Genomic DNA, 61,205 nt, shown 5'->3' on the forward strand with positions numbered 1-61,205 from the left:
GTATAAATAATAATGAATGTAAAACTACCCAACAGCAACCAACACAACCAAACCCTTCTCCATATCAAACTCACTTTTATGCTCAGGTCACATCTGACCAAAATCCTAATGCGTCTAATAATGAAAACGCGACTCTCTCAAACTTCATAAATGAATTCAAAGCACTGATAAACTCCTTACTATCCCTTCTCACTACGGTTCTCGATCGTCTACTTGTTTAAAATGCCAAATAACTCTCTCACTAATTCATCCTTAGTCATCCTACTATGGAACGCCAATGGATTACAAAACCACAAAAACGAACTAATCATTACGTTAAATGATAAAAGAATTGACTTAGCCCTTATTTCTGAAACTCATTTTACTTCCTACACAAAATTTAAAATTCCAGGCTATACCCTAATCTCCTCAAACCACCCCGATAACACTGCCCACGCTGGTGCCGCAATTCTTATCAAATCGACATTACAATTTACTCCTCTTCCTATAATAAATAAGGATTTTCTCCAAGCAGCATTAGAAAATATTAATTTAAATCATGTACCAATCAAAATTGCAGCAGTTTATTGTCCCCCTAAACACAAAATCACACCACCACAATACGAAACTTTCTTTAATTCTCTTGGCCACTACTTTATCGTAGGAGGTGACTTAAATGCAAAAAATCAAATTTGGGGCTGCCATTCCACAAACCCTAAAGGACACGCCTTACTCCAAATCATTAACTCGAACCACTACTCTTCAATAATATCTTCCAACCCAACCTACTGGCCAACATCCCCTAGAAAACGTCCAGACATCTTAGATATATTTGTAATAAAAATCCCAAACAACATCAATCATCAAATCCAAAATTTACTAAACCCATGTTCTGACCACTCTCCAGTTCTCCTATCTATCGATACACTACCTTCATACCAAAATACTAAACCCACTCTAATAAACGGCCTAATGAACTGGGACAAATTTCGTAAAACCATCGACCAAAAAATAAACCTAAACACTCGTTTAAAATCACCAGACGACATCGAAGATGCGGTGTCACACTTCACTGAAAACATCCAATCTGCAGCATGGAATGCGTCGACCAAAACTCAAAAACACAGTTCCAACTTACTCTTGATACCCACTCACATCCGTGAGCTCATAGCACACAAACGCCGTGCTAGATCCCGCTGGCAACGCACCAGACTTCCCTCGGATAAAAATTATTACAACAAACTTACACAAACTCTTAAACGAAAATTATCTCAAATAAGAAATGACTCATATAGCAATTGGATCTTATCACTCACCTTAAAAGACGGATCGCTATGGAAGGCCACTCGAAATTGTCTCAAGCAACAAATAACGCAAACCCCTTTGAAAACTACAAATGGAACTTGGCGTAAATCGGATAATGAAAAAGCAGAAACTTTTCGTGCTCATCTCGCAGAAGTCTTCCAACCTCACTCTGATTTAGAAAATTATACACACACACAAAATATAGAGAATTCTTCTTCTCCCTTACCATTATATCTTGCTCCAACCTTTTTCTCCAAGTGAAATCCAACACTTAATAAAATCTTTCCCACTTAAAAAAGCACCTGGCATAGATTTAATTACAGTAGAACTAGCTCGAGAACTTTCAAAAAAAGCGTTGATCCATTTAACTCACATATTTAACTCCATATTAAGACTTTCCTACTTTCCTCTTCAATGGAAAGTATCAGTAATAATCTTAATTCCAAAACCAGGCAAGCCTCCAGACATTGCATCATCCTACCGTCCAATTAGCCTTTTGACTTTCTTTGCAAAATTAACTGAAAAATTAATACTTAAACGTATTTCAAAAATCATAAATGACAAAAAAATAATTCCCAACACGCAATTCGGCTTCCGAAACAAACATTCAACTTTACACCAAATACACCGTATAACAGACTCTATTTCTTATGCATTAGAAAAAAAAAACTATTCTGCTCCGCCGTATTATTAGACGTTGCCCAGGCGTTTGATAAGGTATGGCACCCTGGCCTTTTATTTAAACTAAAAGCGATTCTCCCTTCTCCTTATTTCTTATTTTTTAAGTCGTACTTAGAAAATCGAAATTTCGTTACACAGGTAGGATCAGTCTTCTCAAACTTATCTCCTATCCTAGCTGGTGTCCCCCAAGGAGCTATTTCGTCTCCTATTCTATACAATATATACACAGCCGACCAACCTACCACCCCCCAGACCAATGTTGCTGAATTTGCAGACGACAAAATTATCTTCACCTCGCACGACAGCCCAAAAACTGCCTCCCAACATCTACAAACCCACCTTAATTTGATGGAACCTTGGTATTCCAATTGGAGAATAAAAATTAATAATGAAAAGTCCTCGCACATTACATATTTTAGTCTCAAACAAAATACAATTCCCCAGTAACTCTAAACAATAAAATCATTCCTCAAACATCTAACGTACATTACCTAGGTCTAATACTTGATAAACGTTTAACCTGGGCCGAACACTTAAAAAAAAAACGAATCCAATTAAACATCAGATGAAAATCCCTCCATATGCTCCTCGGTAAAAACTCCACAATTAGCCTTAAAAACAAACTCCTATTATACAAAACTCTGCTAAAACCGATGTGGGCGTATGGTATACAACTATGGGGTTCTGCTAAGAAGTCAAATATTAATAAAATACAACGTTTTCAATCCATAACATTACGAATGATTACAAAAGCATCTTTTTACATTTCAAACCATACACTTCACACTGATTTAAACATCCAAAAAATTCCAGAGGTAGCAAAATCATCTTACACATTATTCCGCTCCCGTCTAGCAAACCACTCAAACCCTCTGATCCTTGCCCTCGACTCTATCAACATACCTGGTGACCCGCCAAGAAGATTGAAAAGAAACTGGTGCAGAGACCTAGCATTAACATAATTAAAAAATAAACTCTCGTTACCCACACAAAATCCCCTCAAGCCATAAGTACTACTGTTGGGTAGTTCCTTAAAATCATGTAAACTCACGACACTCACGTCGAAATCACATGAACACCGCCTTTATGCCTATTGTAAATAACCTTACAGATTGTATATTTTCTAAATAAAATGTTAAAAAAAAAAAATGAATATTTTAAATTAAAGAAGTAAATATTTTTTTAAATATTTACGTACTTAACTAATGTGTTGGTAATTAATATAAAACGATACTCTATAATAATGTTTAATACGGGCGAGACCGTTTTCAATAAAAAACGTACCTTTCCCTTTCGGCTGATTCACTTTTCGACAAAATTAAAATTTTATGTTATGTATCTAAAAAAATACAAAATAATTGGTATACAACTTATTGTATAATTAATAATTATATAATTTAAAAAACGATTAAAGATATAAGTTGTATAAAATGTTGTAAAATAAAATGTGGAACATTTTTTAAAATATAAGAATATCTATATATTAACATAATTTGTATGTTAATATGTCACAGTATAATATATAAAACAATAAAATTTAAGCCATATAAGCAGGTTTGCGACATCATAAAAATGATGTTAATATATAGATATTTTTATATTTTAAATAATTATAAATAAAAAGGTACCGCCGATAAGGACCGCGCGCAATCGTATCGCGCCCGTGACAGTAATAGTCTGAGTGTAACTCGTTTTTAATTTTTACCTTTTTCGTAGCCCTTTTGCGTCTGCAGTCATATCAAAAAATCGTATTGAATAACTTGAGTGCGTCCTCTGAATTTTTTTCAGAAAAGTATACGTATATTTGGCAAGACGATCAAAACCACGTAATATTTAAAATGTAGGTACACAAAGTAATGGATTCTTAGAAATCATAACTTATGACGACGAACAACTTCTCACGGTAAATGACAGTAATGTTTTCATGTGAAAAAACATTATTAAATACATTATAAGTACACTTATTAAGACATTATGTAGATGGTACTTTTAAGTATTGTACCTAAGCAAATAAGTCAGGCCTAATTAATCATAAAGTGTTGTAAAATAATTAGGTATTCATCTGTCCTCTATTTCAACAGTGCTTGTGAATTATAAATTTTAAAAAAATTCGTGTTTCATGACTTCTTATTTATAAATATAAAATATAAATAGGTAATATTTAATACACAATCCTGTAAAATTAAAAACATTTCATTTGTCTATTACATTTTTAAATTATAGGTACTATAATATCTATACTATACTAAAAAATTTAATTTTGTATTTTCTCAATACATAAAAATAAAAATACCTTTCGTTCTTTTGGCCGAATTTTCTTGGGTGACTTTAGCAGTGCTAATTTGCGTGTAGGCTAATTCGGCACTGTATGCAATTGTACATTGTTTTTTTAATTTTAGATCTTGAAATAGCGATAAAAGTTATAATGTTGCGCATACTATACCAAAATATATGTTTAGCCGTTTCAATTTTGTGTGTTTGCCTAAATATTAGAGAGAAATTACCTAATATCAAAATGTAATGGTATAAACATTTATGTTCTCTCGTTTGTTTTTTACGGTATTTAAATTTTCAAGCGAATTATGAGAATTTATAAGTATTAATATTTTGTTAACTCATAACTTGCTTAAAAATCAAAATACCGAAAAAAACGACGAAAGAACGTAGTCGATAACGTTCTTAACTTGAAGTTTGATAAAAGATTATTTCACTCTAATATTAAAGGTAAACATACAAAATTTAAACTAATAAACATATATTTTGGTTTGGTATGCGTTATAACTTATAAGTAAAGCGGAGACCGCATATACTGGTATAGTGGTATGACGTCCTATTAGTATTTAAATTACAATCAAATAATAATTATTTGATTTTAGTATTAACTTTTATTAAATGATAATAAATTAATAATTTACATCTATAAATACTACTGAGAAATAAATAACTATATACAATATTTCAATTTTCAATATCCAAATCAAATTACAACCTTTATTATTATTTTATTTTTTATGATTGTTAGATTGTTATTTAAATAATAGCGGGAATTTTATCATTTTTTTTAGTCACGTTATCATAGGTATGATAATATTTTCTTAAATTGTGATTATATGGAAAGTCGTAAGTTTGTTACGTAAAGTATTTCAACTATTTCAGTAAATAGTTGGCGCTTGACAGTTACTAGAAAATACAATGAATTTGTTACTAGTTAATAGTTATTAGACTATGCAGAATAATATAAGTAGTTGTGGATTGTGCTATTCTTTAATTATAAAAATATTGTTTTATATCAAATAAATATATATATAAAACTATCGTTATTATTAGTGTTTTATGATATTACAAATTACAATGAGACTAATTTTTGTCTCAGTTTTGGTTTTGTGTTTATCTAGTGAGTATACTATAAAATGTTCAGATGATGAATATGTCGATCCGTTGGACATGGTCAACTATGATAGATCAACAAAATCAATGAAAATTAAGCCAAAAATAGTAGTTAATGAGCCTATTCAAAATGACCGTTGTACAATTTTCCTTTCAAGATTTATCAACATACTGTTAATAAACACTGGACTATCTGTAAGTGTGTGTATTTAAAATTTATCTGTTTAGGTATATATTTTAAAAACATGTTTGAACAATGTTTTATTCTATTTAATCTTTCATATTTAGAATATTGATCAAGTGTTAAATAAAGGAAAAAATGAAGAGCTGAAGTTATATGCTTCAGTAACTCTCAGTACTCAAGATTTACAGTTATTAAAAAATATGGCCAGTAAAAGGGATATAGATTATACAGAAGTTGATCGAATTTTGAATAGCTTATTTACTCCAGTAGAAATGGATTCCTCTGAATTTAAAGTAATAAACAGCTCAGAAATATACGATCAGGTATCTAATTATTAGTTTTATGCATTTAATTAATAATTTGTTACTTATAATATAAATATTTTGTAGATACCTTATTGCAGGGGTCGGCAACCTTTTTAACCACACGGGCCATTTTTTTTTTCAATTGGTCATCAAGGGCCACATTAAAAAAAAAAAAAAATTTCATATTATGATATAATACTTATAATTGTATTGCTATTATGAAACGGTTAGATTAGATTTTATTTATAAAGGAAAAAGAATTATATAATATTGAAAATTATATGAAAAATGTTATTGAACAAAAGTAAAACATAAAAATTAACCACCTTTGAGCGGGCCATCAAAAATTGCTTTGCGGGCCATGGGTTGCCGACCCCTGCCTTATTGGGTAATAAATTTAATACTAAGTAATTATTGAGAATACAATTTAATGTCATAAGTATCTTTTAATAAGTGTAGAAAATATATTTATAATTATTAGGTAGATCACTGTTTAAAAAAAATGGTTTAATTATAGGTATTTTATTATTGGAAAACTACTAGATTCTTTAAATCTTAAGCTAAAGGGAGTCTTGTTATTCTTGTAACTTTTAATTAAATTTTTCTTTTTACTTATTAGATATCCTAATTATTTATGCATTTATCTTTTTAAATTATAATATATATCTAAAAAATGATGTAGCCTGTTATATTGGTTGCTTGTATTTGTATCTTTTTAGAGTAGTTTATATTGAAAGCCATTTAATAATAACTATTTTAAATAGTTGAAGAATGTTAGGTGATATTTAACTTAAAATCATTGTGTAATCATTGTTTCAGATTAAGGAAGTGCTGTATTGGATTTCAGTTTGTTTTATTTCAATTGCTTTATTGTATACTACTTTTAAAAAAATTCATTATGTTTTCAATTTAACATTTATTTTATTTATTATTTTTGCACTTGCTTTTGCTTCAACCTGGTATACCATGTACACGGTAAGAAAACCATATTTTTATTTATTTTATATATATTTGATTGTTCATGATTCAATTACAAAAAACAATAACTACAATTAAAATTTATGAATATATTAAACTTCTTAAATGAAGAATTTTACTGTGTTAAATTAATTTACATATCTGAATGCAATTTTAAATTTTTGTAAATAATTATTAATTATATTATTATAATACCAAAAATGCTTGTAAGAACTTTAGATAATTATTATATTTAGAGTGTTTAACAATTTTATGTTATTATAGAAAGCTGAAATAAATCGTAGTGTTCATTTGGAATACATGCCTTCTCATTGCCGTGCAAACACAGGCTGGTCTACTTTTTCTTGGTTTCGAACTAACAATTTAGGTAATAATTTTCATTTTTAATACTTTATTATTGAATTGTTTTTTTTTTTTTATCAATTTTTCTAGATGAGTGCAAAAAGTATAAAGAAGCAATTTATTTGAATCCTAAATATTCTATTGCTGTAACTGACATATTAGCTGAAATGTTCAGTAAAATGATGACCAAGCCATTAGAAGCTTTAGGAGATTCTATATATGTGTTCAATAAATCAGTTTTAAGTAAGAACAATTATACTGAAAATATATTATCTGTACATCTCGTGTTGTTTCCACAAAACCTGGAATCTTCACATAGTTTTTATGATTTTAACTCGTTGACTACCATATGGTTGCCAGTGTCTACAGAGCATTAGCATAGAACAGTATTTTTATGGACGCCGATGGTCAAACTTTGATATTATTTATACATCATATGACTGCAGGCTATCATAGTCACATTTATTTGTAAAATTACAATTAAAACATCATACAAAATGTTATTATGTACCACTGCCAGCAGTCATATAACAATACAATGATAATGCCATACATTTTAAATGTCATATTCTTATGTAGAACGACATAACAAAGATAATAATATCAAAATTATTTTTTCAATCATTTGTTTTATAAATATGTCAATGTACATTTATGAAATGACATTGAGAATGAATGTGGCCTTATAGGAAACATAGGGATGCGACAGCCGGCTGCTGTATGGCAGTCAATGTGTTAATTATTTCTATATTATGTTAATTAAATTATTAATATTATTTTTTAGAGGATACACCATATTGGGCTCAAATAATTTTGATTCCTATCATTATTATTATAACCATTAAAACAATATTTTTATCATGTGCATTGTTAGTTGGTCGAAGTTTAAGCATGAAATATATATTTGGATATGGCGGTTCAACAATTGGTCCAGGACCAACTGGCAATGACTACTGTAAAACAAATGATAAAATTAACAACAGTTTTCATCCAACGACATCAGCACAACACGGGATTCCTCAAATTTCTGAATTACCAAAAGTTAATTTTAATATTAATTTATTTCATCCAAGTCCAACTGAAAATTCTCATTTCTCATTCAATGATAAATTTAAAATCAACCATGTAAAAGAAAGTAATTTAATAGCAATGCTGAAGAATAAAGAGATAGACAGTGTTGATAGTAAAGGTTTTAATGACCTTAGTAAAAAAGCTCCTAGACATAGAACTTTGTCTATTTGATTTTCCATTTTAAAAGTGCATCGTACTTGATCTATTTTTTAATTTATAAATATTTTTCCTTTTGGAGTATATTAATGTAAATAGAAGTAAGTTTTTGTATATATGTATTGTATATGCACACAGTGTTCCATGGTATATCTTTATATTTCTTATGTAGTAGGATAATATTCCATCAAAATACTACCTAAGAATTATTTTCACATTATGAACCATCCTATCATAGGTATACTATGTATACATTTTAATATTGTACTATAAATGTTTTGAACTAAAAACTTATTTTGAGTTAAGACATATTTTATATTATTTTTATAACTTTGATAATAAAATATAGTTTTCTATTAATTTATTGGATCACTCGTAACAATTTATTTTTTGTAGCTAGATTATTTTTATGTTTTGGTTATTGTAAACTACGAATAGTTACTAAAGTTACATTTAAAAACATATTTTGTTTAAACCACTGGTGTACCCAAGGATAGGAGGTTTGGGTTATAAAAATTATTCTCTGTAGTTTGTTAAGATAAAATGTATTGTTTGGTTGACACGAAGATCATTACACATAAAAAATACCAGATCTTAGACTACCTTGAAATCTATTAGAACTATAAAAAAAAAAAACTAAAACTTTCACATAATAATGACATTGTTCAAAAAAAAAAAATTGACATTTATAATGTAGGGGGCCGCAGGCTACAGGTTAAGAATTGCTGTTTTAGAGGAAAAAAATTATAAGGCTATCTAAATAGTTAATAGAAAAGTGTACCAGCGTGTTTAGTTACATACTCTGAAAATTTTCAGAAGTTTGACCATCTCTTTACTTGTATCATTGATTTGCTTGAAGACATATTACTATTAGTGTTTAGTAATCATGTCATTGTTATTCATTAAAACAATAGATTTAATCAGAATTTTTAAGATTTTTGAAATATTATTTTTGACTGGAAAGATACTATTTTTGCTCTTAGAAAGGTCGAGACTATTATTTGTGTTTTTGATAATATTTTCTTGTTTTCTGTATGATCATATAGTACCAAGCCGTTGTTATTATTCCTCGATGATGAAGACTGAAAAGTAATTAATAATTATTCTTAATTGCGAGTGAGGTAGATAATGGTGGGAACGGATTATCACCTCTCTCGCTCTTTTTGGAAGGGCAAGATATGCTCGATAGAGCCAAATCTATAGTTTAATTGAATGAAAACTCGATGGGTGGAAAAACGTCTCATGAAACTAAACGCATTGTACTTTATGGTAAGATAAAAATAGTAGTAGCGTATAGGCTTAAAAATTAAATTTGACTAATTTTGACAAAAAATTCAAAGATTGTTATAGATTTATCAGGAAAATGTAGTAATCAGTTTGAGCCATGTCCAAAAATATTCTAAGCGTTTTATGCAATCTACTACAGGTGGATTATCAATCTTAGTTAAATTAGCACACAAAGCGAGGTACATCGATGTCGATTTTTGCCAATAAACCAAGATATACTGATATGGTACCGTATTTTAGGCTTTTAATTTTTTCCCGTATGAAGTAGGGGTATATAATTAGTACTTTTAATAAAGACTTTTTAAGAACCTTGTATATATAAATTGTATGTAAGATAAACTACAAAATAATTAGAAAAATTTGAATTTTTGACGAATTTCCTCAAACTTTAAAACTTAAATATCTATAAAAGAAGTGGTAACTATTGATTTTTGATATTTTTTAACTATTGCAAGAACACTTATGGTGAAATTGTTATACTACTTTCAAAATAGAGAAATCTTATCTACATAAATTGAATATAAAATAAAACTATAAACACGATCTGCTATTTTAACAGATCCATCTGTGAGATGACATGCAATTCGAACAAACCCTTCTATGTTATAGCATGTAATTTGGACATAAATAGCATAAAATTATAATTTTAGGTATATGCTTGACTATCTCATCAAGGTTAGATATCTAGAAAGGACGCATAATAAGTAGGTACTACTGATTATTGAATATCAATATATCATATGTAATAACACAAAAAAGGTGAAACTTACGTGTAAATATAAAAATATTAAAAAGTACGATGAAAGGTATAAGTATGATGTGGCCGGACTGACACAAGGGACACAAGCCTTGTATGTAAATCCGATATTAATAAATATTGAGTATACTTGTTCTCGTGTTATTACCTTCCTCCCGTTCTTTGGAGGGTTCAAGAATGTGATCAAATACACCGTTACACGAATTAGATAATAATAGAAACCGTACTAACAATTAGTATATCAAACATGCACCTTACCTAATTCGCTGCAGTGAATATTTGTAGTACATTCCTCGGAGAAAGGTACAAGGTGACACAAGTTACGATACGATTTAAGGAAAACTTATGTTTAAATAAGAAAAACAACACTGATTTAAATTAGAAAAAGAAAGAAGTCCAATTGTCGCTCGCAGAGTCTTGTGTGTATGTCGTATAGTGGTTTTGGGATAAAGCTCCTGCTCGCTTGGCTGATGCTCGTGCACTGCGGGGAGAAGACGACCTGGTCGATCCAGCCAGAGTCGCAGGCCATGCCATCATAAAAAGGACTCAGTGTTTTTTCGGAGAAATAGTCTTTCTTCTATACGACAGAGAGCTTCATTGTACCATGGCCCGCTTCCGCTGGCTAACGAAATTGGTTCACACGCTTTTCGAGATATTGTCACAAGTCACAACTCATATGTCAATTCCTTTGTGATCTTTGTTAATCTGCGTGCGACAACTTGACCGTTAATTTATTTAATTGAATTTTATGTATATGTAATAAACAATGATATGTGAGCATATCATTACACATATAAATGATACATATGTATTATAATCTTAATGTTTTGGTACGAATGGCTTTTTTGATATTAGTTATCGTGTTTAAGTTGAAATATCGAGCTAGGTACTAAATAAATAATTATTATTGGTAGGTAACCTATATAAGCCTGCTATAGCACATGTATACAGTGCAATCTACTAAAAACGTATCAACTGCAATTACTATTACATTATTGTCTATAACGGTTGTATGTAAAGAGAAGGATAATCGAAAGGTATATTATACTTGGTTAAATAGGTAGGTAAGTATATGTTTCGGAAGACTGTGTTATTATAAAACGAGAGAAAATCGTTTATATATGCCAACTTTCATTTTCTCTGAACAATATATATTGATGTGTGACCTAAAATGAATGGAAAAAATGTTAAAATAATACATACAACAAAATATACACAATAAAGTATAGCTGAAGAGAGACAGGTTGCCGAATAATTATATAGTGTAATGGTGTATATTAATGGGTAATTTCAGTGTGTGCCGTGCCGCAGTAATGACAAAACGTATAGGTATAGTTCCTATAATAATTTAAAAGTTATAAAATGTTATAGCACTTATCATAGAATATTATTATACATGATTAATGGTAGGCAATAATGCATGGATTGCACTGCGTAGAAGATATACTTATGTTTTCATTTATGTGTCGATTGAACAAAATATTTATTTTCATTTTTGCTTCACGATAATATAAATCATTTCATTTATAAATAACTATTAATTAGTTATTATTTTTTTCACTAGATACATTATATCATTTATTTAAATCATATTGTATATTTATATGTTATATCATTAAAGATATAATTAGTGTCATATCAAATGTAGGTGCAAGTTAATTCTGTGATATCTACAGATATTTGAACTTGTGACTATTATTAGATTCTAAGTGGAGAGATGAATGTATTAGTTAGGTAACTTGGTAGCCACACCTATAATGATGTATTTTTTTTTTATTTTTTGTCTGTCATTCAATCATAAGTTTCAAAACTCTGTTGTACTTAAAAAAACGTTAAGTTGTAGGTACTTGCTATTTTTACCAAATGTTTATGTTTGAACATTTTATATACATGTTCTGATAAAATATTTTGACCATTTTGAGCTATTTATAGACATTTGAAATTTAATATTTAATTTGTTTAGTATTTTTCTTTATACATCGATAAAAATTTTTGTATTCAGTTTGGGAACTTTACAATTTTATATAAGGTTCATCGTAAGATGTTATTACTGGAAATTAAAAATATGAGTTTAAATCCACATTAATTTTTTATAACCATCTGAAGTTAGAATTTTGACTTAAATCGTCAAATTTGCAAAAATGCACAAACATTTTAGTGATTAGGAAATTCAAAAAATATTTAATATCCATACACAATAGGTTTAAAAAGTATAATACAACGTTTTTCATAAGTTTTGTTTTCAAAAATAATAAAAACAGTTTGAGCGTCTAGTTTGAAATTTTGACGAAATTGGATATTTACACGAAATACGAACAAAATAATTTTTGTTAGATTCTTTATTATTATTTAAAAATATCAATCGCTGTAGCTTAAAACATTTTTCTATTAATTAAAATTATCTATTATTGTCTTTGCACATTTTAAATACACAATGACATTTTTAACATAGGTACGCATAAAAATGTTGGGCTATTAGGAATTTTCAAAATGTTTAGATTTACATTAATTTCAAGCTATTTATAGAATGAATTTATTTACACCGTTCTAAAGTACGTTGGCCATTTAAAGGTTATTAGTTCAAGCAACCTATTTTCACTAATAGAAAAATAAATTACTTATTGCAATAAAAATAAATCATAAGATATCCTTAGAATAGTTAAAGGTTGATTGATTGCCTTCGCTCAGAATTCTTTATGATCATATTCGTATACAATGATTTATCATCTAATTCAAATTTAACTCATTATTGTTTCTGTGATATCAGTTGGTACCTACTCAATCACGAGATTAACTCGATAGTGACACTTAGCATAGCGACCCATCAGTTCTCCAATTTTTATTTTTGGTGATTTACAATATTTATAGTAAATAGATAATTAAAAAAAAAAAATAAATATATTTCTTTTTCGCCAATATTTTAAAAACTATTTAGTAACTCATATATGTGGTTCAACAGAGTGTGAAATAACATTCTAACATTTCTATATCCTAAAAAAACATTAGGTCTTTGTGCCTGTTGCCCGTACTTATGTTATGTACATAAGTGTCTCAGTTGCTTAGAAACGTCTATACCTACTCGAGAGTGGTGGTGTTATGATATATGATCGTTAAACAAACTGCAGTTGAGGTGATTACACTGACAGTTCAAGTGATGTAATTGCAATTGATGTATATGCCTAAGTCCTAAATAGTATGTATTATGATGTTCAACACACTTCGTCAATTCAGTTCGTTATACCAAAGCTACACGTATAATTGAATATAAATATTGAACAGCTAGGTATTTATTATTTGCATATTATGAATAATGTATCTACCGGTGCCTGCTGATCATTTTTATAATACATGTACATATTATCGTACATATATTTGGGATTTATTTAAAAACCAGAATTATATTAACATCAATCATTAAGCGATTTTGAATAATCAATAACTATTAAGTATTTTAACAGATATACGCATTATACATTTATATATCACTTCATAAAATGTAATTTAAAAGTTCAATTGTAACTATTTTAGTCGGGCTATAGGTCTACTTTAATGTGATGTAATATATTTCAGAATGTTTGGGTTGAAGAACCTATATATATTTTTATTATTTTTTATAAAATTATCTATCAACACTGAGATGTCTAATTCAAAAAAGATGATTTTAGAAATTTAAATATTTTCATTTAGGCGTTTAAATCTTTTTTAATTTTTGTCTAACTAGTTGGCGATTCATTAAATGTATTCAAGTTTATTTTTTAAATTAATAAGTATACTTAATTCAAACGGCTTGATGATTTATTTTTATCTGTCGTAGGCATTTGCTAGAAGTACGGTACCTATATTAGTAGGTATTTTATTGATGTTTAGAAGTTCATAATAATTTAATTTTTTTTTTTTTTTTTTTTAATATAGGAATAAAATTAAACAATTGTATACAGTAATAACTAATAACGAATTAAATGACCAATCAATAAGATTTCTTTGTTTTCGCTATTTCGTGTGTATTAAAATTGTTGTAAAATAATCTTTTGATTAATTTTAGTCGACCATAATGATTGACGTACTCTATTGTAATTTGTTTATAGTAAGAAACTGGAAAACACTTAAACGGGTTTACAGATGCAAATATTAGCACGTTTCCATCGTTAACATAGGTAAGTACCTACTAAACGAATGGTAAAATATCGTTTTAGAGACTAAGGCGATTGCAGAATCATTCGATAACAGTTTCAAACCATGAATAAGCGTATTTATGTTACAAAGTATACACATTTATTATTCACGCACGTTAAGGTTTTACTATACGTACTTATATATATTACTAATACCATAAAGCAGAAGAGTTGCAAGGTCGTACCTAGGAAGGGGGTTTGGGGTTCGAACTCCCCTGAAATTTTCTGATATTGCGTAAATTTAGAAATTTAACATCCGTTTTTTTATTATTAATATAGTAATAAAAATAATATAGCAGTAAAGCTATAAAGCTCAAACAATCAAATTGCGGTGTAGAGCGAAGTACATGAAAAATATTATTTTAACTTTAGCCAAAACTCTTTTCTTAACATTTCATTTTTGTTAAAAGTTTTGATCATGCTTTACCCCGGTGTCAAACATATCATCCAAATAGACATTTTCTTCTCTAAAAAAAATTAAAAACTATTTGTGAAATACTACTGCTGAAGATGGACTAACCGGTTTAATATTACTTAGTATACATACTACATAGAAATATTCGTATCGATCCTATGGTAGTAATCAATCGTTTTTCTAAAGAAAAGAATATAATTTTAAAATTTGTGCTATAAAATCGAATTCTATTTTATATTATGTATTATGCGTATTTAAAAAATTATTAATAAACTTTATTAATTTATATTTACGGGTGTTTAATATATATATATATACATATATTTATGTTTAATTGCTTCAAAGCATTTATAAATTGTTCGTTGTTTCATACACCACTTACCAACTAAGATTTGTATACTCCCCCTCGAAATTTTTTCTGGGTACGACCTTGAAGAGTTATATTATGTTTTCGAACGAGTCGAACGAGCATCTAAGTATTATTATCATTAATTATCATATTGTTACCGCACTACGACAAAAACCGTTAGACGTCAGACGCGCGTGTGGAGAGCACCTATATAACCTGTCTCCGTGTGTTGCAGACAGTATAGGCACCATGGAAATCTGTAGTGCTCATAGATTAAATCCCCAAAGATGATGACGTATGAGATGGATATATAGGTATAGGCAGTTATATATTATGCATGACACACGCATTACGATCATTAGTAAGTCGCATGGTTTTAAATCTTTAAAAAAAATACTTCTATGTATAATTTAAAAAAAAATAAAATAGAATTATTTCTTTAAATAATATTAAATGACTGCACAATATACACGCATAAATCGATTATTCCCGTTTCCTTTTTTATCTTATATACCTACACGTGATTTAATGAAATACTTATTATTGCAGTCGGCAAACCGTATACACATATATGCAATGCCAGAGCATATTTTAACATGTAAAGTAAATGGCATGAGTGCCAGCTAGTGGTTAATGAATGTGCTTCGTACTCCGTGTCACAAGTAGAAAACATAAAAGATACTCTACATGGGCGTAGCATGGGTGGGGTGTAAGTTTTACTATAAAATGGAAAGAGCAAAAAAAAAGGTCATCAACTACTCCCCCCCTTGATTAAAATCCTAGCTACGCCCACGATACCCGAGGTTAGTATTCGAGCCAGTCCTCGTGATTTATAATGATAGTGCCACCTAGTAAAAAATTCTTAAAATATACTCTGTGCAGTGCAGCACATACACTACACACATTAGGACAGCATGAGATGTAAAAAAAAAAACAGATTTTATTATTATTTTACAGTATAGTATAACATATCATTGTAAATAATATAAATATACATATAAAGTTATCGTAAAGTATAAGTTTATATCACAAATGCTGTTTGGTATTGTATTATGTACACACATTATAATATATTATGTTCAAATAGAGATTGAGACGTGGGGAAAGAGAGACGGCGGCGGCGGTTAGCGAGGAATGTTAAAGTTGGCCTTGATGAAGCGGCCGACGAAACCGAGCTTGAGCAGCAGCGACGGCTTGGTGCTGAGTCTCCGCCGGAGCATTATGTACGACGCCACCTTGAACGCGACGAACATGCCACACAGGGCGCTCATCGATCCCCAGTACGTCACTTCGGACATGCCGACGGTCTTGAACAGTGCCGACGGGTCGCGAAGGTCGCAGTAGTCCTCGCTCTTCGGACACTCCAGCCGGCCGCGGCCGTTGCCGTACACCGCCATGACCAGTGCCTCGACGCCGTGTCGCAGGTAACTGAAGTTCATGCCCAACCGGATGATGCGAGGTATCTCGTCCTCTTCGTAGCCCAGCCCGAACGACGCCAGCAGCATCATCGGACACGCCACGCACGGTCCGAAGAACACGCTATTCTGTAAAAGCAACCGATAAAGCGTACCCGACGCGTGAGCATTTTATTTATTCGAGTCCGATCCGCGGGGTTCACGCAGACAACACACACACACACACACACACACCACGGGTATGCGCCTACCCGCGGGTGCGGTGAAACCCAAAAGCGCAAATTTTCGATTTTTGTCGATAGATCGAAAGCGCAAATTCATTTTGCTCTTTTGTACCTTAGTAGTGAGTATAAAAGCGAAAAAATAAATATTGTACTCGTAACACTACGATTTTCGTTTTAAAATTATTAATCATAAAATTAAATTATTCATTTTAATTAAATATACACAGTATTTTTATAATTTAAAAATACGTCAACAGTGATCGAATTCAGTTGAAGAAGTTGAAGTTTAGTATTATCGTATCGTATTTTATCGTAAAAAATTACGATGAAGATTGATAATCAATTAAAATAATTATTCGATATACACAGTATAAACTTATATCTAACTTATAAAATAAACTTTATTTTTGTAAAATTTTTTTGAGCTTATGGAATATTTATTTTTGTGCTTTTGGGTTGTATATGGGTCACATTTTGCGCTTATTGGCTACAGTTCATGAGTGTGTACGACATTACATTAAATTAGGTTCCCACATTGAACCTCCCCAGCCCTTGTACAAAACATTAATTGTGTAAGTCCAATACGAAACGTCCGATCGACAATACGTCATGATAATTATAAACGCATATTATTGTGTTAAGCCGTGGATTGAAACATCGAAATGACAATACATGGATTTACATACGTATATCATTACAAAAACAAAAAATTAATTTAAAACGAGTAAATGTCAAAAATGATGCGTTCATTTCAACGGACCAGTGTAATCCGGGTGTCCGACGGGTGTACATTGAGTAGAAACATTTTTGGAAGTTTTAAAGAAGACGGACGGCAGAAACGCGATTTAGTTCTACTCGCCTTGCGCGCGTTATCATTTTGTTTTTGTGAGCAAATTATTTATCGTCTGTCGATGTATATACATATAGTAATAGAAATCTCGCTCGTTTTGAAGTCGACGCATTGACATACGGACAGTGCGTGCTATAGCGTTCGTGATCCAGGGTTTGAGAAAAATGTGTCAATTTTGACGTTTGCTTGTATGATATGAAAGTATTATTTTTTTATTATTATTATTCTATGTATGTTAAGTACAAGAACAATCAGTGTCTGTTTTCTATTTTTAAAATTTTCTATCATAGGAAAATATATCAAAAAAACGCATATAATAAAGCGTTATAATTGATATAAGTGAAGTGTGCTCTCTCCTGCAGCTGTAGCGATGTAAAATATCTATCGCTTAATAATAATAACTATAATAGTAATAGTTGTATAGTAAGTAATGGTATAATAATGGCGATCATAATGGATGCGTTCAAACTTCTAATAAATATTAGTAAATATTTATTAATATAATATTAGAGCCTACGAAATAATAAGTTATAAATTGTGACTAATTACAGGGCTGGATTAAAAATAACATACGAAAACTGCCTTTCATCAGCAAAAAAAATTTATTCTGCATGTGTGTCACAGTGTTAAGCTCATAAACACAAATACAGAGAAGATTTTTGAACAACTATAGTACCTCCATGAAACTTGAAGTTTTTCATAAAACGTATTCGACATTCCATTTGTAAAACAATTGCAGAACGAGATTTACAATTCTATAGAAAAATTGTAAAGGAATGTGACATATTATATAAAATTGTAAGCTACAAGTAATGTGATCTTAAAAGGGGTGTAATATAAACAATTGATTTTATTGTAAATTCATTAAAAACTGGTGTGTAAAATACAAACTGTGCTATGTCAATGTATAAGTTATTAAAAATGTATTACGTGCTCAACGGTGTAAGAAGACGCAGTTAGCAGTAATAATTGCTGCATGAAACTTGTTTTATTTTTTTTAACGTTATCGGCATTCCATTTTGACGTAAATGCGTAACAAAAAGGAAAAAATTATGATTATATTTATCCGTATAATATACGGATAAATATAATATATATATATATTGATAGTATTTATTAAATATGGCTTTTGTTAAAAAATTAAAAAATTAAATATTTTATAATGAATGTTATGTATAATATGGAATTTTAGAAATTTAATTTAATTTCTCATTGTTCGTTTGTACTAAATTAGTACGATTGCATCTATAAGTAAACTATATATTTCTGGTCTTACCGATACCATTGTGTACATCTAGACGACAGACACTGTTCATGCACGAATGACATTTTGTTACGAGGAAACAAATAATGTATTATAATATACAAGTTACTTTAATGTAGAGTAAGTAATTAAAAATAGAGAATGTTGATATTTTAGAAATTTGATAAATTGATGGTCAGTTATTAATTATTTAAAATAATATTTTTAATTAGATTTCGAATTAAATAATATAACCTAATTTTAGATATAGATGCTAAGCCCTTCCGCCTCCTTTGCTAAGAATCGTTATTCGTGAATAACTTATCATTGAATTGAAATTTAACACATCTATATTACAGTAAACAGCTAATAGTCAAAACAAAAGTATTTTCCAAATATCGAGACACACTTAAAAGGAAACCCCTATAGGCTATATGTATTTTTCAGTGTAGTGATTTTTACAACTTTCAAACTTTTATTTTCATTCCATTTATATTATATTTTAAATTAGGATTTGTCATTTAGTCGAAGTAGTAAAAAATGACTAAGTGTATCAAAATGTACTTTTCGAAGAACTTACCGTAACATTGAATTGTGAGGAAATTGCGTACGCCATACTCTCTGATGACAAGGACACCATCAAACACACAACAGAAAATTTAATTCCTCTTTCCCATTCTAATGGTTGATTAGTTAAGAAGTAAGTTATTGCTATGTAGATTGACGATAGGATAATCTATAAAATATATAATATTATGTTTAAATATGTTTTTAAAATTATAATTCAATTTTAATGTTATATTATATGTTTATTATAAGTTATAAGTTTATAACTTATGAAAGTTATGGTTCTCTTACCTGCATTGGGAGTTGTGAACATGTGAGTGCACAAAAATAAGCGTTTAGTCCGTACCATCGGTTGAAGTATTCCCGTTTTAATAGCTGAACTTCTTTAGGAACTAAAATTATACACCCTAGTGGTAAATAAAACATTCCGTGTAATGACCATGGATTTTAATAAAACTTACATTTTAACAATACTGGCATAAGTGGTGTATACATAAAAACGATTATGGTAATAAATATGAAACCATAATTGAAAATAGTCATAGAAGCGTCATTTCCAAATTGAAAAAACATACCACCAACTACTAGACCGATGAATGTGTACATAAATAGTTTGAATAATAAATATGTCTGAAATTAAATTATAACATTTGTTAGCGATTTATATTGTGCAGTTTGTTTTTTTTTTTTAAATTTCTTACGTAGTCTCTTTTATGCTGTATCATCATTCGCCTGAGGAGCACATTAAACTGAGACCATCCTGTACTAGAAAAATCGTACAGATGATTGGAAACCGTATCGTATTGTGATGCCCGGCGTTTAATTGGTTTTCTTGTTTCAGAATTATCTTTAAACCATCTCAAACATTTACCGTTGTCTACGGCCGTTGACATTTTTTCCGAATAATCGCCATACTCTCTACTACAAACTTCGATCACTACAAACGAAAATTTTTAGATTTTAAAACAAATTAATTTCTAAGCATTATCATTTATCACTAATAATTCATCAACGCTTACTGAAGTCCGCTGGGTTGTAATGTTTAGGGCAATTGAGTCCTATAGTAGATAGATATGGAACCATATCCTGGCCAACTCCAGCAAACATACATTGTCCTTCGGCCACTATATATACATGATCAAACATAGCAAATAATTTTGCGCTGGGTGTATGTATGGAACATATAATTGTTCTACCGCCATAAGCAAGATCTTTAAGTAGTGACACACATTGAGAACTGGATAAGTCGTCTAAACCACTATTTACAAAAATATTAAAAATGATTTAATAATATACATTTAATACTATTTTAGATATGTTTATTTTGTAGCCATTTATCAGCATTTATCAAATACGTCAGTACACAAGAAATTATTTTTCGAGTAGAATGAATAAAAATATTACATTTGTATAGTTTTTTTTCAAATATTTTATATATTAGTTATACATACCTATTAACTTTTATCAACGCATTTTACTGTTTTTAAATCTATTTATTTTAATTGAAATCTCAATTTGACAATATTGAACCTACAGATTTAATACATTATTTTTATGCTGAAAAATAGTAGTACCTAGTTTAAATATATTAGTATAAAGGAATATTGATTTAAGTATTTACTGATTGCAAATAAGTAATGTAAAGAATAATTTTAATATTTATGCTGTCATATGCAAAAACGTATTAATTGATTTTTATATTTTGTATTAAAAGAAATAAAAATGATATTATTATTTTCAAATACATGCAACTATATGTAACGAATGCATTTGAGATATTAAAGTTTATGTTGAATGAATCCTTGAAATAAAAATGAAAAATGTTATGTCTTATAGAACTTTGTATTATATTATAATAATACATTAAATTGTTATGATGGAATTATGGTTATTTTATGGTTAACCGAGATTTGAGAGATAATAATATTTTAATAGAATGATTGATGTAACACTATGTAATAAGAAAATAGTTATGTAAATAAAGAAATAAAAACACTTACGTTGTAGGTTCATCCAAAAATATTACAGGGGGATTGTTAACAAGCTCTAAAGCGATGGACAATCGTTTTCTTTCTCCACCGGATAAATTCTCCATAAGTGTGTGTTTCGATTTAGTTAGGCGAAGCATTTGAAGAATATTTTCGATCTAAAAATACATTTATTACCGTTATAAAATATATTGATTGGTCATTCGTAGTCGCGTTATTTTTACAGAGTCAAGTTTGTTTTCTTTAGAAATTGTATAACCAAGCTTTAAATCAGATGCTATTTCCATCGATTCTAATACTGTAAGTGCTGGTTGCAAAAGGTCTTCTTGCATTATGTAACGACACATTTTTCGAAATGATTTCATTTCTCTTGGTCGACTATTTACCATGATGGAACCTCGGGCATCACCACATCTAATAAATCCGAAAAAGTGTTGAAAATAGGCATAGTGGTAAAATATATATACGAATAAAATTAATACCTATAGCCAGCTAATACATTTATCAATGTACTTTTTCCAGCACCAGATGGTCCGAGTATCGCTGTTAGTTCTCCAGATCTAAACAAACCGCTTACACTTCGAAGAATAATTTTTGATCCTGAGACATAAAGAACACACGATATTCAAGTATTTAAATTATATATTTTAGTAGTTGATATTTTCAAGCCTTAGATATGTACTACAATTTCTTCACATGTCTGATCATTAATCTATAAAACCTTATATTTTTTTTAAAACTAAAACTCAACCTATAAATAGCTATAATTTATGAATATTTAGGTAATATATGCATAAAATAATACCGATTGAATATTTAAACATGAATTAATCGATCTTAGCTATTACTATAAATATTTATTTAATTTAGTCTTACTTTAAAAAATAAATAAATACTGTGGAGCAACATTACGTAATGTATACGTATAGTAATATGGTATTTAGAATTATATAACTATCTAAGGAATTAAACTATATCATATCAATTATTATTCATTATTAAACTCTTATTATTTTTTAAATGTTTTCCTAGATACCTTTCCTTCATATCTTTTATTATTGGTATAATGTAACTATCCACATTAAGACAACTGACCTTCAGCTTAAAATGTATCTTAAGTTTCCTGTCTTTTAATATATTGTATAAATAGAAATAATTTTAAGCTTTTCTTAGATTATATACATTATTCTTAGAAGTCTAAATCAATTTAACCTACACAAACTTTATATTTTTTAAATACTTTTATAGACCATACATTACTCTATAGAATGAGTTTTTATTAAATAATATATATTTATAGGTATATATTAATTATTTATGATGATCATAAACGGTATAATTAATTCAATCAATTGGCTAGATCTGACCTTTGTATCCGTTATATCACCTTTGCAATGACCAAAAAAAAAAATAAAAAAAATATATCAAAGAATAATTGAAATGGAAATTTAAATATTAATATATGTATTTTACGTACAATTGAAATAGTTAAAAAATTAAGTTATACATATTAATATATTATATAACATTTTTTAGAAAAATAATGTTATTTTTTAATACATACAAATAGCTATAATATAAACTCTAGTTAAAACATTTTAATAATTGGTTTCTTAACTATAATCATTATACTAGTATATATTAATATGAATTACCTATAACTTTTAGAAATATAATTACCCTAGTTTTAGTACAACAATTCAAACAATTCACAACCTGGGGGATCGCGACCCCTCATAGAAGGTCGTTGAATAATTATTTAGAGTAGCTAAAATACTGTCACGATACATCCCATGTGCATTAGTACATTGTACAAGAGACAAATAATATATAACAATATTTATTTTATAAGTGTCATGCAAAAATATAATATTTAATTTGAATGCCGTCACTTAAAAGCGTTGAAAACTAACTCAATACATAATAACTAATTTTAAAACACTATTACATTTTTAAATAATTAAGGTAGGTATAGAATATTTTGAGACATTGCATTATACCTACTTAGAATAATTTGTTTCAATTTGCAAGTTCTATATACATTTATTGTGATAATACTATTATAATTTAATGGCTCTGACATTTAAAATAAATCATAATATTGTTCTTTTATAAATGAGGAATATGTATAATGTTTACCCGGTATAAAAGATTTAGCAACGAATAACTAGTTTCGTTAAAGAGGTCATTGTCCTTTAATACAACTACAGCTGCATTCGCAATTTTTAAAGCCCCAGGAATCTGCAGAGTAAGTTAATTTACTTAAAACTGTTTTTTTTTTTTTGTAACTGTCATTATTTTTAATCATCTATGTCTATTATATAAGATGATCTATACTGGGTATATATATGGTACCCAGTCTACTGAAAATAGAATTGAAATAAAACTAATTTATTTCGTTAGTTTTGAGATGAAGTAATTAATTATGATAATGCCAGCATTTTTTTTTAGCATTTTTTGATAAATAATTAAAATTAAGAAAGTGCTAGTTTTAAATAGATAAATATTCATCAATACCATTAAATAAAAATTAAAATCCCAATAAATCATATTTTAAATATATTTCTTTAAGTAAGAATTTGTTTGTTTGAACTTTGTAATATCATTAATATATCATAAATATTAATTTACAAAAGTTATTTTGTTGATATAATATCATTGGGAAAAAAAATTTATAACTTATAAATTAACACGCATAGATTAAAAACAGATATATTTTGAATTATTATGATTCCGTTTCATAAATACCTATATATCAAGACATACACGTACATATGGACTTTTTCTTTGTGTATATAAAAGAGAAAGAACTCTGCAATTTATATTAGTAAATTAGTTTTGTTTAATTTATAAGGTACTTATCGTTAATTTGCTTATTTAAAAAGACGATATGTATTATTGTCTTCATCTTACAAATGGACAACATAGAAAATTCGAGTTCAACAGAACCAATTTCCTGTTGTTTGTGAATTAATGTAAAATAAAACTCTAAGGTAAAAACAATCTACGTTTATACGTCAAATTTTTATGATAATTACGTTTTTAAATGAGTCGTGAGTTTTTTTAATTTACAATATTTCCATATTTCTATACCTACTATATTGTGAGTAGTCATAAGTTGATTGAAAATTTAAAGATCATAAATAATTGACGTACAAACATAGGTAATGTTTTTAACCTTTAAGTTTAATAATAACTCAACTTACTCCTATATTAAAGGTACATAATATACAAATACAAAATTTATTCTATTGAATGCAAACTCATTTTGTAAGACATTTTATTATTTTCTGTTTTTATTCCTATATAAATAATAAAGTTTATTATCGAAGTACCTAACCGTTAAAAGGAAATTTCTGATGTATAAAGATGCAGCATAAATCTCATGGATATTATAAAGTTTCAATTAGGTATTCAAAAAACAGTAAACGTAAAAAATATGGTAAACTGCTCGACACTCAAAATCGACTGTGAGTGATTTCGAATTTTTGAATGGTTGTTTACTAATGCTTTTAAATGTAAAAAAAAAATAACACTGTAATATACTATTATCTTGTGTTGAGGTGAGTAAACATAGAAGAGTGTCCAAAAACACGGCAACCATATTGAATAATAATTAAGTAATTAACAGAAAAAAAACTATTCTCAAATGTCATTGTAGATAGGTTATCTCACTAATAATAAATTATTATAAATTCACAATAATATTCATCAGATGAGTAATCACTAATCACATATTTAAATAACTATTATTAATGATTATTTACGTCTATAACTTATTTTAATAGGTTATACTTTTATCAAAATAGTAATGTGTATTAATCATTAAATAAAATTTTCTTAAATTTACCTATAAAAGAACTGCTAAGCAATTAATGGATGACCAAAATTTAATTTCAATTCAAAAATATTTTTAACATCATCTATATGCACACAATTTTAAAATTATATTTTTATAGTCAATTAATCATCTCACTGTATAATTGTCCTAAATAGGTGTTTTAATACAATATTGTAATGCAACAACACAATAGTTTTTGATAAGGTTATAATTTTTGTAAATAATCATCGTAAAAAGGTCAGTAAGTATATTTTTTAATTTTTCACCATTTCGTCCTTGTGGTACACTGTAAGTCAGGTCTGAAAACTCGATATCTACAGGTGGTCTTTTAAGCAGGTGATGATGAGGTTCACCATATTCAACATCGTCAAGTGGATCCATTTTTAAAATAAATCTGAAAATTAGAATTATATACTTATAGCTTAAAATATATAATCATAAAATACATATACAATGATTAACATCTTTAAACACTGAACACAATATATTATATATTTATTTTATATCTTATTGATAACTTAATTTATTCTTAATTTATTGTGTAAATTTTTAAAATAAAATATTTTAAACTTTGAAAATTATTTACTCTGGCAAGTATTCAAATTTTTTATTTATCTATTTAGTTTATTTTCATCAATCAACCAAACTTTATAAAACACAACATTAAAAAGTTATTTATTTATAATAATATTAACTATATACATTATCACGATGACACTATAAAATTTTAATATTATTAATGATAATTGAAAAAAAATGTCCTTGTCATTACAGAAAAAAATGTTAGTTTGTTAAATATTTATATAATAATTTGTTTTGTATTAACTATTAATATACTGCAATATAGGTACAAGCGATGACACAGAATTGTAGTTATTATAGAAGATAATATAACTATAGATAAATAATCATATTAATTGATTAACAGTTTTTAGGAACAGTTTATTTTTAATAAGTTAAGACTTACTTGTAGCTAATGTTTTTACTTTTTCAAATTAAAAAATAGTAAAACTGAACTGCAGAACTATTAATAGCTCACACATGATTTTAATTTATTTCTTCTATTAATTATTTATATTGTATTGATTTAATTAATATTAATAGTTTAATTTGTATATTTTATGTTGATTTTAATAAGTAATTAATTGCAAATAATTGAAAAAAAAACATTTCAGCAATATTTTCAAAAATTGATTTTTGGAATTTTTAAACATACGAGTATTTAAAATCTATTTTTTCAAATTCTTAAAAATTGTTGTACTTATAGAGTATATTGTGGAGATACAAGCTTCTGATTTTCTAATGAGTACGTTCTTTTCTCACTATAAATTAATTAGAATATATTTATTTATTTTTTTTTTTAATTTTGATATACTTAATTTAAAATTCAAAGTTTAGTGTACCCTTTTATACAACGAATTATTTAGTGGATAATTTTTCTGAAGATAAAGATGAGCATCATCACTGTATAACATTATTTACTAACAAGTTTACAACGTCATAATAGTATAGATATTTTGAATTTTTGTTATGAATTAAATATGAATAGATAACCAATATTCGATATTTTTACAAAAAATGTTTATTAAAATTTTTTAGACATCATAAAATGTTCAGTATATTTTGAGGTAATATAGACGTATAGAACGTTGGACTTTTTTACGGTATTATGTTGTTGATAATATTATGTCAAAGTAAAAAAGTTTGAAAATGTATTCAGTTTTTTTTTATAAATATTCGAAGTTAAATTTTTAAACAATTTCAATTTTTTTTTACTTTTAATATCTAAGTTTAAAAATTTGAAGAAAGATTTTTCATAACTTATGATAATTTATTACATGATAATACTTATGACAATATCTTTTATTTTCCTTTTCCTATTTTTAATATGTACAATGCTTCTTGTATTTCTAATTTAAATTTAAATTGAAGGTAAACAAGAGCTGTGTAAGAATAACAATAAGGTTAACCAATATAATTTAATACTAGGTATACGTCTGTACTTACTTTCAGATTCAGGAAACACGAAAAATCTAAATCAAGGCCTTGAATGTGTTACTAAGTAATGGCGAATAAATCGATATCGATTTTCATTAACTAACTATCTTTCAAATGTAAGTTATAAGTGTCGAATACTTACTCGTAATAAGTAAATTAATATCTTAAAAATGTTTGGTTAATAAAATTGTGTTATAACCTTATATTTTATTAAGTAAAACCTATTTACTTAATTTTGATTTTAGCTTTTTGCTACATTAACATATTTTAGAAAATTTGTGATTTTTTATTGTAGTCTTGATAAAACGCATTGGATTTCTATAGTAATTATTTAAATTCTATGTCTCATAAATCAACTGAATCTTAAAACAACATGTATTTTAATTAGCTATGGATTATACTTGTTACTTAATATTTAAGGTACCGCTGACAGGATATGTATACTGATCTAGATTACAATTAATTTGTTAATAACCTGGTTGTTACACACTCGTCTTACTTCGCTTACTCTAGGACAAGCAAGCGCTATTATTTTGAATTTGAGAACATATTGATAAATCACCAAATTTATGAAAAGATTTTGAGCTTGTTATTTTATACTTAGTTATGTTCATAATTTTATTTATAAATACTATAAACTATAGTTAATTCACTTAATTTTATAATAAATTATTTCTTTTTTATTTATTTAACTTTGGCGTTAGATCATTTCCCTATTTACAAGTTGTTTTTACATCCTCTAATATACTACAGTATACATATTTTAGTTTGTTGATAACCATTTTAGATTTTCTAAAAATCTTATCCGGATCTCAGTCACAACATTTTTAATATTTTAAACAATTATTAATTAACAATACAATAGGTACTTTGAAATATACCAAATAGTGTAAACATTTAAATTCTATTTTATATACATTATTTTCTTTGATATGTTATTTTATGTCATAACACTCATAACTAACAGGTTCTTAGCTTATGCTAAATACTTGTATCTGCCGAAGATAAATTTTGTATTGTTAAGGCAAAGACGATTTGTAAAACCCGTTTTTCATAAGCAAAAAAAAGTTAAAAACTGGTATATTATTATATATTTTTATTAATGTCCTAAGTTCTTATATTTAAGTGTTTGCACCGTTCATAGAGCGTATAATATGATAAGATATCTAAATATATGATATTTTTTAATGTATAATATTTAATTAAAAAAAGAGTTGTCATATCTTCATTATAATATTATGTAAATATCTACGTATATACTAAAAATAACATATTAAGCAAAAAATTAACCAAATTATACGAAATTAGGCTCATATGTATTTATTCCACAAAATAATAATTACATGGGCTTTTTATTTATTTTAATATCTTACGAAATTAAGTGGAATGGCACTTTCAAAATTTTAAAATAATTGCATAAACAATATCGATTTTTCGATTATGCGGATATATAATACAATATATATATATTGTATCTCATTATTTTTGTTATTATAACATCATCACAATTTACAGCTTGAAAATTAATTATGTTTATAATTTTTACCAATACGATATTTATGATGGTATGACTAATAGATATCAAACAAAAGCCAAATAATTGTCGAGCAATTTACTCAAAGCGCTGAAAATAAAATCGTGAAATCTCTAGGAGCATATATGTAGAGTTTTAATTTTAACACTGTTGTGGAAAATATTTAAATACTGGAAGTTTTTCTTTTGAGTGGGATGCACATTACATATATCATTAATAATAATTTATTTGGCAAAACAAAACACAAATAACACACTGATAAACAGAAATACAGAATACATGTTATTGAAACTCCCTGTTAAGCATGACTACGCATAAACACAAACTTTACAGACATCGTGGTTTAAGCGACTAATGAATGCCGCTGAGTTATGGAAAATTTATTGGGTTTGAATTTTTTAAGCTAACGTCATATTCAGAAATCGAGTATGCTTTTTGGTAGTGAGGGGCTAACATAAAGTTCTTAAATACCTACGACAAAAACAAAAGAAAATGTTTTCGCATTGCTTATAGTACTATATCATAAAAATCAACAGAGGTTTATTGTTTTTATTTTTTTTGAAATAATAATCACTCAAACCCCAAACCCTCCAATTTTGGTTAATGAATTGATCAATGGTCTGTGGTGTATAATAAATTAGTAAGTACGTATATTATATTATGTATAGTAATATTAGAAAACAAATAACGTTATAACATATGTATATATATATATATTATTATGATGATCGTTGGAGATGCCACTACATCGTATTATATATTATACGATCACATGGCAGTCGCCGGCACTTTCACTATCACTTGGCCGCATTTATTCCGCGCTACGACCGCGTGTAATGATATCGTCCGCGTTGCTCAACACCCGATGGTGTTTAGTATAGGTAGAATTTAGGTACGTTTTATTTCTACCATATATATTTATACTATACTGCCTAGTATACTCTCTTCCCGATTAATATATATGTATATAAAACACACACACACACACGTTATACGTATGTGCGTGAGCGTATACAGATGTACAGAATATTATGTCATTCTCGTTATCTATTTAATACAAGCTGTTGCAGTATGAGAGAAATAAAGAAACATGTAATAAAAAATCATTTTTTTTCAACAACGCATAACAACTTGGTTCACCAGTCTGACCGGCTATAGAAATACAGAACACTATTCATCATTATTATTATTATATTATATAGGGTACGCGCTAGTACTGCGGTGGAGTTGTTTACTCATATTCGATTTATACATATAAATTTATATGGGTGTATCTATATTGTGTAAATACACTTACGGTCTACGGAACATGGCTATACTAACTTTCCTTAACAATTTAAGTTGTTTTGAAAATGTTATTTTCGTGTAGTTTGAAATATTTAACATACTATAACATTTTTACACTACAATTATATTCATAACTATTTTTTAGATTTTCAAATGTTTTTAAGACAACCAATATATTAATATATATAATAATTATTTTACAATCGGAAGCAGAATGGGTACTTTTCTTAAGTTTTTGATGTACCTACTTACTTAATATATATATATATATATATTAAATAAATATTTTTTTATTAAAAAACATTTTAAGTTTGGAAAGTAATAAGGGATATACCACAAAAGTTGCTATTAAAAAAAAATCAATAACAATAATAAAAAAAACCAGTTCTAATGCGATAGGAAGCGTTGATTTTCTTTGTCTAGCATACGTAAAATATAGAAATCCGACTAGTTTTCATTACAATGTATTGATTGATCTAACGAAGCGATAAGAATTATAAAAACAGATTTGAATTTTTTGTCAAGTCTACATGAGTTCGATTTTCCTAAATTTTAAATTTTTTGATTTTAACTTCTCCAAGTATTGAAATATTTTATTTTTTAATTACTTTGTTTTAGTATGAAATTTTTTAGAATTTAAGGAAATAAAATCAAAAATGTAGAAAAATAGAACACAAGTAAACTTGATAAAAAATTCAAATCTGTTTTTATAACTATTATCGTTACTAAATCAATCGATACGTTGGAATAAAAATAAATAGAAATTCCTACATTTTACGTGTGCTAGACAAAGACAGAAAATCCCCGTTCCCAATAAATACCTTAACATAAATATTTCAAACTACCTATATAAAATTATTTTTTTTTCTAAAAGCATAAAAATTAGCTCGAAAATGAATGTAGTCAGTTAAATGGAACACTCCGTATATACACGTTACACACTTGCACAGCTTGCTTAGTTATTATAGTATTGTTAGCCGTGTGTTTTTTTTTTTTTTTTTGAGAGTGTTACATCAATTGCGTACGACGAGTGGCGACGCACAATGTAAATTGACTGTGGCTGAGATCTGCTCATATCAGGAATTTTACGGCCGTACTATGTGGGTCATGTGAATATATCAAACGATTAGGTGAACGTGCAATGATAATATCAACAAAATAAAAGCGCAAAAAATAGACGTACCTAAATACCTGCCGTTGCTGCAGTTTAAATTACATTTTTTTTACATTCATATTATTATCAACGAGATAATGCTATCCTGTACGTGTGTATGTGACCTATTGCAAATTAAACACATTCGTACAAAAATCGTACTCCTATATTATATATATGTATCTACCTACTTAACGAAATAAAATAAATAGTAATAACAATGATACTAAACAATAGTATAGGTCATTGACTACGTGTTGTGTGATATTGGTCATAAATCATATAATTATTACGTTTTATAACGCGGTAACCCATCGACTGACGAGTATGTGAGAGTGAAATTTGGTAAGTGTGTTGGTTCCGACGATGTGCCTATTACGACGTCCCTATTTATTATACCTAAAGCAATAATAAAGCTTAAGCCCTGTGGTGATGGACTGCTGTACGGCAAAATAGTCTTCCGATACGATGTTTGATGTTTGTCCGAGTGCATGGTGAATGAACCAATACATGGCACACGCGTAATGCGCAATACTTGTGCATTTCTCCTAATAGATACACTCACACACACACACACACACACACACACACACACACACACACACACACGTATGCATTGATGCATATATATATATATATATATATATATAAATATGTATATTATATACTAGTTCTAACCGTAAACCGTTAAGTACTATAATGATTACAAGTTAGTCATGTGTCGGGTGGTGCCAAGTGGATACTACGTCATACTTGTAATATATAAACGAGGTTTAGACTTAATATGTGTGTGTACTGATTTCACGTGCAGTTTTAACAAGCTTAAAACCGTTTGTACAATTTCTTAGTCTCTACGATGATGGTCGTTACTACTCTTTGGCTCTTTGGCAAACAATTTTCCGCGGGGTTAATTAAATGATTTGTAATGACTCAGCTATAGTACATTGGGACGAAATATGTAAACATCTGTTACCTATAACACTTAAAAGTTCGCGGTAAATATATATACTTTTATAAATTATATCCAGGTACCTATAATTAGCTCAAATCATTTGAGTGTAACCGTGTAGTAGATAAGTGTATATTTAGATAGCACTACAAATATGTTTGGGAAGGGGCTTGACAGATTTACCAATTATAAAAGTTAAGCAGGTTTCAACCTTCAACTTACTGCCTAAATTTTCCTCCTAAACATTTAAATAAAGTAAATAATTAGTAAATGGTGCCTAATATTGTGTAATGTGTTTTTATTAATGTTATTTTAAACGTATTAATATTATTAGTGCTATAGATGGACAGTCTTCTGACGGTTAACTTTAAAGACATTTCCAGCGGATCAACAATCCCCAAGTCTCTTTAATATCTATCTATAAAGTATATATTATATATATAAATAAATATATATTATTCCGTCACTGTAGATTTCCAAAACGTATACGTTTTTGAATTATTTGCATAGTCGAGCATATACCTTTTCGAAATTTTCGTACTGATAATTAAAAAAAAAAAAAAAATAATATTTAATAATTTAAATAGTTAATAATTCTATCAATATTATCGTTTTAAAAGTAAATTTATATATAATATATCATATTATTTTAAATATAATATGATATCAGTAAAATAATCATATTAAATAATGAGTACAGGCTACAGAAATGCTGCAAACTAAAGATGTATACAATTGCGTTTATTGACCTACTTATTATGTTTTCAAATATTTAAATACTTTAATTGTGAAACATAGTTAATACAAGTGCTATGATTAATAACATAAATTTAACTGATAACCTCTAAATGTTTTTAAAATTAATCAAGTAAAATATTGCTATACGTTAAAATCATTTAGATAAAAAAAATGTACAACAAATCACATATTAGTAATATATTATTTCGTTCAAATCATAAAGCACATTTTTAGAGAAAAAAAATTAATTTAAAATGTTAAGCACAAGTTAACTTTAGTTATCTGATGTGCTTTTTTTTAAAAAAAATTAAAAATACTCACATATAAATTAATTTTTACTTTTATAGTTAATAACCATGTTTAAATGCGAACTGATATTTTTAATCATACATAATTTTAAAACTAAAACTTCTAAAATATTATGTTAAATATCGTCACAGTAATAATTTAAAATACATTGAATCTATCAACATAAGTTCAACTAAGCAGTTTTAAATTAAATAAAAGAGTACAAATGGTAGGATTAAAGATACTGACCTCCCTTTTTCTAAATTAAGTAAGTTCTTATTGTAATTTTTTTTTTTAAATGGCTATATTTTTATTCCACCAATCACTCTTTATTATTTTCCCCCAAAAATCTACCATAAAAGATATTAAATTTAAAAACACTTTGTTTTTGAATTATAACAAAATAAATACATTTAGTCAAAATCTGGTCAACCGTAAAATTTTCCATTTTTAAATTTTTTTTTTCGTTTTTTCCCAATTATAAAAAAAAGTACTGACAATTTGTAATTTTAATCAATTTAAAGTACAAATTATGGATCTAATTTTTTATCTAAAACCATTTTTAAAGTTGAAAATCGATACGTTTTATTAACAACTTATTGTGTATTTATACACACAGAAAAAACAATCGTTGTAAAATCAATAAATTTATCGTTTCGCCTTGAATCTAAAAATATGAGTATACAGGGAGAATTAGTAACTTTTGAGCATTTTTCTAATTAAGCTCAGTTTGACACAAGATCCTGGTTGAAGAATCCAGTCAAATACTACTGTTTATTTAAAAATTTTTTAAAACATGTTAACAATAAGGGGTACGTTAAGTTTGGTACTTTGGCTTGGTTATTTTATTTTGAATAACAATAGTATAAAATTTATTAACACTTAAATATAGTACAACATTTTTAGTACTAATTTATAATCAACGAAATATCATCAAATAAAAATATCTATCATTAACTATAATAATTACTATTTAATATGGTAGGGCATGAATTATAATATTGATCTCACGAAAATGCTCTTAAATAGTGATTTGGTTCATTAATAACCGAAAAAAAAATAATAAACCCAATATTATATATATTAATATATAAATATAATATTAATAAAATATTTATTAATAAATATATAATATTATATAATATTTTATTATAAATATTATTTTAAATATAAATATTTAAAATTATAAAGGATATAGTAAAAAAATAAAAAATGTTTTTTGATGTATTTTTCAAATTTATTATAAGGAAATAGTGCTTTATAAAGAAGTAGGTAAACCATATGAGTATGACTTATTTCGCATTAAAATTAACATCCTACAAAGTCTATAGTATAGACTTTATACTGTTTAGATCCATTGTATGTTGTTATTAAGTTCAAAAATCATTAGATACTAGATACTAGAAATGTTGTAATTAGACTACTGGCAATAAGTTATCGTTATCAGTTATAAAGAACAATTTATTTTCATTATATTTGTCTCTCGTATTCATTTATAATTTTTGGGTTCTACTTAAAAAAGTTATGTAGATACATATTTTATAATTTATTAATTTGTCTCTTTTTAATTAGTTTTAAATCATTCCTACGATCACACCATAATATGATGAACATGCAATCAAATATCAATATGTATATTGAAGTATTGTATCTATCATTATTTTAAAAATGAATAAGGCAATAAATCATTGTACTAATATTCTGCGTAGAGTTTATAATATCTACCATCATAATATACAATTTATAGTAATGTTTACAATTTTTATTAAATACATTTTACGACTTCTTAAAACAAATGAGTTCACATACTTTTTAATTTATTATGTATATAATTTATATGATACAATGGTAACCTTGTATCAAAATTTCAATTAATATTAATTTCCCAAGCTAAATATTGCATTAATAGAAATAAAGTATTATTATTATCGTAAAATCGCCCCAAAAAATTACGATCATTAAATTGTAAAATATTGCAAAGTCAGTAATGTAAATGTTGCTTTTTTGATTTTATAATATGTGTAATTATATTAAGACTTATAATGTAATATTGTTCATAGATATTTAAAATTGTATTAAATAGATAAAAAAATATACCGTAGTTATATAATCAATAGTTGATCAAAATTATGTTTTCTTATTCTATAAATTACAAATTACAATAAAATATTCAAAGTTAATTAAATCAGAAAACAAACATCGCTATTGTTTATCGATTATTTTCAGTACACAAATTTAGGGCTGTAGCTCATAAGCGCAAAATGTGACCCAAATGCAACCCAAAAGTGCAAAAAAATAAATAAATACCTTTTTAACAAACCATAAGCGCAAATAAATTTTACAAAAATAAAGTGTATTTTATAAGTTAGATATAAGTTTATACTGTATATATTGTATAATTATCTTAAATGATAATTAACCTTCATCGTAATTCGATACGATAAAAATGATAAAATACAATACGATAATACTAAACTTCAATGTTTTCAAGTGAATTCAATCACTGTTGATATATTTTTGAATTATAAAAATACTATATATTTTTATAAGCTTAATTATTTTATAAACTCTTAGTGTTACAGGTACAATATTTATTTTTACGCTTTTATCCTATTATTAAGGTACCAAAGCGCAAAATAAATTTGCGATTTTAGTCTATCGAAAAAAATTGAAGATTTGCGCTTTTGAGTTTGACCTAGAAATATTTTGAATGTCCACTAGGTATTATTTTTTTACAAATGCAAAACAATTGATGGTAAAATCTTAAATCTTTGACCCCATGAATATGGAAGATGTTAATTAAATAAAAAACGCTAAAAAATTATATTTTTCTTGTGATTATGCACAAAAATCATATTAAATAAATATAATTATAATACAGATTCTCTTGTAACTACCATTATAATTTCACAACTAACATTTTAATACTTAAATATTTTTAGACCAAAAACGTTGATTCAAAATAATTTATGAACTAAGTTTTTCTATGTGAAAACAAATGAATATCTATTCTTCTATTAAGTACGTATGACAACTATAAATAATGATAACTAAGCATATAATTATATGCATTAGTAATAATATAATTTTTTAATTCTTAAATTTAAATTGTAAGAAAGATTAAGAATCTTGAATTGTAAATATAAGTAATGAAATAACAGATGAAAGTTTATTAAGCAATCATTCGACACAACTTTCAAATATTATTATTTAAATTAATCTAGTGAAGAAATAAACTTAACAATTGTTGACGTTAACATTTTTGTGCATTTGATTAAAAAATTTAATATCTTTTAATGTTTACTTTAATATTAGGGATACTAAATACGAAATACACAGTAAACACAATTAATAACTTGTTTTCAATTTTTTTTTTTTTTTTTAGGAGTACTTGTTAACATTGAAATCATTGATATAATATTAGCTATATTAAGACAGGAAGAGTATATAATGTAGGTAGGCTACCTACAAACTGTAGATACAAGTTTTCAAGATCAACATTTGTATAATATGAAATTGTATTAATTAAATAGATATATATGATGTTATATACATTCTAAAATTTTACTTTTTATTTTACTCAGTAAAGTAGTTATAATGGTGTAACTATATTTTCGTTAAAATTTAAAATTAAAATTTATAAAAATATGTATAAATTCATTAAATTTACTTTAAAATAAGATACCTAGATGTTACATTTAAACGTATATAAGAAAATGAATTTCACTCATATTGCTTGATGAATGACTTTTAAGTAAAAATAGGTATTAAGTTGTTGGTAGATAAGTACTAGGTATATCTACATTACAATTAAACAAAATATAGTTAATATGGATACTTATGCCCTAAATCTACAATATAATAAAACACATAAGTTTCTATTAACTACATTTTTTATTATTTTATTGTAAACGTTTGTACTTGAAATAACCAACCATCTAACATCATAATATTTTATAATTACTATAAAATATCAATTATTATTAACTATTCATCATTATATAACACTTTTATCTGTCATTATTTTCTACATCAGTAAATAATAATATTATACCTATACGATGTGTAAACTTGACATACCTACCTAATGCAGGTATTATATTTTTATGTCCACTCTTGTGAATACAACACACAGCGTCACAACCACACAAGACTTAACAATCAACATGATCCTTTCTTTTTAATTATGTGTCAATAAACCGAGTTATAGTTAGAGTAATAAACCATGTTTAAGATTCTACGATGTATTTAACCATTTTTATATAATATTAGATCGTAGTATTATTCAACGTTATGAGTTTATGACTTATTTTACGAAATTTTTATTCCTAAAATTTTTGTATTGACGAGTGTATAACAAATAATAATTGTAAAAACTTTTAACTGTTTATATTTTTGTTCATATGGGTATACCTACGATAGTGAACTTCAAATTATATAAGAAAAAAAGCAACTGTGGTGATTATCACAGTCAAACAGCAAAAGCATCGGCTATCGGCGATCAAGGATACACGAATAAACACACGAAATAAATCGTAAATTTTAAAACCGGTGTAGATATTATAATATTATTATGTTATGTAGACGTATTTCCTATGTGCAAATGGGTGTTTTGGCGATTGGCGGTATAAGTTACATAAACTCATGGTTCACTACTGCAGCTGTAGTGTATGCCCAATAACCCTAACGAAGCTAGTGACCTCATTGGGGCCAAGTTCTGATACATCGGTGTGCATATATCCTGCAACACAATATGCTGTGTCCGATGTACGGGTCGTCAACCGCCATATAAACAAAAATAAATACAATTAAATTATACCCAGTATATCAATCGAATTCGTTATGATCGAAATTTTTACGAATCAGAGAAAGAAAAATAACACGCAATAATCCTGTTGGAAAGGAAAGTGGAAAAACAAAAAAGACGACCGCATGTTATATACTAGCTATGGCGAGCAATATATCATAATATATTCATCCTATTGCAGCATAATTATTATTCTTTCCCGAACGAAAACATTTTATGCTCCCACAAGTTATGCATTATACCCAAGACAATAGACAAAAATAACTTATACCTAATGTGATATCATCGAACGTATTGCGCGATCCTTGACACGGATGTTGTTAGCTGGACCGAAAATATGTACAACTAATGAAACGTGTATGGGGTATTCTTTTTATACTATAATGTTTGTGTATCTGTGATAGGTACGCATATTGTCACAAGGTCTTTGTGTGTTCAATATAATATTAGATTGTTGAACTGTTCGTTAAATTTATTTATTTATTTTTTATAGAGATCACATGGGAAAATAACACTAATTATTAGCTAACAACCACATCGTTATAATAATATTAATGGAAATAGATCACAAGTTGTTGAACTTCCTTTATAATAGGGTAATGTTATTTTTTCAATTAATTTATTAGATGCTAGGCAGCATATCATTACATATTCCTTCTCAACTCTTTAAGTTGAAAAAACTCGAAAAATCGAAGATCTGAGTATGTAAACATTGTAAACGGTTCGATAACAATTTATGTATGTATAAATATGTTTAAAATACTACTAAGTTTTTTTATAAAATAAAACCGGCATACTAAACTTTATGAAACTTCAAGATAGACATGGAAAAGGATAATTACAAGGAATTAAGTTAATAAAGGGAAACATGAGGAATAGAAACAAACCAATCAAGAGATTGAAGACGAATGAAGTCAACTTATTATAAGGCTAAGGCATCTATCGATATGACTATATATTATTATTTATATTATTTAGTATGATATCATGATTAACAATAAATTATTATGTATTTACAGATATTACACAGATAATCACAAACAAATAAAATTTAAGTCATCTATGTATTTGGTTTAATTGTTTTACGTAGACATCATCTCATCAATTATTTAGTTAGTATTATTTACCAATGTCTGACATTTACGGTATCTTAAAAAAATACGATATATTCGGTAAAACATAGAAACTAATTACATTTGAAATTTTGAAATTTAATAAAAATGTATTTGGGCTTATTTTTTTTTTTTTTAAGAATTAATGATAGCGTATTTAAAACAAAATTATATGCATCACAGTAAAAACGTAAAACTAAAATAAACAACTTATTTTTTAAATTCCAATAATAAAAATCAATACTGAAAACATATTAATTATCCCTATATACATAGGTTGTAGGTATATACAATATTTAGCTAATTGTCAAGTTTTTTTACGAAATGTAATAAAAATCTCCACAGCAATAAGAAGAATGTTAAAAATATAAATACTTGTAAATGTTTCAATCAACATTATTTTGGATATTAATGACGTAAAAGTGTAATAGTTAAAATGAATATCAAGACATTTACGTAAAATACCAATATGTTTTGAAAATTTGAAAAATGTTTTCTTATGTAATTACCTAATTTTCAGAATCTTTTTTTGAGAATTTAAATACATAAATATTAAATTAAAAATGTTATAACTTATACGATATTACTTATTGGATTTATATATTTTTATATTTATTATTTTTAAATTCTTAGAAAAACATTTGTTTAGAAATATGAGATTAAAATTTAAAAATGTATAGTATGCTATCGTTTTGTGTAATTGAATCATGCGAAAGAAATATTTCAAAAATGTTTATATACTTTTCGTAAAAATTAGTTTCTACCATTAAAATAATCACATTGTACTTATATTATTTTTAAATGATTAAAATGTTAAAAATAAGTGTAAAATAATATACTGTTATTTGATAAATATTTTGTTAATGATAAAGTTATTTTTTTTCTTTGTAAAATAAATATTTTGTATTTAATTAAATGGCTATAGTTGAAATATCTTACTAGATTTGGTACATCAAAGTAATAAACAGCTTTCTTCAATAACATAATATATACTACTCATTTAGTAGATCTACTAATTTAATAATAAATAATAATATGTATATACTATTAAGTTGTTTCAAAGTGCATGGCTTTAAATAACAACATCTAATTATAGTTAAAAAAACCTAATAAAAATAAACGTTGTAAAAATTAAGCACACCTTAACTAATAAACAGTATATGAAGTTTTAAATAATAAAGAACTAAGACAATTTTATACTTTACTAACATATTTAAATAGTCATAGTTTTGATATTGTAACTTATTAAGCTATATTTTAAATTTGTTATCTATTTATATATAAATATAATATCTTATATTTCTATGCAAGTATAGTATATTGGTACCTAATAGGTATATATTATTTATTATATATAATGTACACTGTATATAGATACCAAACCAATAAAAAATAAAATAAAAAAATAATACTAAATAGAATTATATGGCTAGAAAAGTAAATCACTCATGAGAATTTTGATGTTATTATTTTGTACGAAGGTCTAAACGAATTAACAATACTTATCAACATTTTATTAAAATATATTCCTAATTTTAAGCAGTATATATATTTATATCAACATATTCTTTTAAAATAAATAATACATATAAACGCGTTGTGTAGCATATAAAACGTAATCCTTTCACGATCATAACAAACTTAGACTATATTATAGACTGCTGTATACACTAAAAACACATATTGCATAATAATATGTATAAAACAAGTTTACTGGATATATGAAGAAAGACCTAATTATTTTTTGAATTTATTTTAAATATTAAAACGCCACATCGAGGTTTGTTATCTTTATCTTCTCACACGTGTAATATATAAAACACCTACAAAGCATGTTCACAACACACTGAACAGATCGGTCATAAATTATTAAAAATTATTTTTAAAATTAAACACATGATTTTTTCAAACATAAAAACTGAAACAATATTTTTTAAAAGATCCAATACATCTGTTTAACGTATTAAAAAATTCTTTATCTTAAAACCAATGAAATACATTTTCCCAATAATCATGAATTATAAATTACGATAACTTTTTATTTATAATATTCATATAATTTATAAGATTCCCTCAGAAATTTTATTTATTTATACGATTATATTTTTATTTAATTTATTTATTTAGCGTTAAGTAAATATCTAAAACAGATGGAAAGCACAAGAGTCTTGTCAAAATTAATCTTACAAGCTCTGCTCAATAAACTTTTTTTTTGAACGCTACAATTAATATCGTCTAGAATAAATTTACAAGCATCATAATCTTAGTCGTTTTTAAAAATCCCTTAATTTATTTTTTAAATTTTACAAAATTACAATCTTCAATTGCAATATAAAGAGAAGTAAATTGCGTTTTTAAACATAATTATTTTTTATTAGCTGCAATCTGTATAATGATTGAAACTATGTATATAACTTTACATAATTATAGATACTTTAATGTAAATAATAATTTTTTAACTGAATGTAGTACAATATAATTCTTGTATTGTATTACATTTAGTTAAAACGTTATTTTATTTTATTTTTTTTTTGAAAGATTATAATGCTAGTGTCGATTATTCGATTATTGTCTATTATTATCAAATTCAGTAAAATAATTTTAAATACCTACTTCTCTAGTAACTATAAGCATTTAAAATTTGATAAAATATGTGTATCAACCGATATTATTGAGATTTAAGATAGTTACCACTGATTGATACAATACTATTATGTACTTATTGCTATGCAAGTACCTAGATATAAATGCATAGAATAAATTTAATTATCTTCGTATTATTAAATAATAATATAAATCACTAAAAAGAATGTGCCGTACACTATACGTCAGTATTTTTGAATTAAAAAAGTAAAATTCATTTAGGTATAGTCAAAATTAGTGTAAAATTGAAAATCAACATAATTTAATAAACTGTCATGTGCATATTATATATAAATATAGGTTAGGTCATTAGTCCCATTAATGTTTTCAAATTAATTGTCTTCTATTTACATAATATTATTCTTCAATGAATTAGTTTTAATGCTATTGAGTTCAATAAACTTCATAGAAAATTGATTTACCTTAATGAAATTATTCAAAATCGATTTGGCGTCTATTGATGCATCTGTCCAAAACGCGAGCACGGTGTACTTGTGTTATGTTTAATATGTATAATAATTATATTTTTGAGCGTATATCAATAAGTATGCGATAATAATTAATATGGTGTTAAATTTCTCGATTCGTTTTAGTCAGACACTACTGCGCTCATAGGTAAACGTTAAAAGAAAAATAATACCTAGTCAGAAAGACTCGTGTCGATGAGAACGAAACTATTCGGTTGATAAATTATTAAAAAAAAAAAAAAACGGAAAACTCGACGGTTACAAAGATATACTTCGGAATCAAAAACTGAGATCGCGCGAAATACGTACACTGCAACGGCGAACGTGTGTTTCAGCAAGCCGTTCACTTCAGACTACGCGCCACGGTCTGAACAGCGAGTATTAGGTAGGTATATACCGGTCCGCCGGTCACCCGCCAAGACCTGGCGTCAGGCGTTACCACGGTAACACATCATATGACAATTTATTAGCGGCGTTCACAGCCGTAGTCGTCCGACGCACCGGTGACTAAGATTGAGCGCATCGCGTCAAAACACGATTTATGCGATACGACGGAAACACGTTGATTGTTGAGTAATGCGTCACGAAATTAAACGGCATGCATTTCGCGGTAAATTCGATGTTCATATTAATTGTCAATTGAACACTTTATTTATTTTTGTTCATACGTTTTAATTTGATGATTGGTTCTGGAACTGTAGAGAAACCTATGATACCCGCAATGGATATTTACATGAAATACTAGCGGGCGGAGGAGGTTTTTCGGTTTTATATCCATTTCGCGAGCTCGGGGAAATACGTGTTTTTGAAAGCTACGAGGTCGGCCCATCTCCGCTGAACCCGTATACCCTGCCGTCTTATATTATAGGCTATAGCTATAGGTATTATAACACCTATCTGCGTGTTTTTATTTCTGAGAATAATCATATCGATCTGAACAAATCCTTAGATCGCGCCTATATCGAAGGACTCATGAAAGAATAAGACTTAGATTTCGAACAGAACGAGATAAATGCGATTTAGCTTGTACCAATTTTTTTTAGTATGTAAACATCTTTAATTTTAAGCTAACATTGCAGTATTTAATATGAGGTGGGGAAGGGGTTTACCCGCAGTCCAACCACAATGGTGTCTGTCGTTACTCGTTAGTCTTATAAACTGCATGTTATCCTACCTATATAAACTAAAAATTATATGGTATTGCATTGCTTCCCTTGTGTATACTTGTAGTTGTGTAAAATATATTTGTATACAACTTGAGTTTTTATTACCTACTTACGACGTGATATTATTAAATTACGTTATTGTAATTTGTTTATATTGTTATCAGCTTACAGTTTTTTATATCCAAATAATTTCGATTTATCTGGCATTAATCTTACTTAACTTTGTATGAAAAATACTATTGTCACCGGTTTGATTGAACCTAATACAATCTTTCCATTTTTAAGTTGTAAATATAAAACAAAACTTTCGTGAATCATAATGTTAATTTATTATATATGGTTATGTTTAGCATTAGATTAATTCACATTCACTATTTTTGTTTAAAACTGTTTTGTATCTTTATAAAAGTAAAATAAATGATATATTTTGAAGGAAATTTTTCTAACGTTGATTAGATTAGGTCTATTTGATCTATTTAGTATAAAATCATATAATATGATACGATTTCAATGTTTAATATCATACATATTTATTCGAACTAATTTAAAAAGGATTATCTCAATGAATTATTTTTAAAATAATTATTTATTTATTATTTTAAAGTTTAAATTATTACTTGAAAATTTAATGATAATATGATTTATCATTAAATTTTAGATGCTAATTTAATACACATTTTGTTACATTAATCAATATTATTAATATTATTATTATTTATTATTATAGCAAATCATTTTGTTAAAGTTACCTAGCATATTTACAATGCAAGGTCGATATTTTTTTAAAGCATGAGAAAAGTTGTAGCACATATACCAAAAAATACTAATATACTGCTTGTAATGCATGTTAAAATTTAACAAATTATCGTACACAAATAGTAAATCAATAATATTTATTTAAACATCGGGTATTTTTGTGGTAATGAACACAAATTTGAACTTAATGTTATTCAAAATATAATTAATAAAATCGTTGTGCAAAAAGTTTGATTTGTAATAATAAAATAAATTAATGTTATTACCTATTTGATTTTACTTTTATTTGTTATTAATTTGTTTTGACAAGACATTTAATTTCATGTAGATACTAAGACTTGAAATTTTTATTCAAGGTTATTCAAACTATATTCTTACTATACTTATATTTATTAAACTTTAAGCTCTTTACCCATATTTTTTTATGAGTACTTAATATTTCAAAAACGATACTATTGCTTAAATTAAATGAGCTTCAATCAGTATTGTTTTTTCAATGCGATGCTTTGTCATTGCTTTCAAATTTATAGTATAATAATACATTCAATATTACACTATCTTGCTCCAAGGTGAAAAAAATACCTATTCTTAGTATTTTGTCAGTATTTTTTACAATATGACTTTTAACTTCTTAGGATTAAAAAATATATGTTTAGTTATATTCAATTTAATGTAATAAATGATGATAAATACTTCCCAGTAGATTTTTTTTGTATTAAAATTATAGTACGGACTATATAATATAGTTTAAGGTCAAAAAGAAGTATATAGTTAATTAAATATACGCTTAGACTGTTAGACATGTTATATGACGTTCAGTCATAATACTAACGTCACATCAGAAAAACCATTATAATTATTGACATAAATATGTCCATGGGTCCATTTAACAGTGGTGGATAGGAAAAACACATTTATGATAACTGATCACTGATTAATAATATGGATGATTTAAAAATCTTAGATGTTTTTACATTTCTTTAAATAAACGTGATAACATAGAGTGTTTAAAAATTAAATTCAACAATCTTTGACCATTCAAAATCGTGATTTTATGTTTCAAAAACTCGGGATTTCGAAGTAATGTATACATAAATATAATATATGTATTACATACGGTAAGTTTCGAGTGTATTTACCTTGGCATTAAGTAACTGTAATGGATATGTTAAATTTGAATTTAAAAATCGTTAATCGTTGTAAAAAAATAATTTTAAACGAATGATTTAATTGATGGATTAGTAAACACTAAAGAAGTAAGTCAGAATCTGCCTCACCTACCTCATGTAGTCATATAGATAACATATAAACTAAAACACTAAAAGTATAACACTAATAACATCTAGTAAAATTTTATTAATTATTATATTATATCAGTTACAGGGATCGGAAGTTCTAGTAAATGCATATTTTTATTGGTTAGTCATAAGACATTCAGAGTAAGACACAAATTTGTTTCACACTTTCCTGATGTTAAATACGAAATTTTATTTTAATAATTTTTACATACTTGAGGTTTTTAGAGTTACTTTGTTAATTTTGAGTTTTAAGTGCTATTTACAGGTATATTTTTATATAAAAAGGAATAAAACAAAATTTTATTTAAAAAAAAATTTACAACTACGAATACTGTAACTAAAACGTCGATAACAAAAATATTACATTTCAGTGTTGTTATCGCCAATCAAAAAGGACTATTCTGTTTGTTTCCAATAATTTAGTTGTTATTAAAATCGTATCAAATGTACTATAGTTATCGAATTCGTCGTATTTACAACACCGCCGTATTATCGTATTATACAACTATGATCATATACAATGATTTTATTTTAGTTTTTCATCGACCGCCATCTTTAGATGCGTGATCGATCGTGAACTTCCGTGTTACGGCTATACTTTCATATTTTTAGATTGATGTAAAATGCCTAAAGTAAAACAAAGTCTATCAAATTGGTTTCAAATTGATGTTAATGAATTTGGTTCATGGACAATATGTATAAATGGACTGTATAGAGCGCAGAAGTAAGAAGTCGATAGACGTAATAGATAAAATTATTTCAAGTGTAAAAAAATCTTACTTGTAAAGTTGTAAGTTACTTGTATTTAAAACGGAAGTGCCAAATATAATCATTACCTGCGGAGCCAATTCTCACTCGCTAGGAAGTTAGATTAACGTGGCAATTTATTTTTACGAACATTTTTGAGTAATACATCGTATTATTTTCATATTTAATAGGAACGACGCAATTAGTATAAGAGATGCTTAAGAGTTAAGACTATATCATAAAACCAGAATAATTAGAAAATAACTTAAAATGTATTAAGTCAAACATTAGCAAATTAACCTTGGCTATTAAAAAATTACAACGGCAATATATTTCATTATTGGATTAAATTAAAATATTCAAAAAGAAACATGTAATCCAAATGAAGAAGCTGTTCAAAATAAATTTAGTCAGGTACTGGATAAAAATATCGTAGTCTCACAGAGTTGGTAAAAATATCACGAGCTCTAACGGGTGAAGAAACGTCAAGAAATTTAGATGGTCTTCCTGAAGATTTAAATTGTAGCGAATTGATATTATTTAACTGCATCAAAGTCTTTCGATGTTGAGCGGTAGTTTTCGACATACCAAACTATTATCAATTAACTTTTAATCATTCAAATTTGAAAATATAAAAAAACATCTTATTGTTCAATGAAATTTTTAAGCTAAATAAAATAAATTCATATTATTTCATATTCACAATAATATTTAAATTGTATTATATACTTACATTAACAGTAAATATTCCAGAGCTGAACTAAGTACCATTTTCAAATACTTACCGCCATATTTTACATAAAATTTATAAAATTTAAAAAAGTATAAAAATTAATTAAAAAAAAAATAAATATTTGTTGAAGAAATTTTAATTTGCTTATTTTCTGATTTTAAGTACTATTTACAGCGTTTAGGTTTTGTGGTGTTGTTAAGTGCATATTTAAGTGCTAAAAAATTTCTTTAATAGTGCTTTAACTTCTGAGTCATAAACTCAATATTACCTATATAATTATTCATTTATAATCTAAGCTCATAATCAATTTCATTAAAATCTAAACTTTGAAATATATTAATATTCTTTTAATAGAAGTTCTCCTAATTTTGATAGTTTATTATGCATTAATCATTAATTTAATATCAGCTTTTAACAAATCTCTGCACTATTTGCACGTCAGATGTCTTCGAGGATTACCACTTATCAGGAATTTAATAGGTAGGTAAGCTTTAGATCGAGGAGTTAAGTGAGATCCAAAACGATCAGTAAACCTCTTAGATAGAAAATTATTAATAATTTTCTAATCAGTTTTTAGACGCAATCAAGTGTTAAAAGTATAATTAATTATTATAATAAATGACATGAAATTTATTAATTTTGTCAGGATAATATTTTGAAATAATCGCATCGTTTTCAGATTTGAGATGATATTTATAAAATAACAATTAAATAAAAAATTAAAAAGTTAAAATAGTGAAATTTATTACCGAATAACGAATATTTACTACAAATGAATGAAGGTTAGAATCGTAAAATATAAAATTTTAATCATTATCAATGATAAAAGCAAATAATCAAATTATACTTAATTAAATCAAGTGAAACCACTTTTACTGTAATTACGAATATTAATAATTTTTATGTGTAGCCATTAGCTTAGTTTTTTCATTTAATTTGGTTTATATTATATGCATTTCATCTGACCTTATGATATGTTGGTATAGTTGAGAACATCAACAATTATTTGTTCAACCGGTTTTCTCAAATAATAATGTATTTTCTACTGTACTAAATTGACTAGATAATGTTCTATATTTATTTGGTTTGTGTATAATAATAATGTACAGTCTGTACAGTAACAATGGGTCAAGGGAATACTGAATTGATTTCCTTCAAAATGTAGTGCAAATGAAAAATATTTCGATATTATAAGCTTTAATATATCGATACGTAATAATTATAGAATGAATTTTGATAGGTATAGTGTCTACTTATTTTAATATCTACACTTGTCTAAATACTATTTTTTCAATATTTCCATATGCAAGATTTAAATGTTGATTTCATAATTTATTTATTTTATAAGTACATATTTTAACATATTATGTATAATTATTTACTTGTTAGTATAATGATTTATAAATAAATTATAGATTTTCTTATAAAATAAATCATTTGTTATGAAAGTTAAATAACAAAATTTTACCGCATACATTTTTTTTTTTTATTTTACATAAAATATAATAACTATTTATTGCACCTGAAGTGGATCAATTGCGATTAATTATGAATTAGTAATTTTAAAACGCGTTTGATAAGAATTTTAATTTGAAAATCGTTTATACTCTGTTCAATAAAATAATGCAAATTTTGACACATCCCCGAATCCCCGAGTGACACTTGCCAAAATGAAATCTGTCATGATGGCTGAGTTTAGACGCAACGTTGCGCAGAAAAATCGATTCTCTTGTTATACAGTTTACTTATAAGTTGTTAATCATAACTCAACAGTAAATTTTCAAGACATAAACAATTTATTTGAGAAAATATTTAAAAATAAATAAATAATATTTATTTTAGTAAACTTTAATTATATCCATGTAAGTGGATACTTTAGATATAATTTATAATATACTATTTAACCTTCTACTTGACAATAGGAGGTCATTTAAACTTGAAACTATTTGAGACTGTTTAATTATTCTGTATTTTTTTTTGTATTCAGATATTAATCTTAACCGTTTTGTATCAAAATTGTATTGAACAAAATTAAAACTATTAATAATTAAATGTTTACTAAACCTTTTTTTATTCGAAATATGTTTTCAGAATTAGTTATTCGTATTAACGAATTTTGTATTAGTAAGATTAATTTTTTTCGTATACTTTTACAAGAATTATAACGATCTTTGTCTTAATCTATTTAATTTTTTTTAATAATAATATTCTTTTTTATTAGGATATATGGTTTTTTATTCAAAGTTTATTAAGTTAATTTATACTTTAATTATTTAATTAGCATTAATTTTTTTATTTGTGGTCAGCTTATTCAGTTTAATGTTTACTTATATAAATTTGTTTTGCATTATTATATTAATATTATGCGCAACGATTGAAAGATTTTAACTAAAATGCCAACAGTTAGATAAATCTAAAAAAGAATTCAATTTTTGATGGTCATTAAGTTACGATTATATTAATTACTCGAAATACTTGACATGCCACAAATGTTCATTTTCCCTTTAATAGGCGTGATTATTACATAACGCTAAATATACTTGTATAAGTATATATTTAAACTTTTTTATGTTACAAAGTCCCTCTTTAGTAAAATTTTTGGTATAAATTTCGCCATCCAATAAATTCTTACTCTTAAAACTAAACATTTCTTAAATCCTGTGAAAAATTTAATCACTTTTATTTTTGTACAGTCTACTTGTATATACGAATTGGGTATAGGTAATCCCTGCAGGCTTGGACAAATATGCATAGAGCATAAACTAATATTACCTATATATTTCGAATATTCCTATTTTCATAAATAGTTTTTTAAATATATTTTATTCAAATATTTTTACTTTTTATTTATAATCATTTTTTTTTTTTCAATAATACTTTTAATAATAATTATTTTTTTTTATACATATTATATCTAATAAAATACTAATCTACTTAGAATTAGCAATATTTTTTTATACTCAATCAAACTTTTTGTTTGTTATATATTTTATATTAAAATACAGTGTAACAAGGTCATACCTGAGGGGGTGACCCCTATACAAAATTTTCTCGCATTATACAAACTCATAAATTTAACATCTTTTTTTTTTTATTATTAATATAATAATATTGATAATATAGCATTATAGTTCATAAGGGCATGATGTGGCGTATCATTTGGACGTATTCACTAAATGGTGTTAATAACCATAGTTATCACATGATAATAATTAAAAAAAAAAAAAAAATTACAATATAAATACAGTATAGATTGAATTTCCAATTCAATATTTATCTTTCAATAAAATTTAGGTGGAGATATATATTAAAAAGCTTTAACAACAATCATCTTTATTACCCACATTCTAAAATATCTAATTTAATTGTAAAGGTTATAATAAGGGCATTTTTTTCTCTAAAAAAAATTAAGAACTATATTTGTGAAACGCTACCGCTGAAGATAAACTAACCGGTTTAACACTATATTTAGTATACATAGAAATATTAATGTCGATCTTGAGGAAATAATAAACCATTTTTTTTAATAAAAAAAATAGACATTTAGAATTAACGTTCTAAAATTGAATTGAATTTTTATTACGTAGGTATTATACATGTTTAAACAATTATTAACAAATCTTATGAATGCATGTATAGGACTCATACTATGTGTGCTTAAAATATTTACGTTTAATTTCTTTAAAGCATTTATAAATTGTTCGTTATTTTATACACCATTTACTAAGATGTGTATACCCCCCTCCAAAATTTTTTTTTCTAGGTACAGTCTTGTTAGTGAATTAATATATTAACTATCTTTACATAGGTACTATACACGGTGTAAATACTTTTATATTTTGACTATAATACCCATGAAATTTAATGCTAAGTATTAAAATAATTTAAAAAATAAAAAAAACTACAAGTACCTACCTACCCCAGATTAACATAAGATGAATACTAAACAAAAACAAAAAATAATTTACTACTATTATTATACAAAATTAAAAGGTTTTCAGTAATTTAAGATTAATAAATAGTAGTAATTATCAAAAAAGATATTTTTCTTTTTTCAAAGTTTCATTAGATATAACTCTGCAATAGTCAGTGAATATTAAAATCACTGTATTACTTAAAACATGTAATTATTATTTTATTATATTTATATCAATATTATTGAACAATAAAATCGTTTTGGGTAATTGATCTTAAGGTCTATAGAATATTTTATTATTTTCCAAAAAATATACATAGCTAAGGCAGTTTTACCAGTTTATATAAGTATACGCAGATTCATAAAAATAATATTTGGGTATGATTTTTTTTTTTAAATTTTAATTCTTAATGCTCATTAGCCATTAATATCTATTAACTCCTATACTGATGTTCATCGATGAGTAAAAATCGATATATAATAATAATAATAATAATAATAATAATAATAACTAGTGTTTAAAATGTTTTAAAATTATTTGTATATATATATACATACATACATACATACAGTGGCGTATTAACGATGGGGGGGGGGGTCCCCGGGTCTCGACCCCCCCAGAAAAAAAAAAAATTAAAAAAATCATAAATAGCTTGCTACGTGGTATCGAGAAAAATAATATTAATTTATGTTATGTGTTTTTAATGTTTGTATTACAATATTTTTAAAAATAACTTGGGTTTAACTATTTTGACATTTATTTTCATAATAATAGTGAAATATAATATAATATAAATAATATTATTATTAAATCATAACTCGTATGTATTTTATTTTAATGTTATAAACTTATATTTAATATTAAGACCCCTCTCCACAAAAAAATTGAAAATACGCCACTGCATACATATATATTATATAAAAATAATTTATTGTAATATATACAATGGTTAATATTAACATTAGAATTGTAGTTCAGGTGGTGTTTATGTACTATCAGAGGAAAGGAATTTAGGATTTGTATTTTACTTTGCATTATTTTTCTAAATATTAAAGTATTTTACGTTTATAAACAACTTCTAAAAAACCTTGATATCTTGTGCCTATTCATATTAAGCAACAAGTACATCAAATTCTTAAAAAATATAAATGTCAGTTTTTATTATCCTACAAACATACCATGCTACATTTTTGGATTAATTTATTGAGACAATACTATATTTTAATGATGTCCTAAAATTCGCAAGGTTGTTATTCAGTTATCTCTACATTTAATTTAAAATTGATTTTCCTATCGACCATCAAACCACTATTATAGTCCTAGGTAGCCTTAATAAAGCAATTAGGAGTTAATATTTTAATATAATTTGATATTTACTGTTTGATATTATTTACATAAATATATTTTATATCAGGTTAGGTTATACAACTGTCAACCATAATACATAGAATCTAAATAATTTACGAAAAGAAAAATAACCATCTCTCTATACTTTTAACTTCCATGTATAATTACATACAATAAAAATAATTTTTAATTTATAATCAATTTTAATACCTATGTATAATTTATACTAGGTGTATTGTGTAGATTTAATATTTACTTTTTTGGTACAATTTTATCGTAGGACCATGTTACACCAGTAAAAGTATTGATGCATTATAATGAAGTGATAAAAAAGAAAAACCTATTATCGTAACAATTAACAAGTTTTAAAATAAGACTATAAATAATACATGAATGTCAACTTAAACATAACATTACTTAAATATTTTATTTGAATTTATTTCAAGTAAAAATATAGTATAATGAATTATAATTTCTAAATAAACAACTCTATTGTAAACGATTTATGCACTTACAAAACAATTGTTCATTTTAATTTTTTTCCACAAAAAACGCAACATGATTGCGCTACATAAAGTTTGAGTTTTGTTTTTTTTTAACTATTTTCTTTACCATTTTTATAAGCTTAGAACTGATAATAAAATTAAATTGTTGGGTTTGTTAAAATTTATTTAATATTATGACGTTGGTAGGTACACGGAATACACAATTTAAAAATATTAATTTATAAAAAACTACATATATACTATATACGTACTTTATATTATAAAAAAATTACCGGGTTATTAAATTATAGCTTATAGATCTTGGAAATTGTATGTCTTTATTTTATACGTATTGAGAAAATGTAAATGTTTATTTTTTCGTGTATTAATATTTGTTAATAGTGTATTTGAAAATTGTAAAAAGTACAACATCAATGTTGTGTTTTTCAGTTAAAATGATTAGAGGGGTACAATCGTACTATTTTTTAGACTTTAGAACACAATTGTGTTAGAGTCCATCCATTAGGGTCTTAAGGCTGAATTTTTTATAGGAGTCTTAATTTGATGTCCTAGATTTTTTAATGTTGTATAGTGATACATAACATAATCAAGAATATTAAATGATGGTCGAGAAAAAAATTATTATAATAAATTATTCTCACATGTTTATTTTAAACTATTATAGGTTCAATTTTACCTTAGTTATGATTAAAATTAAAGAAACACATGATTCATTATGTATCTAACTTATTGTTGTTTTACAGTGAAATTTCCCTTAATGGACACCTATAAATAACGGAAAAAATTTTAATGACCAAGATTACCTAATATTTAAAAGTTTTTCTTTTTAAATTCGTCTTAACTTTTATCAACAATTAAATTAATGCTCCAATTGACTTAAAAATAGCGATTTGTTTTAAGAACCTCCAATTTTAATAGATGCATCTTAGCCTTCTGAGATTTAGATCAGTTAGATCCAGCATTACGATTATTTACCTACTTGTTTCAATGTCAACAATTGTCACGCATATTATTATGTACATTAAAATTGTTATAAATTATGTTCTGAGGTGTGTTAATGAATAACTTCCTCCATAAATTATTCATGTGCTTATTATGATAAATTTTTTTTGTAAACTATTACTTATTGTTTTAAATAACAAATTGTAAATGTATTTTAATAAAAAAAAATATATATATTATTATGCTAATGGATAATCATTATATATATATCACGTTTGGATATTTTGACAAGCGTTCTTTAATTATATTTAATATGGTATAGATTTATCATAGTATAATATTTATCTTATCCAAGTTAGGTATGAATAAAATGTATTATTTAACATGTTAGTAAATATAAACTATATTAAATTAATAACATACGCGTGTACTATACGAGTGCATACCTGATGTCAATTTATAATATTTCAATAGTGTATTATATAATTACATATATCAATTATATAGATAATATAAAAAAAAACTTTTAACCAACTTATACGCACCAAAAAAATAAAACTACAAAAATATTGACTGAAAAAATAAATTTTTAAAAACACAATAAACTTTTTCTTATAAAAAAAAATGTTTAATATGTAATTCACATACGGTACACACGGACACTCAGTTTTTAATTGTAAAAATCATAACAAGAGTAATTTTAGACGGGTTTCTATCAAAAACTATAACCGCGTGTCGGTGTAGTCAATCGTGAAAATATTAAAACGAAATAATAAACTTAGTAACTAAATATGTATAGTGTATACCTGCATGCATAAAAGTGGAATCGAAATTAGGTAGAGTGTATGATTGCTCGACCGCTGTATAATATAGTTTGGATATTGCTGAATAAGATTGCAATAAAAATAAATTACAAGGACATGTCATATAGTTGGGTAAAAAAATCTCATGCACCAAGTAGTTTTATAGGTACCAGCTATATTATAAAATATGAATATACCTAGTACCTACCTCTACTTTAAACCAATTGGATTAGAAGATAAAAGCATTGAAAATATTATTATTTCCTGTATTAATATTTCTTAACGAACTTAAAGACTTTCGTATACAGCTATAACAATGTTTAACATGACTAAAATTTACAGCGAGGGTATGTGGTTATACGTACAGTACCTATACGTTATAATCATGAGTTTATAATGTTTACAACACACGCATTTGCATCAACAACATCTGCATGTTCTATTATGATAATAATATGACAATTATGTTTGTTTCCATAACCTTAATTGTTTAAGTGCACACTGGCTGTGAAATATATTGAACACCATTGAAAGTTTACCTAATTCGAGATTTGAAAATTGAGATTGTAATATAATATTTGCGTCTGAAGAGGAAAAAAAAATCGGCTAAAATTAACAACACAATAAAAACAACATAGATATAAGTATTATAACTTATGGATACTCTCTGCAGTGAGTATAACCTTCTTGCGCACGGCAGTGACACACTATACGCTATATTATACGTATGATAGATATTACACTGCACTATGTCGCGAATGCAGTTTTTTTTGTCCAATAAATTATATATGTACATACATAGATGGATATAATACACGTGATAATATAACCTTGATAGTCTTAACTCTTAATAATAACAATTTTTGATTCAAAACACTCCATGAGTTCTGGAACAATACCACCGTCAATACCGTTGACAAATATACTATTTATAATATATCTTATCTGCATCATATATTTATATATGTATATTCTTTCGTTTAAAATTTGTCATTGTATATAATATAATAGATAAATCTATACAGATTGAACTGTTGAAGTCTAAAACCAATCAACTAGAATGGTTGTTATTGTATTTGTATTATTTTATAAGTGTTATTTAATATGGTATATGATCATAGGTCAATTATTATAATATTGTGTCAATGATAAACAACTAAACGAGTAACTAAAAAATGAAATTTATAAAGTTAATATTTATATACTTAACAAAACAAAAAACTGTATCTAAGTAAGTAGGGTATGACTGTGTTATAAGTGTATCTATACGTTGTTATTTGTTATATATTTCAATTGGAATACTATGGTAAAAATTGGTTTGTATTGTTTTTTACATATCATTATTTACTATGGTAAATAGTGAAAAATGGTTGTCAATAAATCACATAATTTATTGTCATGCAACTTTTAGATAAATAATTTCGTCTATTTTTGCAGGAAATTTATTTTGATTGGCTTTACAAAAAAACAATTAAATTTATGTATTACAAAACCAAGTCATCTATTCAAGAAATAAATATTGGGTTTGTTTTATATTGCGTAATACTTAAGAGTATTTTAAGAACAAAAATGATAAATTATAATATTCTTTAAAATTTTGATCATTAAATACTATGAAAACAATACATAAGTGGGTATTAGGTACCTACCCAATAAATTCATTGCATAAATTTGTATTTAAAATACATATTAAATTGTAAAAATTTATAGAAATTACTCAAGGTTATGTTTTTTACGATAATAGGTAATTATTTTATTATTAATTTTTATAGATACTTCTTTAATGTTTTACATGAATAAACACTTTTATTTTACAATCTTACTTGTATTGTCTATTATTCTGCAATATGATATTAATGTACCTAATTCAAATTTACAAATTTCATGTAGTACCTACCAATGTCTTCAGCATAACTTAGTGAAGATTAAGTGTGGATATTTTTGGAATGGATTGAGTATCTACAAACATAAAACAATTACAATTTACTTTATTATCATTAATATATTGATAAGGACTTTATCAATATTTATTTTCGAAATATCACTTTTTTTTATTCTAGTAAGCTTCTAATACATGAATTATTTTACATTATCTTTTTAGCATTATTACTTTGATATTTTTACATATGTATAAACTTTTTAGATTAATTAAGTGTGTTTTGTTATTTAAAAATATTAATTTACTAATTGTAAAGAAGACGCTACATCCACAAGTGTTATCTCCATCTTATATACACATACAATATAGTAAATTTTCATTCAGCAGAATCTATTTTATGTTGTTAACTTTAATAATCTTAGAGTAAATTTACATATTATCAAACTTAAAGGTAAACATTTTGTCTAAGCTATTTCATGGCTTTTATTGATAATTAATTTTAAAGTAAATTCTGACCATTTTAAAGTTTAAATATTTTACATAGCTATAATTCAGTTTCAAATTAAAATATTAATAAAAGTCATAAGATGGCCTAGATAAAATTCTTACCATTAAGTTTGATATTAAATAAATTTACTCTAATATTAAAGCTAACAAAATAAAATTGGTTCTGCTGAACGAAAATTTGCTATGTTTTATGTATATTTAAGATGAAGATAACTCTTGCGAATGCGGCGTCCTCTTAAGTATTTAAATAATTTATAATATTCGACATCTTGTGCTATGTGATTATTAGTGATATTTATGTTGAAGTACGATATATTTAGTCTGATAGATAATAGATAACTGATATTCCACAGTTAACGATTATGAGGGCATATTAGTTTATATTATATAGGTACCTATCACTTGTAGATATGAACTATTTTTAAGTTTAACTCTGCACGCATTCAAATTCACACATATTTACTTAGTTAAATTTTCTAACAACGTATCATACTTGTACATCTTTTTAATACAAGAAATACTAATTTCGCCGATTAGGTGTACATAAAACATCTAGATTGTTGTATAAAATAATATAATTAGGTACTATGTGTATACTACACATAATACAGAATATATTTTACTTGTTAATTACCATTTAACTACTATAATCTTTTAAACCTTGAAAAATATATTATACGTCATGTAATCTTACTATAAAAACATCATTAAAACAACCATGTTATTTATAAGTTAAAAAACCCTGTTGTAATTTATTGCTGTACATATAGAAATCGAAATATATACCTGACAACAACTTAAACTATTCAGTTTAGATATGCCAAATTACAAAAAGTAGTCATAATTTTAAATTTTAAATTTCAATATCATATTATAATGTATTACTAAATAAAAAATTATCTCATAGATTTGAAAAAAACGTTTAAGATATAAATAAAATAACAAAAAAAATCAAACGCTAAGAATTAATGTGATCAATCGTAGCATGGGCGTCTCTAGGGGGGGGGGCAAAACGGGGCACTTGCCTTCTCTAGAAATTTAAATTTCTTACTTAATTGTAATAATGACGAAAAATAATAATGTTCTATAAATAAAATTTATAATAACAATACCTAAATGTAATAATGACGAAACATTATATATTATAACAGCGGTTCCCAACCTTGAGACTATTACCCAAAAGTCAGGTTAGATATTCACAAATACCCCCGACCCAAAAAAAAAGTTGAGTAAAAAAAACAAAATATATACTATGATGATAATTATAATTTATTTAATTTTTGCAAACAAAGAAAATAAGAGTTCTCAAAACTATTAACACTATTAACAACAATATTATATTATTACAATTTCATTTACAGTCATAATACACATGAGTAAATGAATAATAAGTACTTAAAATACAAATAAATAGTTTAACTTTTACCCTCCAAAAAATCGTGTTTTTACCCACTAGGGGGTAATTACCCCCAGGTTGGGAACCGCTGTATTATAATGTACTATAAATAAAATGTATAAAAAATCTTTCTTTTTTTCTTTTTTTTTAAATTAATTTTGCTCCCTGTAAAATGTAGCCGTTGGGTTACTCCTTTTATCATACGATTCATGTCATACTTAATATTCTAGCTTATATTCTTATTGTAAAAAATAATTTATAGATTTTATATAAACTAAAAAAAAAAAGTTGCCCTCCCCTCTAGAAAAATTTCTGGAAACGCTCATGAACTGCAGTAACGAATGATTTATAAAAATAATTTGTATACCATAACGAACGATTGATGTGTATTATATTGTATATTCACTATACGTATAGAGGTCGGAGAGATTTAAAATGAAATAAATAGCCTGCTAATGTGTTGTGGTTAAAGTTCGCTTATTGAACAATGCTTTTATAGTTGTGTTTTGAATTTTGAAAGAAATAAATGAGAATAATTAAGTTGAAATAATATATAATTTGTATATCTTAATATTAGGTACCTATAATTTATAGCATCAATAGTTATATACAACATTACTGTGGATGGAGTGAGACTGATAGATTAATTTGATTGGACTAGATTATATATATAAATTGTATATATAGTATCGTATTTATATGCAGGCCTCTATAGACACATACCTATAGCAGCAACCTTTTAGAAGTTTATACTCATACGTTTTAAGGTTATACACTTACACATGTATAATTATTATTAATCATACAAGTTTTTAGGTTTTCTATGATATTGTAAAATATATTATGTATAGGTACTGTAATTGAAGACCTTGGGGCAATAACCAGACATGTCCTTTTTTTATTTTTATTCAGGAAACAAAAAAAACTTTATAAATTAAAAAAAAAAAAATTAGAATTTTTATAAAAATGGTATATCTAAGTTTTAGGGTACATACAACTTATGCACTTATAGATAATGCTTAACTTTTAATAATAATTATAGGAAGCAATAAAAACTTGTTTGGACATATCTTATTGTTGCACTGTAATGCAATATTATTTGGACATATCTTGTTGTTGCACCGTAATGTTAAATATGGTATGGACATATCTTGTTGTTGCACCGTTATTAATTATCATACATATACTCATTTCATTAATTAAATTTAAATTCACTCTTATTAATTAATAATAACATAAACATTAAATAACAATTAACATTTAACAATAACAACAAAGAATATAATATTAAGTATAATATTTTAATTTATTGATTTTCATTCTCTGTAATCATTAATTTATTGATAAACACGTTGTTTTACAGTGCTACCAGTATTTGGGGCAACAACCAGACTTGTCCGGACATATCTTGTTGTTGCCCCAAAAAAAACAACAAGACAAGTCCATTTATATTATAACTCCATATATAACAGTCGGACATATCCGATTGTTACACCATATGATTCAGATTTTTTTTTCCTATTTTATTACGTGAAAATGTGATTTTGACCAAAATATGGACATGTCTCGTTGTTGCCCCAAGGTCTTCAATTGGTAATAGCTTAGGTACTCCAACAGCCAACAGAATACCGATTTTTATAATTTTTTTATCACCATCTACCAGGATTCGGAAATATTAAATTTACGGTGTCGAATTTTAAGAAATTGCTGCTATTGTCGATTTTAATATCTAACTTAATCTAACAATAAACAATTCTGGATCCAGTCTCATTATTCACGTTTCCGTATGTATGTGTGTAATTGTTTTCGTATTCTTATATTAATTACCTACTTTATTATTATTTATTTATTATTTTTACTATCCTTCATTTTTTTGTAATAATGATTAGAAAATAGTTAAGTGGTGACCAGTACAAAAAAAAAATAAATAAATAAGTAAATGCCAAATTAAAAAGTGATAATTTGTAAAATGTTTTAAATCTCACACATATTGACTGATTTTTAAAAGTAAAGCTTCTACTACTTCTCGTAGTAGTAATTACTAACTAGTAGTAATAGTAGTAGTAGTAGTAGTAGTAGTAGTAGTAATAGTAATAGTAATAGTAGTAGTGCTCTATAGTAACAGTAGTAATAAAACACTATGAATATTAATATTCGATTAAACGGATGCTCAGGTTAGTGACAGTGAAACAACAATTAGTTTATCTGTTGAAGTTGACGTTGTTGACCTAAAATTACTTATGAGTCAAATGAGTTAACTAATATGATCTGAAGTAATTTTAAAGAATATTAAATTTAAGCCAAATTAATTTCAAAGATTACTAAGTACAATTTTGATACAACTCGAAAAAATTACTCTTTGATAAAAAAAAGTGAACAACCGATTATTGAGTTAAGTTGAGTAGATAAATATCGTACAGAAATATTTTACATTATTATTGATAAAATGACTAAAAAAAACTTAACAAACTTAAAAAAAAAAAAAAAAACAATTGTCTTATAAAACGTTTTGTGATATATTTGAAGTATTACTTAAAATCACATCTTTAAATTCTTTACAAATAGTTGAGTTGCTGAGAAATTGCAAAAAGAATACCAAAATAATTTGGACAACACTTTTTCTTCAAAATATTTACATTTGTAATCGTATTTATTGAATTATGATGTTGACATAAGTAATTTAATTCTAATTAAACTCTGTAAGTGTTTGAGAAAAAAATCTTTGCATATTGAAAT

At 26.1% G+C, this 61,205-nt stretch overlaps 2 protein-coding genes across 3 annotated transcripts; one reads left to right on the plus strand and one right to left on the minus strand.

The window, feature by feature from the left end:
- The first annotated feature begins 5,242 nt into the window (after positions 1-5,242).
- Positions 5,243-8,479, plus strand: LOC112592552. Of its 2 annotated transcripts, none has more exons than XM_025336647.1 (6): positions 5,243-5,553; positions 5,641-5,859; positions 6,661-6,816; positions 7,084-7,186; positions 7,252-7,404; positions 7,946-8,479. In XM_025336647.1, exons 1-6 carry the CDS (start codon positions 5,299-5,301, stop codon positions 8,401-8,403), a joined length of 1,344 nt encoding a protein of 447 aa, XP_025192432.1. In that variant the 5' UTR covers positions 5,243-5,298; the 3' UTR covers positions 8,404-8,479. The 2 variants fall into 2 exon arrangements, with proteins under 2 accessions (XP_025192432.1, XP_025192442.1); XM_025336657.1 differs by having other exon boundaries at positions 5,243-5,547.
- Positions 8,480-16,352: 7,873 nt separating this feature from the next.
- Positions 16,353-42,841, minus strand: LOC112594168 (ATP-binding cassette sub-family G member 4-like). Its single transcript, XM_025338827.1, has 11 exons — positions 42,428-42,841; positions 25,763-25,890; positions 22,138-22,255; positions 21,880-22,069; positions 21,668-21,813; positions 20,687-20,925; positions 20,369-20,604; positions 20,129-20,297; positions 19,959-20,059; positions 19,681-19,836; positions 16,353-16,912 (listed from the first exon to the last, which is right to left on the minus strand). The coding sequence occupies exons 2-11, from the start codon at positions 25,875-25,877 to the stop codon at positions 16,493-16,495; spliced, it is 1,890 nt and encodes a 629-aa protein (XP_025194612.1). The 5' UTR covers positions 25,878-25,890; positions 42,428-42,841; the 3' UTR covers positions 16,353-16,492.
- Between the last annotated feature and the right edge of the window lie 18,364 nt (positions 42,842-61,205).

The sequence above is a fragment of the Melanaphis sacchari genome, unplaced genomic scaffold, assembly GCF_002803265.2.
Source record: "Melanaphis sacchari strain LSU unplaced genomic scaffold, SCAv2.0 Contig0_pilon_pilon, whole genome shotgun sequence".
Classification (NCBI taxonomy): Eukaryota; Metazoa; Arthropoda; class Insecta; order Hemiptera; family Aphididae; genus Melanaphis; species Melanaphis sacchari.

Coding starts and splice junctions, on each gene's coding strand:
- LOC112594168 (XM_025338827.1), bottom strand. CDS start 25,877: ATGGATCCACTTGACGATGTTGAATATGGTGAACCTCATCATCACCTG. Junction 20,298..20,368: donor TACAGCATAAAAGAGACTAC/GTAAGAAATTTA, acceptor ATTTAATTTCAG/ACATATTTATTATTCAAACT. Junction 16,913..19,680: donor CCTCACAATTCAATGTTACG/GTAAGTTCTTCG, acceptor TTGCTTTTACAG/AATAGCGTGTTCTTCGGACC.
- LOC112592552 (XM_025336647.1), top strand. CDS start 5,299: ATGATATTACAAATTACAATGAGACTAATTTTTGTCTCAGTTTTGGTT. Junction 5,860..6,660: donor GCTCAGAAATATACGATCAG/GTATCTAATTAT, acceptor TCATTGTTTCAG/ATTAAGGAAGTGCTGTATTG. Junction 7,405..7,945: donor GTTCAATAAATCAGTTTTAA/GTAAGAACAATT, acceptor ATTATTTTTTAG/AGGATACACCATATTGGGCT.